Source organism: Echiichthys vipera, assembly GCF_963691815.1.
Source record: "Echiichthys vipera genome assembly, chromosome: 2".
NCBI classification, from domain to species: Eukaryota; Metazoa; Chordata; class Actinopteri; order Perciformes; family Trachinidae; genus Echiichthys; species Echiichthys vipera.
The window spans coordinates 16926615-16997800 of record NC_139827.1 but is presented as its reverse complement, the minus strand read 5'-3'; the positions used below and the strand labels follow the sequence as shown (position 1 = coordinate 16997800).

The window sequence follows — 71186 nt, the reverse complement described above, 5'->3', positions numbered from 1 at the left end:
ATGAGAAGCAACAAGTTGCGATATCTTTAATAAAAGTAGTAATTATTATATACAGTATTAATCCAGCAATATTGTGCACACAGTAGCGACAAAAACCTTCCCTTTAACAGGCAGTAACGTCAAACAGACCCCGCTCTATGGAGGACGGCCACCTGTCTTGACCAGTTGGGGAGAAAGAAAAGGAGAGAGAAATGGACTTGGTAAATGGACTTGTACTTATATAGCGCCTTTTTAGTCATCTGACTACTCAAGGCGCTTCACAGTGTCTGTCACATTCACCCATTCACACAGACATTCACACTGATGGCAGTGGACATCTACATACCATCTAATCTGATCTAACCATTCACACCACATTTACACACCCATGCGCAGCACGGGGAGCAATTCGGGGTTCAGTGTCTTGCCCAAGGACACTTTGACATGTGGACCGGGGGGAGATGGGGATCGAACCCCCAATCTCTCGAACAGAGGACGACCCACTCTGCCACCAAGCCACAGCCGCCCATAGAAAGAGCAAAGAGACAGACGGATGGACAGAGAGAGACAGACACAGTCCTCCACACCTCTCCATACTTGGGCAAGGGTTGTGTCTGACCATTTTGGTATCTTTACGAAACCATCAGTCCCACACTGTGTGGAGATAAGGAGTGAAGGTTTGAACCTCTGTTTTCATGTTACACAACTACTTCTGTCACTTTTCATGTAAACAGATGAGCGCAACATGATGAATGCCTGCCAGGAGTGACCGTCCATAAATGTGGACTGTTCACCCAACATTTAAACGTCATGTCTCGTCCCTTCTCTGTGAAGACTGGTTTTTCCCCCCACACTTTCAAGAGTGACCCGTATATTTACTAGACAGATATTAGTATCATTAACCAACTCTCTACAAAATGTGATTAAGTGTATTTCTGAAAATGTGAAAACAATTCCTTTAATTCTGTTATTTAAACATTTTTACCATTAAGTTTGGGATTCTGCTTGTGTGTAAGCATACATGTGAGTTTCTTATAACTGTCTTTACAAGAGATTTAAATTGATTGTGCTAACACAGCGCATAATCCTAAATTGGGGTGTTTAATCAAATGACCACACAGTAAACACAGGGCTGTGTCACATTCCAGCAAAGTAATACTGTACACATTAGTAAACAGAGACACAACTGCTCATTTTTGTCTTTTCTGGCCATGTCTGGGGGATCAAACTTGGGTGGATATATGCTTAAATACCACTTTGTACGCCATCCTGATACTGATGTGTTGTAAATCTTTCACGGAACAGCGGTTATATTCAAAATCAAAAACAATTATCCTGCTCAAACATTTATACAGCAAAGCAAGTCAAGTCTGAGTCTCAAACGTGCTCAGTCCACAAAGTCCGAGTGTTCATGTAAACAATACCTCCTCCCACTTTTTGATGGTGTGCCACTTCCTGCTGTAAAACTTAGTGGCTGCAAGCGTAGGAAGAAAGAAACACACACACAAACACACACTGTCCTTAAAGAGCTTTTATTGGTGGTTGAACATGTGAAGCCTGAGGCCTAAAAAGGAGGAGAAAGAGGAGATGTGTTCAGTATAGAAAAGTGTATTTTTACATAAGGTAAAAAGCATTAGCGCTGCTTACCAGATCATCATCATCTCAACCAACTTCAGTCATCTTCCATGTTTGTAACTGAAAAACAGGAAATGGATCAGTCTCGATAAATTATTCAATACTTTCCTCATTACTAAATCATTGCCCTTCTGTCATATGGAACTGCAGCTACGACTGTTTTCAGAGTGAGGAGTGTTGCAATGGGGCTCATTCATGGGCGCTTTCATGCGGTCTTCCAGAGTTCATGAGGGGTGTGGCGGGCAAATCGAGGACAGAGCGCTCATTTTCCTCACCGTCACTGGCCAAAGCATCCCTCGACACAAGGTCCATCACGTGGTGAGCAGATTTCAGTTGAACACATGAAGTAGATCTGAGAGGGAGGCAAAAGTAGAGAAGTAGCGTCCAGTCTCAAGAATGTGAACCAGACTGTGGCCGACAGCTGCTGCCAGTTGAGAATTTGGCCAAAACGTGAAATTTACAAAATATCTACACATTATTGTAATGAACGCTGACTTAAGAGATTTAGAGATACAGCTGTCATTGGTTTTATTTTCTTAAAAAAAAACCTGGGGGAATTGCATTGATAGAACAGGCGTAGACTTTTACTACTTTTTTTTAAATACAAAATTAGACGGAGACTAAAGAAAAAATATCCTATGCCAACAGCCACTCGGAGATAAAACTTAATTCATTTCCAGGGGTCAAATTCACAGGCGCTCTAGGCAGACAGCTGCACATTTTACTTTTTTTTTTTTCTTCCTTTGCTGCAACATAAAAAACTATGCTTAAAGCAGTAGTGAGGCATTTTGGGAAATAAACTCATTTGTTTTATTGCCAAGAGTTAGATGAGAAGATTGATTCCACTCTCATAATCTATCCTTTAAATATGGGTGAGGGCCAACAGCCGATTAGCTCAGCCTAGTATAAAGACTGGACACATCGAGCATGGCTCTGTCCACAGGTAAGAAAAATTACATCAGCACTTCATAACAGTAAACCATGGTGTGAAGATTGACAGTTATCGTACCATGTTCATTTGCTTATCTGCAGAATTGAAAAATATATTTTATTCCTTTTCAAAAAGGAGACTTTTTAGGCTCATAGTTTCAGTTAAAATAGAGTATTAGAAAAGGTCTTATAATTGATGTTCATAATAATAATAATAACAACAACAACAACAACAACAACAACAACAACAACAACAATAATAATAATAATAAGAGCCAGGCTAGCAGTTTCCCCCTGTTTCCAGTCTTTATGCTAAATTAAACTGCCTCCTTCCTGTAATCATATTTCCCAAACTGTCAAAGCTTTTCTTTAATTTTTTTATGCTATGTCTCGAGAGAACGCGTCAACCTGACTTGGAAAAATAAGATGGAATTTAATACTCCAGCAAAATGTTTTTAAAAAAGAAGAAAAGAACACAATTAATACGGTTTGATGTCTAAAATATCCCATCATCGTTATTCATAGAACTCAAGCTTGCTTATCCTTACCTCCTCATCCAGGTCCTTGAACTCACCATCAGGGAGGAACTGGAAGGTGCTGATGGTGAAGCGGCGAGTCTGAGACTGAGGAGAGGGCGGCCGCGGGTCAGACACCACAGCCTGCTGCAGGCCTGGGTCCAAGGGGTTGGGACATCTAGGGAGTAAAACTGAATTAGTCAGCCAGGAAATTGGGTGTCAAAAATGCACTTCACTTTCATTCTCCTGTTGTCTCCGCTCAGTGAAAAACACTTTAAAAATGGGATATTTATGGTCAGTAAATCTCTATTTTTGTTGATTTTGCAGCAACCCCCTCCTCAACATAAATGTTCTCTTCACACATAAGATGTCTGGACGTACCCGTTGTAAAGCAGCAGCCACACAGACTTTCCAGAGCGGGGGTAGGCCACACAGAAGTGCACCAACAGCACCAAACTGGGATCTGGGGTGTTGAGCACACGCACTTCCAGGTAGAGGAGTTTCCCCAGCAGCATCTGCAGTGGCTGGTGATACTGAGGGTAGTAGCTGCTATACTGGGCGTCTGAGGTGTGTTGGAATAGAAGGGGATTATTCCTGAACCACATTTCACCCACTCAAAGATGGTTCTCCTACAGCTGATCAGGATGTGTTTGAAGCGTTCATACAGCGCTGAAACACTGGATACAACTTGATTTGTAAGGTGTTAATTATTAATTTCTATTCATCTTGACTGGCCTAAACGTGTGTCCAGAGACACAACAGCATAAAATTATAAAATTGGACAAAGGTGAGATATGTAACTTTTGCACATTAAAATGACTAAAGACAAGTAAAATGTTATATATTTTGTTGAGTTGTATACCGTATTTTCCGCACTTTAAAAGGCGCACCACATAATAAGGCGCACCTTCAATGAATGGCTTATTTTGAAACTTTTTTCATATATAAAAAGGCGCACCGCATTATAAGTCGCATAGAATAGATGCTACAGTCGAGGCTGGGGTTACGTTATGCATCCATTAGATAGAGCTGCGCTAAAGGGAATGTCAACAAAACAGTCAGATGGTTGTTGCTTCCTCCACTTCCGCACCATTGATTCATTAATGTTAAACTCTCTCGCTGCTGCTCTATTACCGTGTTCTACTGTGTGACTAATAGCCTTGAGTTTAAACTCTGCGTCGTAAACGTGTCTCTTAATAGGAGCCATTTTCGGTTCTTTACACAAACACACAAATGGAAATGAAATGGCACGCTTCGCGCAGTCATATATCTCAACATGCACCACGCGTTACAATTTCTACGGGGGAAAATAGAGTCGGCGGCTGCTTACCGTAGTTGCGAGACCTGTTGTGGCTCAATATTGGTCCATATGTAAGGCGCACCGGATTATAAGGCGCACTGTCAGCTTTTGAGAAATTTAAAGGTTTTTGGGTGCGCCTTATAGTGCGGAAAATACGGTATTTACATGATCCCAACTGTTTCGGAACAAAGTTCAAACAGAGAAATCTGTTATTTTATTTAAGGTAACTGTCATTTAGTCATCTGTCAATGGCGTGATATCCTCATTGTGCATGTGTCATCATTGTGGTTGCCTGCCAGAGGCTGTTCGCAATTTATTTTTTCATCCAGTTAAGCCACATTTTCACAATTCACTTTTTAGATCTCGTTTTTTTAACTATATATTTTAACTGGATGAAGAATTTTAATCCTTGGATGTCTGGATCTAAAGTTATCAGAGAAACAAGCTGGGCAAACTTGCTGGCAGCCTCTCTGCCAACAACCAACATGGTGTCCGAGAACCAATGATTAGCAGCTACGGCAGCAATGCCAACACTGTTTTCAACTTGAGTTTGTGGTTTTGGGTTGTGTATTTTGCCTGGTGTTTACACGTCTATCTGTCTTTGGCCATATTTTACCACAGTAGCATTGTAACCATGCAAGATACAGTCACGAAACGTTACAGCAGTGTAGTTGAGATCAAAATGAAGGCCAATATTAAATATGAGTGTGATCCCGGCACTAGGCACTGGAAGAAGGGGGGTAGAAAGTTGACAAGTGGCCATTTCACACCCCCACTTCACGCCCCTGGCCCAATTTGGTGTAGCAGCTGGTGTAATTCCATCGCAAGATGTTCTCTAGTTTTAACCACACTTCACAAGGTTTTTACTGGGAGCTTAATTATCCAGAGAAGTCTTCTCTTCTCCAAAAAAAGTTACCCAGTGATTAAAACCAGTAAAAATACTGAACAATGAACACTGAAGGACATGCTGACTGCAATGGTGGTGAAGAAAAAACTCCTCTGATCCCATGCTACTTCACAACTTCATAATCTTATTCTGTTGATTCTGTGATATTGTTTTGTGTATTTCATTATGCAAAGCAGTTGTTAGTGTAAAAATGAAGAACATCTACCTTTGGCAATCCTGAGCTGGACTCCAAACATCCCCTGGCTAAGAACTTCAGGTCCCAAGCTGGGAGTTTTAACCAAGTAGCTCACACTCAGAACATTTCCTGGCAGAAACCTGCACTCCACCAACAACCTGAAAATGAGACAGGAGACTAGTAAATGGAAAGTATGCTTTTGTTTTTGTCCATTTATCTAAATTTGATAATTTAACATGAAAATGGAGAGAAGAAATGCAGGCAGGATTCCCTGAGAGGAATCAAACTGGGAACATTGGGAACACATGGTAGACCAGTGGACTAGCTGCTGAACATAGTGGAGCATCTAGCTGCTAAAGAGCAAGACATTTCTCTCAGGAGCTGTTAGAAACTAAGAGTGCGATTATTAGACTTAGATTAATCAGGTGGACACAATCACGACTCTAAATAATATGATGATGCAACGGCATGATAATGTTTCTCCATAACTGCTGGATGTGTAAATAAGCAACAGTTTGCCCCATAAACCTCATTGCTCGTTTCAGACCAATGCAGTTGTCATTTTCACACCCAGCGTAATAAATGTACTAATTGAGCCCATCTGTGCGTCCATGGGCGTTTTGGTCTTGAAATAAGTCGACCAACAAAAACCTGGTCTAAAATGAATGCTGAGTATTTTCCTGATATTTACCCGGTGCATTAGTCAAAGTAACATTAGCAGCTGCATAGCTTCTGCTCCCCTGTGCACATTTACACACGAGGAACATCTTGGATTATTTCAGAAGCTAAAAGCTCCGTTCTGTTTCCTCTGTTAAGTATATAAGCACAGTTTACAGTTTTGCTGCTTAAATGTCCCATGATATTCGCTGCAGAGACTTTACTGCATGCAAGGGAATGTTTCTAATCACAAAGCAACCTCTGATCATTAAGTTAACCACTAAAGAAAATTTTCATACAATAAATCGTTTTAAAAGAAACAGCCTAAACCCAGGTAAAAATCCACTCTAAAGAGGTAACTTTTACACTGATAATAGAAAGAAACATGCTCTGACCTGACAGGAGAATCCCTTGTGATGGTGCCATAGTTGAGGCTGAGTGCCTGAACCCTGTTGATGATTTCTACCATGTAGATCACTGTCTTCCCCGCTGTCTGTCAGAACAGAATGGGACATGCAGTTTAGTTTGTGGACAATAACAATGTTCCACAATATGTGGTTGACTTGGGCAGATCAGTTAAGGCAGTACTTTAACAATCAGTTCATTGTTTATCTTTTTTTTTTAAGATTATTTTTTGGCAGTTTTTTAAGCTTTTTTATTACAGAGGACAGATATGAATATAAAAATGGGGGGGGGGGGCATGCAGCAAAGGGCCACAGAACCTGCGACCGCTGCTTCAAGGACCTTCAGCCTCTTTACATAGGGCAACTGCTCTAACCACTCAGCCACCGGCCGCCCCACTCCATTGTTTATCTTGATAAAATAAAAAAATATGTAGAATATCCCCAGACAAACCCTATAAATCAATACTCCATTAACTGAAACCAACAGTGCAAACATTCAATTATTAATCAGTGTCTTCAACTTCTCAACATTTTGGGAAATGTTTTCATTCATTTAAGCTTACCACTCTGCGCGCCCCACAGCCATCCATTGGGATCTTAAACAAGGCGTAGCTGGCAGTCGCTCTCTGAGGTTTGCAGGCGGAGTCGCCGGCAGCGACGAGAAGGGCAGGAGAAAGAGGGGGCTCCGTGAGGGAGGCCGGCACGGAAAAGACAAAGTGGCGGTCAATAGTGCACTCTGGAGGAGGACACAAACACACACACAGTTATGAAAAGGTCAGAAATCTCAGGAGGCAATTGATAATGAGACCCAAGGTAACTCATACCCTTTTCCCGTTTTATGTCACTGCCAGTTTCAATCATGTTATGCTGGCCCTGAATATGCCTCTTCACACATCCAGCAGCTGAAGTGCTTACATTTCCATACCCAAATCTGCTCAACTGCACTCAGCTAAGTGGCGTAAAAATGCCAGTTGGGACGCAAACTGAAGCTTACCATCCAAGGGGTAGTAGCAGGCAGGGGGTTGCTTGCTGAAGCAGCAGCCCATGGAGAGGCACTGTGACTGGGATAGAGAGTGGGGTCCGCAGGGGAGACGCTGTTCGCTGGGAAGGTTGCACTCTGAGGGACAGCAAGACAAATGTCAGCCGCAGCGGTTAAAATAACTCTGAATGGCCTGGAGTAAACACCCTTTGGCACATTGAAGCCTTTCAGAGGTGTAAACATAAAATCCATTTACCTTGTCCCAGCCCTGGGACAACTGGACAGGACAACTGAGCCTCCCGTCTCCCATTTAGTGTTATGTAGACAACAGTGATGATATACATTTTACCCTTTTAGAAAAAAATGTTTATACAGGAGTTAATGGGTACAACAATGGGCAATTATACAAAAGGTCATGTGCTCAGTGTGAAATTTAAATCAATACTTGCCTGCACACTTATGTGGCAGCGTGAGTGTAACTCCAGACTCATAACAATTTTCCCATCTTTGCCTTTTCTTGCAAAATACCCACAGTGCTTTGGGGCATCCTGGAGGTTCATATGGTTCCCTTTGATGTCTGAAAAAGTACATGTGGAAACATACAATAAGTTATTTTTGTGTTCACTTTAAATGGCACAATTATAGCCCTCTGTATGGCAAAGCACAGAGCTTAAGTGCAGCTCAGTCAAAACAAAAACCAAGCCTACCTTTCCCCCACCCCCACTCAACTGTACACCAGAGCGGCCTCCCTGAACCATGCTAAAATTCAACTCATGCAGAGCTGATGGCAACCATATGCACCTAGAGCACACACACACACACACACACACACACACAGGCACGCACGCACGCACGCACGCACCTTTAACAGCAATTCCAGAGACTGGACCAGAGGGGAGCTCCACAGTCATCTGATGGGAAGAGCAGAAGACTTTAGGCTTTGGGACAACAGGCGGGCTGACCTGTCCCTTGATGGTGCTAGGTGGGGTAGGAGGCACTGTTGCGGTCACTGGTGCAGGAGTTTCAGGGGTAGTTTGGTATGGGCAGTGCGGTTCCAGAGTTTTATACTGCGCCGTGGAAAGGTCCCAAAACCTCAGAGGTAAGGAAATGGTCGTGGGAGTCTGGAGAGAAAGAGAGATCAATAAAGTCAGCGTGAGACACCATTTATGGTTGCCGGCATTTAAAAATAGAGTCTGCGAGTTGCGCTCTGCTCACAAAAAAAACCCTGTGTTCTCACCAGTTGGTTTGCACAGAACATTAAAAAAAACTCCACCCAGAGAGAGATGCCTGCAGAGCAAATGCTGCATACAATTCATATGGGATTATTTGTAAATATGAGCTGTGTACTGCGAAAAAAGATTCATCTGTTACAAGCAGGACGGGTGTCATAAATCGCTGTAGTGACAATTGAAGTGGTGGAAACCACCAGCGTCAGCAATCCAATCTATTTTTGTACTTTGTGGGGACATTGGGGTGGACTGCATTAAAGACACATTTGGTATTAGTGGGTATAATATAATGTGATTAATAAAATCACCACTACAAACTAAAGACTCAAAAATGAGCATAAATCTCAACACACACAATTGGCATAATTTTTTTTCTTTGTCATTATGATAGTAATGATAAGTCACTAATTATGCAAACATGACTCTTGCCTGTTTGCGGCTCATGGTGAGCTCTGTGCATTGCTATGGTTGTTGTACGCAAACCAACTAGCCAACAGTTTGCATGCCCAAAAGGCATTTCCTGCATTTCTGGTCAAAAGGAGAACACACCAACTTTTAAACCTTATCAAATGGAAAGGGAAAGGCTGTGTTTGCACAGTAGAACAAGAAGGCCACCGGCAGAAAACAGATGCACATAAATGTGATTATTAAAACTCATTAGCCATGTAAACAGCTCAGTAGGAATTGTGTCTTTCAGAATATGGGCAAAAAACTGAATATGTGTGTGTGTATGTGTGCATGTAAACACAGTCACTGTGTATATTTTTATATGGACCAAATAACCTTTATTAGATGGCGGACGCATCAACTTTAAACACATCTGTTTATATTTGCATACCAGACATAACTTTCACCATTTTCCACCTTGATTTTATTGACTTTGTTGGGTTTGCTTTTATTTATGTTTTTATTAATGGGTTAGGGTTAGGTGTCTTGAAAGGCACTAACAAATAAAATGTATTCTTATTCTACACTGCAGATGAAAATTAGAGAACAAAGTATTATTACTTAATCAATCTGAAATGTTATTTTTTTACCTGTGACAGGCTGTGGCAGGCAGGCAGAGGGGAGTGAAGGATTATTCCAGGGCTCTGAGACATCTGCAGCATGTACTCACACAGTGGAGACACACTGGAGACAAACAGCCAGGTATTCTTTTTGTCTGATGTTAGAAAAAAAGGATTGTTAGATCTTTGATAACTGTAACACATTTAATGCACTTTAATTTAAGAGGTAAAAGCTGAGCTAGGTACACTGATGGAGAGTCTAAGCTAGCTCACAGCAACAATACATTGTGTGAAGGTTAATGCACTTTTACTCCAAGATGCTTGAATAAAATAAAAAAACAAGTCAACATTAAAACTTCTAGGTTCTGAATTTGCAATTAAAATAATTTCTACTAGGGCTGGACGATAATTCAATATGATCATTTTTCATCCTTCAATGGAATTGATACTGTGAAAAAAAGATGTTGTGATAGCTTATCAACTTAAACACATTAACATTTTGACTTAAAATGTTATGTAAAATGCCTGAGGGAAAACCATCAGAAAATTGTTGCATTTTAATCAAACAGTCCGTTACAGCACAGGTCAATGCAATTAGCATCAACTGGATAACATAACCCATAATTTCACATATGTGAGCAGATATTGATAACTAAGATAAAGACCGCATTCTATATTGCAGTAGGGCTGGGAAATTTGGAAATAGGCAATTGAAGAAGGAAGATATATATCAACAAATTATATAAAAGTGTCTAACATAATTGTCAAGGTTTGAAATAACCTATCAGGATAGAAGATTTTGGCCATATTGCCCAGCATTAGTTTCTCCACTTCCTCTACAAAAGAGAGTACAGATGCATAAAATATGTAAATCCTCTCTGGGAACCATCCCCTTATCATGGTGGAGAGGTTTGTGCGTCTCTGTATAAGAACCTGAGGGCTGCGTTTACTGGAGCCTGGCGCTCCGGATAGGCTTTCCCATGGCAGGGGGGTCTCAAGCAAGGGGCCAGACTAAGAATGGTTTACCAAGATCTCATGGCAAATCAAGGAAGAGGAAGCGAGACCCTGCCCGAAGCCCCCGTCTTAAGCTAGGCCGGTGGGTACCAGAGGCAGTGATGGTTTCCAGTAAAAAAATTTAAATAAATACCAACAAGTTGAGGTATTTCCGTCTGGACCAAAATGGTGAACCCACAGGCAGACTAACATTCATGGGAGCAAGGCGCCTAGCATTGCTAAGAAGTATTCACATTTTTATGTTGAAGATGAATATTTGGCTTTTAAAATGTCAAAAAACACACTTCTTACTAACGTGAAGACCACTTATGTTTACACAAACACTGACCTCTGACCTGGATGGAGTCTGGGTGAGCAAAAGGCAGGAAGACAACCATCCTCCTCATCAGACACCTGACAAGGATGGCCTGTGGAGTAGGTGCATCTATGGTAGACATTGTAGAACTTGTGGTGGTAGGAGTTGTGGTAGCTACTGGTGGTTGAGTCTCTGGATACTGGGGGTAAGGTAGATGGTAGTGTTGTGGGTAGAGAGGATGATGATAGGGATATGGGTAGTTGCTACAAATGGTATGAGTGTAAGGGGGGCAGATGGTGTGTGGAGCCAGTGGGTTCTGAGGTTCCTGAGGAGCAGTTTTACCTTTTGCAGGCGGTGGGGGTGTGTATAGATTGACTTTATACTGTGAACCCACAGGTGATGGTGGGCCTGGACTGAGAGTAGCAGGTGCTGCAGTGGGTGCAAGATAGTGAGACATCTGATGATAATACTGAGGGTAATACAGACTTGCTGGAGGTTTTGGTGGGGGAACAGTGGGAGTAGTCTTTTTAGCTGCAGAGGTTGGAGCTGCTGTCATTGCAGGGTAGTAGAATGGCATATAGGGGTAATACCCACCAGATGCATATTGTGAAAGGTCAAGAGGTAATTTGGAAAATTGATCTGGAGAACTATCCTGCACTGGGCTAAGATGTGGGGAGGATGGAGCTTGTGTTAACGCATGAGGCTGGTAAGGAGAGAAAGGGTATCCTGGATGCTCTCTAAGAGAATAAGGCAGCTTGCCAGGCCCTGTGGGGTACAGGGACTTCTGCTGTTCCTGGGGCCCAGGAGGACTGCCAGGAGTGGGTCGAGGGAGATGGTTATGTTGTTGGCCAGGAGGATAGACCTGGGAGAGCTGGAGGTACTCAAATCCAGAATAGGGGTAGAAGGGGAATTCAGGAAGCTGAGCAATCTGCTCCTGGGTTGGAGGTGGAGGAGGGGAGGTGGGTGCAAGCTTGGCCGGATATGGTATATAGTGAAACTGAGGGTCAACAGGCGACAAGGGAGGAGAGTGGACGTAGGGAAACTGAGGCTTGACTGGACAGGAGAGGATGTATTCCCACTCATCTAAAAAAAGATGGAGATGAAAGTCTTCCTGAAAAAAAGCATCACATAAATATATTGAGTACAAGCCAGCACCCCACCACAGTAACCAATTCAAGTTGAATAACTTACTCCATGAGTGACGCAAGGAGCACCGAAGGGGATGATGAAGGCAAGTTCCCCAGGATGCAAGGGGACACGGTATGCACACTTTTCAGATACAAACGGAGCCCAACCTCCACCCTCTGTAAAATGGATTACACGTTTTTGTGTTTAGTCTCTTTCAGTCAGTAAAGGTTCAGGGCTGTAGATACCACTGATATGTTTATTTCAGAGGATTTTACTCGGGATTTTTAAGTTTGACTGTTTTTATGCCAACACTCTGGTTTATTTATTCATTTTGTTGGACTAAAAGTAGTCATATTTCAAAACAGTGGTTCAAAAACTACTGTGTCTAAAGACACTGCAATAAGCCTGGCAATTGTTTTATAAATTAATAACTGTAGAATGTAAACTATACAATGATTAGATTTATATCTACATAAATTGTTCTTCAGATAAAAAATGGATTAGTACATATAAAATGTAGGGTTGACAAATCAATGAAAGCTTCAAGTTGTAATTATTGTGGATTATAGTTTTACAATAAATTGATTATACTATATGATGCGCAAATAATAATAATAAATAAAAACACTACAATTAAAAGTTGTTATCAAAAACAAATTTGTCAAACAAGTCAGCATTAAATCGCCCATTAAAAGCAACATACCTATGACCCCCAGTGTCTGTATATCCTGCTCCTGCCCGTGTATCTGCACTGCCATGCTGTAGGAGGAGCAGAAGACTGAGGGGGCAGAGTGTGAAACAGAGGGGGCGGGGGTGGACATCTGTACCGGGCAGGAGAGCTTCAGTGGGCTGCCCCACCACAACAGGGGCAGCACATAGCTTCCATTCTGACAGACAGAAAAGCAGGTGCGTGATGATCACAGGACAAGAGAGTAACGACTGGTGGAGATATATAATGCAGGTGCTTCTGCTGGTACCTCCTGTGAAATGTAACACGCATCATAAGGCACCATCATCTCAAGGTCACTCCATGACATCCTCACTGAGTAACGACAGTATGGAGGTAACTGGTGTAGGGAGATGGGCGAGGCTCCCTCTGTAAAGAGAAAATGTTGAACTGATTAATGGTTAAAGCGTTTATCAAGCTTAACTACCAGCTTCTAAAACATGAGGATTTGCAGATTTTATTAGGGAAATTCTGATGGGTATTTCCAATTGTTTTATAGCAGAAACAGATCATTAAAAAAACTAAATTAAGGTTACATGCCGGCCTTGGTGATTTTAAGAAATAGCAATAGTGCACTATATGTTTCCAGCCCAACACCTTAATTTATTTACATACAAAATTACCTGTATATATAACTTTTGCTTGTGCTGTAATCATTTTCTCTGATATAAAACAGGCTTCAAGAAAGGCTCATACATTTTAAACCTTTGTATAAATGCATTACATTCCCTCTCATTGCTATGGGAAATGAAGGCCTCTAGTTTCCGCACTAAAACTGTTTGCCCCATGCATTTTTTTCTTGTGAGAAATGCACACACTCTGACAAACAACATCCAAACACCACTACAGCCTTACAGGTAGTACACCTTACCTCTGTCGACCAACAGGTGTGTGAATTCTTCTCCGGAGGCAGTGAAGGTCATGACACCATCATCGCAGCGCACCGAGGGCCTCATAGCCAGCCACTCAGAGAAATGTGGACTGGATTTAAATGATGCGCTCATAACCTTCCCCTGGATTCCATGAAGACCTTAATGATCATTTTAAAAAAAAGATGTAAACAAAGAAGGGATTAGGTTGGTTTAACCTCTACTGCTCCACATCCTCCACCCAGCACAATGGTGAAAGAACAACAACCATTTACATATGTAAAGAAGCAAAACAACAGTAAAAATACTCAATTTCAAGTAAATGTTCAGAAGTCGTATTAATCTACAAGTATTAAAACCCTATTGGAAAATTACCGCATTAGCTTTCAGAATTGCTTTGTCACATGGACTGGCTGGCTCACTTATAGTGTAATTCCACCGCGTAAAATCATTCCAGGGTCTTTTTCAGCACTTAAAAACATCAAATAAGCCGTCAAGACAGGTTTTTTCGTGAAACAACTATTAACGTAGGAATCCGGGAGAGTCACTTACAGCTGGACGTGGCTAACACCGATTAGCTCGGGGCAGTACGGTGAAGGCATTAAAATGGCTTTTTTTGAAACTAGTAATACTGCTCAAATTAACAACAAACCTCTCTAGTCGCATGATAAAACACAAAACGAATCATCTATGGGCTCCTTCCTTTTGGATTGCATTTGGTAATCGACTTGAATGGACTTTACTACAAGAGGAGCTGGTACTGCAGCCAGTTGGTAAGTCTTTCAAAACACTCTTAAAAAAACTCTGGGTTCTCCAACTACGTTGTTGGTGCTTCGTTTTATGTGTAGGGATACTTTTCATGCTACTGCAGAGGTTTGGTGTTAATTGTAGCAGAATTAGTGGTTAAAAAGCTGTTTTAATGCCTTCACCGTACTGCCCCGAGCAAATCAGTGTTAGCCACGTATTTCTCGGTTAATAGTTCATACAAGAAAAAAAGTGTCTATTGCTAATTTGATGCATGCAAGTGCTGAAAAGACCATGGGATGATTTCGCGCCGGAATTACACTTTAATGCTCAACAAGCAATATTTAGCCTTGGAAAAACTGCTTTAATTTAAGCGCATCGGACTCCTGGAACAACACACAGAAATAGAATTCATTTGCACCTTTTTGACATTTTAGAAATTTGATTTGAAAAACCTCCCGACGTCTACTTGTTTCACATAACTGTATTTTATTTTAAATCTTAATTATCCAGATCTATCAAATTATTTTCCCTAATCAGAACATTTTTTTTCATTGATTTCAATTGTTTTTAGGATGGCATCGATTCTCTGTGTTTGGTTTTTCTTTGTAATTGACTCAAAGTCATTGTAAACGAGGGTCACCCTTCAATTATCTTGCGTATTAAAAAAAAGGTTGAATGGTGCAGCTAATTTTAAGTACTTCATATACTTTTTGTAGTTTAATCTGTAACAATGTGCCACATTTTTATAAACGTATGTTTTGTTTTTAAAATCCCATTTTGAAAAGTAAAGCTTTTCAATAAATGTAGAAGTGAAAAATGTAATATTTCTTTCAAATGTCGTGAGTAGAAGTATAAAATGGAAATAAGAAGGCCTACTAGTAGCTTAAGTACAGTACTAAATGTAATTAGTTACTTCCCACCACTGCTGCTGCAGATCTTAAGATTACACTGCAGTATTACTCTATGATTTAGCATTTTAGGCCTTAACTCTGTCAGATTTACAATTGATCTTTTCGATTATTATTATTATTATTTCATGCATTCTTCTTCCTTGTCAAATGCTGGCGCCTACATTTCCCACAATGCAACATGCAGCAGTAACGCTACTCTCGGGCCCCTGTAAACAAACGTTGTCTCTCTCTGATGCTCTACCTGTATGATCTGCTTGAAATCCATCTTTAGAGCCTGGAGCCGAGGACCTTGGTTCCGCGCTGACTTTACCAATGGTCCAAGACAGGCTGTCGTCCTGTGTCGGTGCGCCGAAATATGGGAATGGCTCTCCGGGGAAGGTAGCAGATTTAGGCCGACGCTCCGTGAGACTCGACGGGTCGGATTTGCGCCCACCTGGGCTCTGGATCACCTGTTCAACCAGGTGCCATTGTCCAAGCTGGGCGTCATTGTCTTGTTGAATCCTTTCCCACCTGGCACTCGAGTCTTGAACATGGTGAGCAGTTAAACCTTCCTCCCGTTTTCCTAAACTAACCGAATCACTAACTTGAAATGTGTAAAAATAAACTGCTGCGGTACATAAAAACAAAGTTATTTTATCTCTTCTCTGTTTGCAAGACATCGCCTGGTTTGTCGACGTGTTTTTGCTCACGTGCGTCCAAAGGCCTCACCTGCACATGAGGGCGATCAATTAAGAGTCGTCAACAATGGACCAATGAAAAAGCTGCACGGATGGTAAGGCTCAACAGGAAATGTTATTAACTCTGCCCAGTGCTAGAAGAAGTGTGCACAGACAGTACAAGTACTACACTGGGAAAATGTATGTATGTAAAATGTTTTAAGTTAAAGTACTGCACCTAAAATACTTAAGTACTTACTATTTAGGCCTAAGTATAATCAGGAAAATGTATTTAAAGTATGAAAAGTAAAAGCACTTACTGTAGAAACACAAGAATTAGATTCATATTTGTGTATCATTAGATTAATAGACTACTCTTGCATTAATGTAAAAACAGGATTTCACTGGAGGTGGTGCTCATTTTGAACTAAAAACAAATGACTATTTTCATTATGTTGATTATTTTCGCCATTAATCAGCTGATTGTTTTGTTTCATCAAATCAGCAGTCCAAACCTTAACATTAAAAAATAAAATAATTAAAAGGAAAAGTAGCAGATCTTAACAATTTTGAATGACAGACTCTACAATTATCAAAATAGTTGCCAATTAACTTTCTGTTAAATGGCAAATGTAAAGGTTACCTTGCACGGTAGCTGGGTTCTCACAAGATCACATGGAAATATGAGCAGCAAAGCCAAATCAAGACATATTCACTATAGTGGTGTAGCATTTCAGTTACATTGGCTAATTGGAACTAAACACAAGGTAAAGCTTAGGCTTGATGAAGGGCCAGATGATCGCCAGTGTGGCGGACCAACCAGCAGGCACGTCATCCCTAGAGCCAGGCCTCTTTAGAAAATGTGTAAAAAAGTGGATTTTCATTTTACAGCCTGTTGAGATTCTACGTGAAGAAGGGATTTCGTTAAGATTGAATATAAATATTGTAGGCAAAACAACAGTCAAAGTTAGAAATTAGATTAGTGTCAGCATTTATCCCTGTCTCTATAATGTCTGTCCAACTGCACAGTGGATGTCAGATTGTACTTTCTGTAGAGGCCCACATGTTGTGATGGGAATAAAAAACTCCAGTGACTCAGATGTAGCGTATGAGGGGACCGACACTGCTGGGCACCCACTCGCCCATTCACTTTTGAGGATATGACTAACCATCAGGGGTCTGATATAATGTTTTTGCCAGAAGAAAATACTTCCTGTTGTCCATTTATACCACTGTGACAATAATACAGCTCTGGAAATGATTTCCATCTCAGCAATACTTTAATAAAAGTAGAGACTTACACTTGTGGCTCTATAAGCTTCCAGTCAGCATTGCACAAAGTTATGTAATACAAACCATGTGAGAAATGTATTCAGTTCATTTGGTTTCCATAGTTCTGACCCACAGATACTAGACTTTAAAACCAGTTTGGGCCTCTTGTACAGCGCCATTGCATTCAAGTCACAAAGCTAAGCATCCAATTTTCTGAAAAACAATTACTGGGTGATCTTTGAAACTTTAACTGCTGTACTGAAGGTTTTTCAAGAATTCTTAAAAATTCTTACTGGGGCGGCCGGTGGCTGAGTGGTTAGAGCAATTGCCCCATGTAAAGAGACTGAAGGTCCTCGAGGCAGCGGCTGGGGTTTCAACTCCGACCTGTGGCCCTTGCTACATGCCCCACCCCCCTCTGTCTCTCTCCCTCTCACCCTCTCGCCCCATTTCCTGTCTGTCCTGTATAATAAAAGCTTAAAAAACTTCAAAAAAAAAATCTTTAAAAAGATTGGAATGGTTCACAAAATCCACTGTTCGGTTTATATCACGGTTTTTCGGTTGTTTTTTTCTATTTCTTTTAGATTCTAAAAATACCAAGTATCAGATCTGTAGCCTGATAATTGAAAAAAAATTAATCAGATATTCTTAAGGACTTGTCATGCAATCATGCAAAAAACTGAAAGAATGAGGCAGCTTGCTTAGGGATTACTGCAACAATCTTAAATGAAAGTGAAGTGAGATTTTGAAACAGTAGGAGACACATTGCTGTATTTACGCGTTCATATATTTAGTTGGCAAATAGGTAAATAATTGTTTGCCTTCTAGGTAAGAATAAAAACACTTTTACATTATCAAATCTTAGAAAAAATGAAGAAAATAGGTTTTCTCTCACTGAAATACGCACAAACAGCATCACTGAACTGACTGAATAAAGGCTAAATCAGGGCTATTCAATTAATGTGGAATTGAGGCCAGTTGACAAAAATGATCCAAAATGAGGGGCTGGAAAAACATGAGCATCACATTATTAGATAATGTAAAACAATGCAGCGACATAGGAGTACATACAGTATGTTGTCTTTATTTTATCAATGTAAATAGTAGTCATGAATTCAAAGTGCAACAAGCTTGTCAAAAAACAATCCTTGTTAAATGAACAAACCTGTGAACCAGAGGTTTTCACTCAATTATTGGACTAAAGTAAAGTTTGAGGCTCTTCTCCTTTTGAGTATTTTATTGACATGCTACTTTATTCTTCTACTCCACTACAATAAGTGGAAATATTCTACTTTTTCCTGGACTACATTTATCTGATTACTTCAGTAACTAGTTACTTTACCAGGCTGACAAGTACATATGACACATTATTTTTTTAATAAAAAACTGGACTGACACAAATGCGTGCAGAGTAGCATGATTTTTTTTTTTAAAATGCCTTATCCTCTTTGCACACCGATATGGCTGCAGAGTAAACTCAGGCTTTACAGAGACAGAAACAAAAACTTCTCTGGTGAACTGGCGGTTTTCTGTGACAACTTTTCTTTTTTTCAGAGTAGAAAGAGACATTGTTGTGGTGATTTAACCACAGATTTAAACAGACAGAAACGGGCAAACAGAGGGGAGCCTAGTAAGCTGTTGCCAAGAGGGTTCAGAAACCCACCAAGAAGAGCGTAACAAGAGCGTAGAGAGAGCGTGGGTAGCGGGAACATGCGTAGCGGTAACATGCATAGCGGGAGCGTGCGTAGCATTGTGGCCGTGCGCCTACAGGGGATTTGACGCGCTGAGACGTAGCGCTGAGACGGATACGAGAAAGGACAGCGGTCATGAAGGCTTAGGCTACGTTGCACCTCATAAACCGAGCGGTACACACGTGTACCAAGCCGTGACATGCGTACGGAATGGGACGGATTTTTTCAATAAACCGCTCCACCCCTAATAATTATACATCAAATAAGGGATTGAGACAAGTTTTTTGGGTGATCACCTATTATGAAAGAAATCCCAGAGATTCTCTAGCAGCCAGACGGGGCTAACACTGAGTAGCTCGGGGCAGAACGCTCAATCATCCAAAACAGCTTTTTTTAACCACTAATATTGTTTAAAATAGCACCAAACCTCTGCAGTAGCATGATAATAGTCCTTACAAATAAAACGAAGCACCATCAATGTAGTAGGTGAACCCATTGTTTATTTAAAAAGACTATCTTACCAGGCTACAAGCCTTAGCGGCCGGCTACATACATCCATTACGTAATCAAATTGTAAACTGCCTCTCAATATGAACAGAGCCGGCTGCTAAGACATTGTATAACAATGTTGTCTTCTTTTTCTTAAAATGAACTCTGAAGCACTGTGTTGTTAGTGCTTCGTTTTATGTGTAGGGACTCTTATCATGCTACTGCATAGGTTTTGTATTATTTTAGCAAAAATGAGTGGTTAAAAAAATCTGCTTTGGATACGTTCGGCACTTTGCCCCGAGCTAATCAGTGTTAGCCACATCCAGCTGTTAGCGCCTCTCCCGGATTTCTTTGTTAATAGGTGATCACCCCAAAAATAGTCTCGCTGGCTTTTTTGATGTATATTCATGCCGAAAAAGACTTTCTGGTCCACTTTCGCTGGAGTTACAATTTAAGAATTTCCATTTGATGTTTTATGTAATATAATATTGTTCCATTGAAATCTGTGTTTTTCACTGAAGACAGTTTGATCCACTGACAATGCTTTAAAAAACAACTTGAGGAGAGGGGAGCCTCCAGTGTAGATTCATGCCAAACCACAGAGAAAATAAATGCCCCTGCCTGTTTAACTTAAATCCTAGGATCTGTACATACTGTACTTTCTCTGCCTTCTGCAGTGAGCCCTGTAAAAAGGGTATTTGATACTTGTCTCTACCGATATTATTTAACCGGCCACAGATGACCCGACTGGAAAAGAGTCAGTGTAATTCCTGACCCTGATATGTTTCCAGGTTACTCACTGAATCTGCACTGTCAGCAAATGAGGGAGTAGTTGCTAAAAAAAACAGTAAAGGAAACAATTATGGCATCTTTTGTCATCCCACCTCCAGGAGAATAAAGCAGCCATTGTAGTACTTGGACCAGGACTTCCTCGGCCCATGTGGTCGTCACTGAGAGATCACGTCCTGAGGGAAGATAAGACAGAGGCCTAGAAGACTTTATACATAAATGTTCTTTAACTGTATTTATACACGGCTTCTTCGAGAAATAAAAAAGCACATAAGTGCTCTAGCTTTCTTTCATCTGAGACTGGTGATAAAAGGCTTTACTAGATATGCACTGTCTGCCAAGTAAGCCCCTAATAACATGGTATCAGTTGACTGCAGGCAATAATAATACATATCTGATAGTATCTATTTAGAATATGACAGTTTGCGGTAAGAAAAACATGACCATTTGTCTTTCTACATCCTGTTTCTGTTATAGCCATCATTGATAATGTAAGAGAATTTTCTTATGTACTCCCATTTAACAAAGGACGGTATCCAGAGGAAAAACTAAATGTCTTAAAGTCAACTTGTAAGTTTATAAATGTCAGGAAATGGTTCATCAGTGTGTGACATGAGGGCATGATAAATGGGTCTTTCTACGCTGGTATATACAGTACGCACAAACGTGTGGAATGACAACAAAGTGGGGAAGTATTAACATTTCATGACACAGCAGATTTACAGACCTTGTACTGAAAATTGGTGCAACCACTTGTGTGTGACTTAAAGTCCTTGATATCTGTTCATTTTCAACCTCTTCTGTGTATGTATTTCATATACTGTATGTCATAGTATGTTTTGGATGTCTTAAGAACCATGGCGGAGTTAAGCATCACCTGCAAAACTGAGTTTAAACAACAAAAGAATTGGGCTGGACTCTATGATCTGTATAATGGGCAATAGGCTGATTGAATTTTAAATGTATATCTTAATCTCCATTTTGCAGAGCGGAGCTTTTCCAGAACAGGGTCTAGAGTGTGTAAATGTTAACGCCAGCTATTTTTTTCTGTGTGTAAATGGATATATTCCTGAAAAACAATGACAAAGGTCAGCCCAGTGAAGGTGGAGGGCTGGGTGGCTGTAAACTACGACCTGTCTGTGTTAAAATTGTTTATGTTCTGTTGCAAGATTCTGCAACCACACATGTTCCTGCACAGCCTCTTGTCCACTCAAACTGCTGGAAACACACTGCTATGAGAGCATAATCAATGCAGTCACATTGAAAACATCTATCAAAACCTTTTTATTCATTTTGATTTCACTCCCTTGCATCAATCAAAACAAGCCATTCTTTATTTTCAGTTTTATTTGCTTTCAAACACGTTCATCAGAGTGTAACTGCTGTTGGGAAGATGTCAAGTGTGTGAATACACAAGGAAAATACTCCCTAATGGCTGTCCAAAGTTTTTGAAAACAGACATAGTTCATTGAAAGTGCTTAAATTTATGTATTCTGTGCAAGAATATATTTGTTTTAACGCAAAGGGGCTGTAGTCAGCAGTAAACAAATATCTGCTATGTAAAGACATAGTAGATTAATGGCGTCGTGAGCAGAGCATGAAGTCACTCTCCCTCTGTGTGTGTTGTAATCCGAGTTTCTCGGCTGGTTTGTTTTGATATCCGGTCCGGCAGTGTGTGCATGCACATGCCTTCCGTGTTGATATCAGACACCGGGGGCCGTCCTGAAACGTCTGTTTTTTCATGAACGGTTGGTGAGAATCATGTGGAGACAACCTTTTTTCTTCAGTATTTCAAGTACAGAACCTCTAACGCTGCTGATTCTCGTAATACCTCTGACACACCTGCCAAACGGGAGAAAAAATACGTCAAAGCCTGTTGCACACTGGTTAACACCGTTTCCAGGCAACCCAGAAACCGCAGCAAAATGGTACTCAGCGTTTTCACATTAAACGTGCCCCTGCTGTCTGAAGGTGTGCATCACTGTTTCACGCATTATTGTGTTGTAACAATGATGTGTTGGGTCCTTAAATTTGAGGGAAAGGTCCGCAAAGTCCCTTAAATTTGATGTTTAAGAAGGCGTGGGAACCCTGAGTAGGCTACAGCTGGAGCCTATTGGTTAGTTTGTTACAAAGATAGGACACCCAGGTGAGACCTCTCTACTAAAATAAATCAGTTTGAAGCAGCCTGTTGGGGAGCTAGTTGAGGAATAAAAAAAAAAAAGGTTTTAAAAATCCATGTAACGATTAATGATTTCGAGGACTGTAGACCATTATCCACCTTAACACACCGTTTGGAGCTGAAAGGGACCACCTGAAGCTGTTTAGTGTCTGGACATTTCATTTGAGGGGGAAAAAAAGAAACTTTCTGGGTGGGGCTTGGTGAGAGGAAAGCGAGGGAATGGAGAGGGAAAACAGGGTGATGTGTGTGCTGTGAATTCAAAGCTGGGTGGGTCTACACTGTTTCACATTCCCAAAAAACTCCCGGGGCCGTGCGTTAAAGCGCTTTCAGGTAACAACGCTTTCTTTACACTTTGTGACGTTATATTGTGCGGACCATACGCTGTGAAACGCTCCTACGCATGATTTGTGTTATTATCTGTTGTGTAGAGTGCCGAAAAGTTCACTAAAAGTTTTCACCAACGCTTTGAAGAGTTGTGCGGATATGATTGCGCGCAAAAAAAGTTTTTTTAAAGACCAAGCAACTCTAAACTCCGCAGATGAACATAAGAGTTGGACTGTCAACAGTTTTTGTATTTGAGGGTACAAGTTAGAGGTGTGTTTATTATTGCTTTCTGTCGTCGAATCCTCGCGCTCTTTTGAAAGTTATCTACGCAGGCTTGTGTGTGTAACGGAGCGGCACCCATTTGGGAATGCCCTGACACCGTCCAAACAAATGCGCCTTTCTTGTCGACGGAAACGGACGAAAGCCGTGAAAAACGAGTCGTTAAGCAAATGGTTAAGTGCTTCTGGGCTCTACGAATGGATGGTAATTTATTTTTAGAGTCATCATATTATAGAAAAAAACGTTTTTCTTTTAAAAATTAGATGTGAAACCATTTGTTGTGTGCGGTGCGTGTGAGACTGCGCGTTATTCAAAAATGTGTCCGCGAGACATTTGGGGCGAGTTTGGGCTTGCATACAACGGCTCTCTTGTCAGATGTTTTTTTTTCTCTTTCTGTTTGAGGAACAGTATTAATTTGGGACAGCTGTGTGAATTGATGATTCCTCGTGTGCAAGCCAATGTTACATAAGTCCACGCATGGAAATAAATAATGATGTGCATCCTTCCGCCTTTCCCTCGATATCAGTTTTTAGAAGGCCACGATGTTGATGCTGGCTGGAATCGTTGTCCTGCACATTACCACCATCATCCTGCTTCTGGTGGCTGCCATTGATAATGTGAGGAGATTATTATTCTCTTTTTGTTTTCTCATTCAACACGTGCCAAGTGCTAAGAGGGAAAAAATGGTTTTGTATGAGCTAATAAATGTCAACCCAAGGACTCTTAACGCCATTTACTCCTCAAGCTGTGTGTGTGTGTGTGTGTGTGTGTGTGTTTGTGTGTGTGTGTGTGTGTGTGTGTTTAATCCATAAAAAAAAAATACCGAGTATTTTCAAATTTTATTAAAAGTTTTAGTGCAAAAAGTGCAAAACAATTCACATCAGATTTTCAGAAAGAAAGAAAGTTAGCATGTGCTTCTTATTGTCAATTAAGATGATGTAATTATGTATCAGATACCTCCATATATGATTTCATCATGATACAATGACATTGAAAGATGATAAACAATCATACTGAATTATTACCAAGCCCTAATTTGACAGGGGCTACGAAAGAACACACCCCCATGTGTATAAAACCTGAGTTTTTAAAAAATGTTGCTTTTTTTAATGCAGTAATAACAGTGGCATACTAAACACAGCTCAGAATAAACCAAAGCCTCTCACAAATCTTTGCATGTTAACTATATTAAAAATCGATAGTGTTTTTTAGAATCAATAAAGTATCATAAAACGTAATATTGCGATTCTGAAGTCAAGCTCAGGCCAGCGCATGTGTCATTAAACCACTCGGAAATACCCAGGAGTCCAATGTCAAGGGTACTAGTGTACAATTTATATTGTTAAAACTTTATAAAAATGGCCATGGTACAAATTTCTCTATATTGTTTTTATCATATGTCCAAAAAACAGCAGCCGAACTGCCGAGTGTACAAAAATAGGCTTTTGTTATTGAATTACCAGAAAACAGGCTGTGTCATGACATGTATCGTTTGGCCATATTGCTCAGCCCTGGTCAAGAGATATGTTTTGATACTTACCAGATTTTCATCAGCTCTTACAGAATGTTCAAAAAAGCCAACTTAATAAGAGCTCATATAAAGGGTCACTGAGTAGAAAACATTTGTTGATTAATTTGTGATTTAACCACTGTATGTGCCTTGATATTCTTGATGTGTGTGTTTATTCCCATCTCCATGTGTGTCTCCAGGCCTGGTGGATCACTAATACAGTGTCAACTGACTTGTGGGGCAGGTGGGAGTTGACGAACTCAGGCTGGCATTACACCAACCTGAAAGACTACCCAGAGGGTAAAGTTCATACGTAGAATTGATCTGACTGGAGATTCAATATTTTAAGATAAGCTAATTAGGGGATTGTAACTGGTTGGAAATTGTTTTGTACAATCCTACAATATGTTCATAAGCTGTCAGAAATTATAGTGTGAATGTTAATAGTATAACTATAACTGTTATAATGCATATATAACATTTAAACAGTGCTTCAGGCTGAACATCGCCTTGTATCTGTGGTATTGTGGCTCCTTCTCTGATTATGTGTCTGTTTTGTCGTCCTGCTGCTGCAGATTATCTCCAGGCGGTGCAGGCCACCTCAGTTCTGGCCTGTATTTTTGCTATTCTGGCCTTGTTTGTGTTTGTGGCTCAGCTCTTCACCCTGCCCAAAGGCCAGAGGTTCACCTTCACCGGCGTTTTACAGCTAATTGCCTGTGAGTAACCCGGAATCGAAAGTCTGTGAGGAATATTGACTTATTTTCCTGCTTCTTGTATTTGTACATTTCTGTTAAAGGTGTGTGCTAAATGCTTGCCTTTTATGTTTTTGTATTTGTAAAACATAACACATTCAAATGTATTAATTTGCTGTCAGAGGATGTGAGGAAGAGATAAGTTGAGATGTTTATTATGTATGCAATTGTGTGTAACAAGTAAATGTCCTGCATTCAGGACAGGAACGTTACTTAAATAAAAGTAAGCAGAGCTAGCATGCATAGTGTTAAAACAAAGATGGATGCCGATACAGAAGGTCACTTATTTCGCTCTTGAATTTCAGGTTCAGAAGTCTGCAGGTGTCAAACCATCAAACCTATTAATGAAACACGATTTGAAATAACAACTGTCAGCGGTCTTGAATTAATCTTCTCAGTCTTCCGCCTCTCTGTCTTAAATGTCACACAGAGATGGCATTTTCAGAACATTCAAATGTGGCTGAAACAAAATGAATATATTTTGAGGTGAGAAGCTGTTTGTACAACATGAGGGGGAAGTGATTGTTCAAAAACCTGTGAAGAGATTGTCTGGAGGGTTTTTGTAAATGTTTTTTTAATAAGGTCAGCAACCAACAACTTCATTATCAATAAATCTGATAATTTTCTTCATCAAACGGAAAATACTCAGATTTCAGGGACATGGATTTATTTTTCTTTCAGTCGACTAATCTGTTAATCGACAGCTCAGCTCTATTGCTTATTATGGGGTGTCAATGAGACCAAATTATTGTGATAATTATCAAAGCTTCAAACCTGTCATACAGTTACAATATTCACTAGAGTATTCAAAACTGAATGGATACGTTTTATTCACACCACTGAATTAGTTGCAGTATATAATCCTGTATTTAGATAAATTAACTCATGCTGTGACAGATTTCAGTTAATCTGAACGTATTCATGTAGACAGAAGATACAATTATTTCTGTCACAATACAGTTAAATAAAGAGGACGAAAGATGGATTATCTTTGACACCGCAACCTCTTCAAAAAAAAACTTACTGAAAGGACAAGTAATTGGATTTTTAACATGTTGACTTTATATCATTGGTAAGTCAACACGGGGAAACTGTCACGTTTCTCATTTCACTGTGATTAGAGAGGAACCGTCTGAGACACCGTCCTTGTTCAAGGGCTTTATTTCATAATAGGAAAAAGAATGACTTCTTAACTGCCTTGTCTGGGAGGATGTGACCATATATTCCCCCTTTTCTCTCATGCAGGTCTGTGTATAATGATAGCAGCTTCAATCTACACGGCTGAGCTTCACGCCAAAGAAACCGAGGGAGGGTACGGACACTCCTATGTCCTGGCCTGGATCTCCTTTGTCCTCAGCCTCATCTTAGCGATTACCTACCTCGTCCTGCGGAAGAAGAGCGATTAAGTGGATAAAAGGGAATGAGGAAAGGCCTGGGATTGTGTTTCCAGTTTGAATCTGGAGTTAAAGAATAGGGTTTGTTTAAAAAAAATTAATAAAAAAGAATGAGATTACTGATCCACATCTGTAGCTAGAAATATGGAGGGGGGGGGGTTGCTTACAAGAGCCATTTGTTTATATCTTAATTATTATAAATTGAAATGGAAGTCATGCTTACGTGACATGAAGGGCTGAACTTGACGATGTTACTTTCTATTTGATTACAGAAAGATAAAGGGCAGGAAGACGCAACCTCTAGAAGTGCTTATTTCATAGCAGTATAACCATAAAATAATTCAGTTGTCTTTTAAAAAGGTAGTTACATGTAGGTTTGGAGAACTGTCTTTATCGATTAATACTGTAAAGGAATCGTTTGGCATTTTGAGGACTATGCTTTCTTTCAGAAAGTTTGATGAGAGTTCAGATACTAAACGTGTGTGTGTGTGTGTTAAGTATGAAGCTACTGCCAGCATACAGTTAGCTTAGCATAAAGACTGGAAACTGCTAGCCAAACACCAAAGTGTAAAAATTGTGGTTTTACGGGGGCTACGAATCCGACTGTTTGAATGTTTGTTGGTCGAGGTTTAAACAAATGAAAAAGTGATCTTGAAGGATGCGGGTTTGTGGATTTTGTTCCCCATTGCCAGTCTTTGTTCTCTGCTACGCTATGCAGAAGCTGGAGGTAACGTCGTGTTTACCATACACAAATAAGAGCGGTATCATTCTGCTCATCTAACTCTCCTAGAACAAGAGAATTATGTCCCAAAATGTCCAATTATTCCTTTAAGAATCAAGCAAAGTGGACCATGCAGGAGGATAAAAGCATATGCCTTTTTTAGATTTAGTATTTGAAAATACTCTGAGATGAAAGTACTTATCATCCTGTATAATCATGAGGCTGACGTTTACTACTGCAGGTTCCCAGAGTTGAGGGGTGAAAAACATACTGCATCTGTGAAGGTATGGCGTGTTAGCAAAACTGCAACATTCCTGTTGTAGTACTTGAACAATCAGAAAAGACAAGCCTTAATATACAGTACAAGTAGTTTTAATCATGTATCCTCTTTTTACAATTGAAGTATAGTGTATCCTTTTTAAGCTATGTATATTGTTACCATTATATTTTTGTAACATTTTGTTTTGAGTGATTTTTTTTTTTTCTCATCATGTTTGATTTTGTGTCTATAGTTGGCTGCTATCATGAGAAAAGTACATGCAATTTGTACAGGTGAACATAAAGTAAACCAGGGCTGGAGGACAATGGTGTTTCATTTCACCACAACTGTAAACTATGCATTAGAAGATTTTGTTTGTAATTACATTGGAATTGAAGCCATATCAATTATTAATAAAAACAAATTATCACCCTTTGTGTTTCATCTATTACACGGCTTTAAATGCAACTAATTTATTGTTACATAATAAATACATTGGTCCAGTTCTTTAGCTTTCACTCAAGATTTCATTTAAGTTAATTGACATTTAGTTTTAAGTTAGCATCCTGACAAACAAACAAAAAAATACACGGCACTAGAAGATACTACTGGTTTTTCACAGATTTTGAAATTTGTGCACTTAATAAGGATGAATTTTTGTAACAACACTTCTTCAGGCCTTACAACAGACCCAGTCAGAAACAGGAATGTTCCATTATATAAAGTATTGTTCCCACAGGAAGTGAGTAAAAACTCGACTGAACTAAATGCCTTGGCCAGACGGTGTGATGCGCTCCTGAACCACCAGGTGGAGAAGATGATTCTGTTCTGCAGTGAGAAATGGCCTGAGGAGCGGAAAAAAACACAAGAAACATAATCAATATGGACAATTATGATTGAGAAGCAATAAGAAAAGATGTTACTCAACCCCCGGCACATGATGTAAATCAACACTTTTGCTCACCATAGCTCAGTCTGAAGAGACTTGAGGGACTCTGTGTCTTTCTCCTGACACGCCATCTGCAAAACAGATCTGTTATACGCTGCACACATAAAACCATAACTGCACATTCGGATGACCTTGACACGTTCTCAAAGTCTTGTTAGTATTTATTCTCTTCCAGTGCTGTGGACAGAGTCTGTTCATCCATAACAAGCTGCTTATTTTATTTAAGTCATAAATAAACATCAGTTAAAAACTGTGAATATTGATTGTCTCATTAAAAGTCTAGTAACAAATGCTGCAAGTAGAAAAATATGAATTCCAGAGAAATGCCAACACATTTGTCTCTGTCATGTGAAGGCCATGAAGAGCATCATTTTTTCCTGTGTGAGGCAGAAAGGAACAGGAAATCCTGTGAACTGAAGTATGTGGGTGATGAGACTCACCACTACGGATTGCAGGAGCAGGAAAACATTCTCAGGCAGGAAGGTCACTGAAGGAGAGGACAAGAGCCATGTTTACACCACATGAAATAAATGTCACTCAGGACTCGCAATCGGCATTCCCAGTGATAAGACAACATATATAATTCAAAGATAATACATATATTTTTTGGTGCATTTACCTTGGCTGTGAGGGTCAAAGGACTCCCATGCGTATCTCTCCAGGGTCTGGCCGTGTTCTGGTAACAACTTCTGAGGCGGAGGCTGCACAGAAAAACAGTTGGACCATTAAAAGTGCTGCTGCACCAGTAAGTAATACATAATCAATGCTGTGATACAATATCAATACTATCAGCTAATCAGTAATGCAATATTTTCTGTTGTGTTGCTGAAATTGAGCGGTTTTCTTCTTCTAATGCTTAAAAATGTAACTGTTCTGCTTTCTGGCAGTTCACACTTTGGCCAGTTGGTGGCTGTTTGACACTGAAGTATTGGCAGGCGTTCATGTTTCTGTGCATCTGTGGTAAAAAATACTTTGCACGAGGTACACAGTGTTTCATCACAACTACATATAAAACTTGTTAAAATAATGCTTTCCATACAGAACTCTTTTGTTTAAGGGCTGGGCAAATTGGACAAATACAGCTTCTATCTGAGATTGTACATCGCTGATTTTTGTCATTTTATTTTGCTTATTTTATTTATTGATCTGCCTCCGAAGGCAGAGGGAGAGCAGCTGCTCAGCAGGCAGAGGGAGACAGTGGGGGAAACATAGCATGTAGAGCCAACATATTTTTACTAACTGTGAATTAAAGATTCACCAGAGTGGATTGTGAGAACAGTGGAAAGAGTTTTATTTTGTTTCTGTCAAGTTTGAATGAAGTGTGTTTTACTATGAGATAACACGTCTTTAAAGCTATTTTTAGTTCGGTGAAAGAGAGACTTGAGTTCAGAAGGCCTCTGTTTAATAACGAAAATATATATTCATTCAAACCTTTAGTTAAAGGAATACTTCCCTGGTGGAAACAATCTGTACTGAAAGTGGGTCATATATGTCGTCAAAATGTAACATACATTTCTAATTTGGTGCCTTCTTGAGCAAGAAAAGGCAGAAAGTGACTTTGTTCTTGTGGATTGAAAACAACAACTCCCATAATGCACCTTGCCCTGGTCAGCAATAGGCATGTTTTCTGCCTCATGCCTCCCAGAGCCCCTCTTTCTAACACTTCCTGCTTTAAATGACGCAAAATGACGATTTTGATGGCATTTAAAGCAGGAAGGGTTAGAGGTAGATACGGCTCTCTCCCCTCTCAGGGGAAAATAAGGGAATGATGCACGACCATTCAAAATATGACTGGGTTTCTAACGATACAAAGCTTAATGCCAATGGTTTGAAGTACTCCTTTAAGTCTCAAAAAACATGGTTTTCCCTCATTTTTAATTATGTCGAGACACAGAAAATTCAAATAGTAAAACAAATCAAAACAGCACAATACACTTGCACACTGAGGTGAAGCGGTTTGAAATCATGGTCTTGTATTGTCCAGAGGTAGTGAGAGAGTCCTTCTTAAGAGTGTGTTACAGATAATTCTGTGTCTGGCGCACAAAAACTAAAGGCAGATTAAGTCCAGAATAAACCTGCGGGACTTGAAGCATAAGACAGTAAGTAGAACAAGTCTGGTAGGGTCCTGTGGTTCAGTCCAGCATAGATGCTAGAGCGGTGAAAGTCCAATAAGGGATTTATGGATGAACAGACAGAGGGTGTTTATCACATCTATGCCACAGATATGAAGTATGTGTTTGACTTTTTGGGAGTATATTTTGTTTATTTATTAGACTATGCACAGTAGCAAACGCACCTGCGCAAATATATTGGCAGTCGCTGGTTGTTGGGCTGATGGTGACCGTTTGGAAAGTTTTGATATAAAAGTCTACCCCCAGTTTAATTTATACATTCATAAAAATATATACAATTTCCCCTATTAAGGCTGTATTTTCCAATTCAGTTACACAGATGTTGTAATATAGATTGTTTTCTTGCAGTGTCTTTATTAATAAAATCAACGTTCTTACCTCAAGCAACATCAGCAGGAGTACTCTGGAGATTTCACATTTTGCCACAATGTCCAGAAATGCACCTTTTCAGGAAAATTACGATTCGGAGGAGAAAGGAAGACAATTCAAAATTGCACCATTTTCCAGTCAGTGTGATCAAATAAAAACGATACAGCGAAAGGGAGACACCTCCTTTTAACTCTGAGCCTTGCTTATTTTTTCTTTACCGGTAGTTTGTTTAAACATCCGGCATTTGATCTTAGCCATTAAAAATGTTCTTATCCCTGCATTTTTGTTTTCACATGATGTATTCAGCCTCCATTTAGAAAATTGTGTCACTGAGGATTCATCCATACGTAAGATTATTTTTAAGTAGGTAGAGCCTGTAAATGAATGCAAAGCCTCACCAACAGGGGTGCTAATGCCTGGTAGCTGCAGCCCTCTCTCCTGGCACGTCAGCTGCATCTCTGTGAACACCGACAAAGCACCGTCATAGTCACCTGCAAAAACACAAGAGACATGCAAGTTTAAATATATACGCACATGAAACACACATCTGCTACATATCACATGTAAATGGACAGACTGAACTCACGAGTGAGAATTTTACACGTGGCAATATCTCCCATTGACAGCAGAGCTTCAATTGGCGTCTGTGTCTGCAACTCTGCAGCCCTCTGGAAGTGAACGATAGCCTCTCCTGGTCTATTCATCTCCTATTTAAACGAGGGGAGTAAGGATTAAAACGTCATTTGAATAACAGTATATCAAGGTAAAATCAAAGCAAAGATCAGAATAATTTATCGTTCAGGACAGCTTAAAGCTCTGATCCAAAATTTTACCTTGAGCGCGTTGCCAAGTTCTAGACACAGGCTGGCTGCCATCACTGGTTGGTTCATCTCAATGTGCACCTGTTAGCCATTTGTACATCAGCATTATGTGGCAACAACACCAGAATATTATATACTATATACACAAAAAAACTGTTTTATTACTTTTTATTTATTTATTTTTCATACCTATTGCTTAAATCACTTTTAAAAAACTAGGACTCATAATGTACCTTGATGGCAAAGCTGTAGCAGTTAAGTGCAGCCTGAAGGTGCTCATCAAAGCCCGGGGCCTGCAGCGCCCTGTTCTCCTTCTCAGAGGAGAGAAAGAGGCGGGCAGCATCGGTTAGCGCCAGAGCCTCTCCAGGAGCGTTAAAAAGAGTCTGCTCACACCTGCAGTCAAAATATTCATGATGTGTAACAACAACAACAACAGTAAACATGTTATCGCTGTTAACAGCCGCCCTGTGGTGGTTTATAAGTCTATATCCTTTCCTTTTTTGTTTTACGTTTGAGTTGTTGTGAATCCATTCATGTCCTTGAGTGCGATTGGCGTGTCACAAATGACACTTAAACATGATATTTAAAACCATTTCTTTGTGGACCTTGGGGGCCTTTCCTAAATTGCAGCCACAAAGATGGAGTAGGATGCACAGGGTGTGTCAACTCACCTAGCCATGGCCAGGTTACAGAAGGCAGCATACTGAAGGCAGTCCTGCTGCTTCAGCTCCTTGGCTAACTGACCTGAAACACAGGTAAAAGGAGGAAAATACATATGAAGCAAACTTTGAAGAAATAGTTTAATGAATAGGTTTTCTATAACAGGGATCTTCAACAGAGGGTCCGGGGCCCTAGGGGGTCTTCAGAGTCACTGCGGGGGGTCCACCAAATTGTTTGATTTTTTATTTTATTTTACCAGGAAGTCCCTTGAGAAATCTCTGTTTCGAGGGTGACCTCGCCAAGACCGGTTGCCAGTTATATATTAAAAAAGACAGTGACAAAACATGGAAACATTTAATAAAAACAGCAAAAGAGAAAAAACAGGGAATACACACAAGAAAGACACTGAATCCAACTCAGTTAAAAAAAAGTGCAATTTTACGTAACACAGACTGTTGGAATTGCTTCACATTTTCCAAGGGATACCGGTTTTGTAAAATGTAACACACTTTGCTGCATATTCTAAGACAAAGGGGCAAAGCAGGTAATGTTTATTCGAAAATATATGTCTGAAAATATACATTAACATGAATGCAACATATAATCAAAAATAAATGAGAAAAAAAAATACATTAACACAACCGTGATGATAGGCATACTGGCTTATAGGCATGGTAGCCACTAAGGTAGCCATGCACAGATACAATTGAGCTGAAGGATTCAATGCGGCTTCCAAATGTATGTTTTAATATCTTAGTATTGTATGCTGTGTGTACAGGCTTTAGACCACCCTAGCTGTTAGGCCCAGCTTAATATGCAACTCAATTTAATACAATATTTGTAGTAGGGGGTGCTTGCTTCATCTCTCTTTCAGTTAAGGGGTCCTTGGCCTACAAAACGTTGAAGACCCCCGGTCTATAACATGGAGGATAACACGGGGAATGGCTGGAGATGGTCGTGGTGTTATCTTACAATAATTGAGCAGAGACTGGGAGGCACTTACCGAACTGCTCACTCGCCTCCGCAACATTGGGCTTCCGTAGAAAACGTCTGCGGCAAGGAAACACAAGCCTTTTAATTTCCTACTACTTTTCATGAACCTGAACTGAACAAATGTATCAACGTGATATTCGTATTGCTACATTACATGCACACAAAGGCAGGTTCAATGCCCGTCATGTGACACAGAGTGACGTTAATGACAGGCTAACTGTTAGCTTTGTCTTTCTTAGCTGTAACATTATTGTCGAGTAATATTCACGGTAATTCCGATATTCAGTCACCTTTATAACTGTACTAACGTAACCTAACGCCTTACTTTTTCAGCTTATTGGACACAGCGCGGTATCTCGCCAGAAAGTCGCCCTCTGCAGCCATGATCGATGCAGAAGAACACAACAAACCAAACACGGAAGTCCAACTGAGAGCAGTGCTGGGATTGGCTCATTCGATTCCTCGGGATTTCATTGGTCAGGGCGGCGCTTATCGTAGAAGGAAATGTCCAAATAAGGAGATGTGTTGCAGCAAGACAGAAATCAGACAGAGGTGGCAGATTTTTTTTTGTAGTGATTTATTTAAGAGGGAAATACTGTACTTTCTTTAAATTTTATTCTACATTTTACTCCACTACATTTATTTGACAGCTATATGTACTAGTCACTTTTCAAATTTACATTTTAAACCTATAAATGCATTGGTATACAGCAGATTTAACCTCCCAACAGTAAATAAATTAACATTCAGAATCAGAATCAGAAAATATTTACTCTCCCCTGCAAAAAGCAGTGGGAACTTTTCTTGGACGTGTGCAATAAAAGAAACATAAGTTGTGAAAAACGCAATTTAACATAACATAAAACAAACAACAGCTAGATACAGAATGACACAGGTAAATACAGAATAAAACCTTAAAAGAACGTTAAAAGATGTCATAGTGAGTTGTTGATGATGTTGATGGCGGATGAGATGATTGATTTTTTTCACTAAGTTTGTCCTTGCTAAAGGGACCCTGTAGCTACGGCCTGAGGGCCTGAGGGGTCATGTAAGATGATGGTGGCTTTACGTCTGACTGCCTTTGTTTGAAGGTCTGAGAGGGAGGACTCGTGTCTGTTATTCTACTTGCATATCTGATGATACGAGATAATTTGGTCTTGTCCTTGACAGAAAGAAAATTGTACCAGGAGGAGATGTTGTAAGTTAGGACTGACTCAATAAGTGATTTGTAAACTGTTAAGATGTCTTTGCTCACATTAAAAAAGAGCAGTTGTTGTGCCTTTTTGTAGGCTTGTTCAGAGTGGACAGAGAAGGACAATGTTCAGTCCACCTACCCAGATACCTGAAAGCCTCCACCTGCTCCACCTCCTGACCTTCGATCACAAGTATTACAATTTTAAGACATCCCTAATGAAAATATATTACTTAATAATGTATGGCGTATAGAGGCCATTATGCCTGTATAATGAGTACTTTTGCTTTTGTTCTTTTATTATATTTTGCTGACAATACTTTTGTATTTTTACTTGGGAAAATTATTATTTGGTTTACATGAGACAGATTTGATATGTTACCTCCCACTGGTAAGATGTGACAATGACACAGCAAGTTGTTGGTTGTTTGTTATTTTCAAAAATTCTCATAAACAGACTCAAATACACCTTCATGCTGGTCTTGTGTGGTTTGTTCAGTCTGTGGAGGAATTACAAGACAGGTCACCAACTGCATGTTTTATTGTTTTCTACTGATAACAGAAAATGTGACAAAAGCACCTGAGGTTCACACCTTACCTTTTTCTTGGGTTTAGCTTTACTTTGGTTTGGCTCTCTGTTGACAGCTGAGTGATCCAGTACATCATAGATGGACCTGGGCCTAGTCTCTAGACTCTGAGAGAATTTCTCATATCAGTTTCCAACAAATATAAAAATCAACATATGCATGCAGGGAAGATGACGAAAAAAAAGTGTGGGGAAATTGAATTCAAGTGAAATGTGTCTGTCGTCATACTGATGTGTAGAAAAAGTTCTTACAGCATAGAAAGAGGTGGATGGGTCTGTTATTGCATTCATGTTGTCCTCCTCCATCTCTTTGTTCATTTCTTCTCTGTTCTGCTTTCGTTTTCCACCGGTGTCGTCACTTTTAGTGTTGCGTTCTTTCTAAATAATGGCAAGTTAATGCATCACAGCAAAGTTAATAACATAAACTGGATAACACACAATCTAGACTGAAGCGGATTTCCTTGTGATGTAGAAGCAGCTCTAGTTTTGTGTCTTGTGTGACTCAGAGTTAATTAAATACTTACATTTAATTATTTGCACCCAATAATCTGGCTTTATAGCAGGATAGGCCTGACCTTTAACTTGAGCTATGAAAACACCACATTCACTGACAGGATGATGTAACAGGAAGATGGTTTTTGAGTGACGCAAAGTAGTTCCTGTCCTGCCGAAAGGACTCCAGATCGGCCCAAGTTCTCCGGTCCCCTTAAGAGTTCAATATGTCAAAGCAGCACTGATAAGGTCCAAATTAATTCATTATTAATCCTTTTATATTAAGAAGTTAGTAAGTTGCTAGTACCAACAGCGATGTTACTTTAATACAGGTTTGATTTGTGGCTGCTCTATTTTAAGATGTAGCTGTGTGACATCTATCAAAAAAAGTTGATTTATTTTGTGTAAATTCACTAAATAAAGTTTGAACATTAAAAAGACTCAATTTCATCTGGAGCCTTAAAAACTTATCTACAACACTGCCTGTCATAACAAAGCTTCTTGCAACACTTAATGTCTGTCAGGTGATGGCACATCTTACCCCATGTCCTCTGAAGACACACACTGAGCCGACCACACTGAAAACCAGCAGAACACCAGTGAAGACGGCGATTATGATCACTTCTGTGTAATCCGTCATTACACGCTCCCTGTAGCCTTCACCTGGAAAACAGCCCCCATGCAATGTCAGTTTCGCAGGAATGTTTCATAAAAGATTCTGCATCTGTTGAGCGACTAAACCACAAGCAATTTTTTAAGAACAATGGACTTGTTGCATATTTTGATATAAACTGAATACATTGTCAGCATTAGTATTATTCCATTAATGGCTTTTGACATATATGCAGTGTTTCCCAACTACAGAGCTATTAAATTGATAATAAAGAAAAAAACATATCTGTCGCACAAAATGTTCCTTTTTTATTTAATCTTACTTTTGTTTTTTTTATCAGAAGTTTAGTTTTTCTTGTACATATAAATGCCACTTTCAGCTTTTGTGATGCTCTAAATATCTTTCAATTAAAATCAGCTGTTGTTTGAAGCTCTCATAACTAATGTCCATTGGAACCAAACAAATCTCATGAAGCTGCCTTTATGGGCTTTACAGCGAGGGTGGCTACTGTAGCTTGTTAGCAAACACATCTGTAAATAAGTGAGCTAAAAGTTACTACAACAATTTATGTAACTTTGTGCCATCCATAACTTTGTTTCTGATGGAATCTGTTGACACATGTATAAATACATCTTCTATAGACTGCACTTCCTGTCCAACACTACATCACTTTCTCTTTGTTGGTTTACCAACAATTCACTACGACTTCATGCTATGGTCAAATCAATCGCTGCAGCTAACATGAACTGTTAATGTCAACCTCTGAGTTGTAAGTCCTTCACATGTACGTCCTCAAATCAAAATCACAAAACAAAATCAGTACTAAGAGAATGTGCATTTGTCCTCCCCAATAAAAAAACATGAAAGTAGAAGAAGACTTTTATTTTGAAAAATCACTATATTCTATACTATATATATATATATATATATATATATATATATACTTGCGACTCATAGACGCAACAATGCCTCCAGTAAAGTCGGAGTAGGTAGGCAACCTCAAGAGTAGAGGTTTGAACCTGCCATAAAACGTAAAGAACAAGAAGTGATGTTCATGGGGGAGAAGCCCCAGACCCACCACTTAACATGTGTTTAAAGGAAATCTGGATCCAGTAGGTCTTCTTCACTGTAAGGCAGTGGAAAAGGTTGAGGACAGTGTTTTACAGAGCTCACACCTTATTATTAGCTCTAATTTACAGATCTCATACAAAAACAGAACTAAAGAAATGTATTAAACCCATTAACTGCTTCTACACTTCCCTAAAATAATTATTTCAGTTTCATCTTCACATTCTCTTCTTGTCGTACTCACCTCTCACTCGGAGAAACCAGTACACTTTGGCTGTTTTGTATTGGCAACTATATTCTCCTGAACTGTTGAGGTTTTTCAGCTCCAGGCTCAGTTTGAGATTCGTTGGCTGGTGAGTCGTTGCAGAGATGTCACAGCTGTATATCTGTTTGTGGAGAGGATCAGAGCACGTCAAGATGTCTTTGCTTTGGTTTGCTGGCAGCTCCAACTCACAGTTAAGGTCAAGGTGTTCGCCTGCGAAGGCCACAAAAACCCGGCTTTCCAGGTAGAGTTCTGTGAGGGGACATAACATAGAGGTTAATTTTAGGCCTAAAATGATTAGTCAGACAATAGAAAGTCAGTTAGTAAGGTACAACATAAATCATCATCTGATTTTTCAAATCATTTTTTTTTTCAACTAAATCCTTTTGGGCTTAGGTCGGACAAAATAAGTGATTTCAAAACAGGTTTTGGGAAACCTTGAAAATAGTAATTAGAAACACATACATACATACATACATACATACATACATACATACATACATACATACAAACATACACACATACCTTTGGCTGCAAACAATCTAAAAGTTACATGGTCCACAAAGTTAAGTGTCAAAATATAGATGGCTTACTTGGTGTTCTCATTTCTGAGCATACAGAAAGGAAGAAAAAGACAAACAGGCAGGACGACATCAAAGATCCAACATCCATGTTGTGATTTTAGGAGTTTTGCGGGAATGTTTCTAGTCTTCTTTGTTGAGGTTGTTCCCCGTATCTATTTAGTGTTTCAGTTGGTCTTGGTACATAAACTGCAGTTTGGGGCTTCCTCTTTCTAGCAAAACTACTTCCTCAAAACATTGTTTTTCTCAAAAGACCATCTACAACACCGTTTGATACTTGTCCCAGCCTAATCAGATGCGTACATGAACTGATGAAGCCTCTTGGATGAGAGGTGAAACGTCTTCCTAGACAAACAACCAAGTAAAGTTACTTTTGACTGAAATGACTTTGGGCATAACGATGACCTGGATAAATGAGAATGTTCACAGGCTGTTTGATACTTGACATTTAAAGGTCCCATATTATGCTCACTTTTAGGTTCATACTTTTATTTCGTAAACCCGAAATAAAAGTATGAACCTAAAAGTTAAAAAAGGTAAAATAAACACACATTCTTTTTATTTTACTGTCTGTCTGATAGCTGTAGCACCCTCTGTCTGAAACGCTCTATTTTAGCGCCTGTCTCTTTAAGACCCACTTCTGAAAAAGTCCAGTCTGCTCTGATTGGTCAGCTTTCTGAGTTCTCTGCCCTCGCAGCGCTTAAACACTGCTGTCTGACCTGTCTGACCTTTACACTGTGTTTATTTTATGTTCTGTGTTTTTTTTCAACATCTCACCACCATTCAGACTAACTGCTCATGCTGGGTGGTATCATTTTCTTTAGTCTGGGGTCCAACGGGCAGATTAGATCTTCAACCTTAACATTACTTATGAATGAGATAAGAAAGAACATGCACTGCCATTAGATGAATGACATGAGAGTATATCCAGTTGTTCTTTGCCCCCTTTGCTCAGTGTTGTTGAATTGTATTTGAACGCAGGGGTTTTACCCAAAATTATTACATCTTATTGTAAACAAATATTGTGATTATTATATTTGTGACATCACAACCCGTAAGGATGTCCTGACGGCTCGTTTAAAGGCACAGTTCTGAATACAGACTGTGCATTTTGATATGTTCACAGTATTTATATAGCACCTCGACTTGCTTTATAATAAATAAAAAAAAAAAACTTTAACTATCTGGCCCTTCGCTTGCTTTGTATTGTGTTGAGAGTGAATATTTCTGTATGCACTATTCTGTTACGTCAGCCTCTGGATGTGCAATGTTGGCGTTCCTCCACAGTGAGACATTGTTGGAGAAATAAGTGTGCGTGGGCCATGAGCACACACCTCGTCATGTGTTTTATAAAAGACAGAATAAGCTAAAGACTCACTAAAAAGTGGTGTGTGTGTGTGTGTGAGAGAGAGAGAGAGAGAGAGAGAGAGAGAGAGAGAGAGAGAGAGAGAGAGGCTGGAATTCAGCTGAAGGTGACAAACTGCCTGTCCTTAATGTGCACCAGCTGTGGCTGATGGTAGTGGCTTCTCCACAGCAGTAACTCTCTTCGGATCGCTCTCTGAGGCTGCCAGGAGAGGTGTGCAGATGTGGAAGTGCAGCTGTTGTTGCATGATCATTTAACCTCATGTGTTTGTCACTTTACGCCTTCTCTCTCCTTCTCTCTTCTTGCTCCTACCCTTAACATTTTTATAATTTTCTCTCTTGGCTGCATTAGTGGCCAACTCTGACCTCACCTCAGCCACAGCATGAAAACAGACACGGAAAGCTGGAATAACATCTGGATGCCATTCAATAAAGAATAATTCATTCCATTTCTTCTTCTGTCTCCTGCACTCCTTTTCTCCAATCTTTCTTGGGGAGTAAACCATACAAATCCTTTACTAACATTGTAAGATTAGCACTCAAGTTGAAGGAAGCACAACATAGAACAACAATCTTCTTAAATGCACACGCAGATTTTCACATTGCATCATTGATCTTTTTAACCACACTTAACTGGTCAGTGATGCATACAGAAAACTATTTGCTTGAAAATATTCTGTATTCAATGTTTAATATCATCTGATATTATACGTCTTCAGTGGTGCTGAAGTACTGTGTAGTACTGTGCTTTTCATTGTTAAACTGCCCCAAAGTAAACAAACCAAGTAAAAACAGAGTGACCTCAACCTGCTTCAACCGATTTGATAATTTTCTAGATCATTGGGTCTATATATCAATCTTCAAATTTCTTGTGTGTTCTAACCAACAGTTCAGATCCCCCAAATATTAATTTTTACCAGGTTCTAAGACAACAAACAGTAGCAAGTTCTTACATTTGATTACCTAGAACCACCAAATACCAAAATGATCACCTGTATATCAATAACTCCTCTATGTTACCATTAATTGTGTGTTTTTCTTGCATGTTTCTACGGTGAAAGAAGATCAAAGAACTGAAGTATAAGGGTGATGTGTCACAATCCATTCAACATGTTTGGATTCTTCATTCATCGTGGAGACATGCAAGACAAAACACATTAAGTACAGACATGGGTGCAGTGATATGCTGTTGGCTGTTTAGGGCAAAAAAACAAGAAAGGTCAGGACAGTAAATGATTCCTTGTGCTGTACTTTTTGAATGATATGGCGAGCCTCTATGAAGTTATGATTTATGGTGGCATGTTATGAGTTGCATACAGGCAAAAAAAAAACCTGTGCCCCTGCCAATCCTGACGTCAGATCTGCTACCCTGCTGTCAAATCAATTTAGTTAAGTAGAATAAATGAGTAAATGAGTAGAAATGGCTCTAGGGTGAGCTGCTTTGTGTGGGTAAAGGGCAGACAGTGTGAAGCAGAGAAAGATGAAAAAGGTCTATAACTCAAGTTTTGAGGAGCGCCTGGATCCTTCAAGAGAGTGAGGTTACAGCCTCAGACACATAGACCTGTCTGTTCCACACAGGGGTGAAGAAGAGAAGACTTAAATTATGAGACTTATCAGAAAGAAACGGACACGCCACACATCTGGCAGCAGCTGGATGTAAGAGTGTGTGTGTCAGAGAGAGGGAGTAGTTGAGCGTGTGTTGGCGTGTAAAGATACGACAGCTCTTCACAAATAGGGACCTGCCACACTCTCCTCCTAATTATATTACAGCTGTGGGGCGAGGGTGGAGAGAGCATCAGAGACGAGAGAGCGGAGAAATAAGGGCGAAAAAACAACGGCAGTGGCAAAGTGGAGAGGTGAGAGAAGCATCTGGTATTCAAACTAGATCGGAGAAGGACTTCCTGCTGACAGTTGAAGCATCCTCATCACTTCAAAGTCGTGAGTATCGGCTCATTAGGTGTTGTTGGGGTTTTTTTCCCAGCCTGTGATGCTTCTACAGTGAACTGTTAGTCTGCAAAGTTAAGAAATGTAGTTATTTCAACACAAACCACACTCATCATAATGAAGGGACACTGGTTTGTGGCTGTTGGTGTTGTTGATGTGTCCATCCAGATGTGAAACAAGCTGTTTCACATTCAAGTTCAGCTAAGTTTCACCGCCCCTTTGATAAGCCTCCAAATTCATAATCCCTGAAAACATTTAATACCTCAACAATGAGTCACTGGCTTATTATTGTCCAGTGTGATTCACAGACTCTGTCATATGGATGCAATTCTGCCTTTTCTTTTTTTTGTCTCCTCTTTTCTGGGTCGACTGCTTTCACCTCCTCTCTTGTTTTTCCTCTCACACCTGGAGTCAGGATTAGAGTAAGATTGGTGAGTAAGTCACAGGACAAAAGGCGGCTTTCTTCAGACCTTCAGTTAAAGTAAGTGCATTTTTTTAAAGATTAGTTGCAAACACAGGTTACTTTTTATGGATTTATGGATAGCTTTAAAGTTCAATGACTTAAAGTTAGGGACAAGAAGTAATCAAACCGTTTTCTAAATGGAAAGAAGATAAACACCGAAATGTTAAATAGACTTTAAACGTACAGAAGTAAATGCAGACAAATGTAGGTAAAGTATCAAAAGTAAAAGTATTCATTATGAAGAATAGCACCTTCCATTGTTGTATTACAATAATATTTGCATCAAGGTATCAACAGTATTTATATCATTCTCTATTATTGTTTTTTCATTGTGTTTTTTTTTACAACAGTACAGTATTTTAATGTTATAGATGGTAAAAGTGGAGAGTCTGAATACATATTTAATTTCTGCTGATTCAGATATCAGAGTGCACCATATTTTTTCTTTTTTATTTCACGTTTATTTATTTTTTTGTTTATTTATTTGCATGTAAAATCTTAATCTACAAAATAACTTAAGTTGTGAGATAAATAAAATGAGTAAAGTATAAAGTAGCAGAAAATGGAAAAGCATATCAAAACTGTATTAAGTATGGTACTAAAGTACATGCACTTACTTATTTAATTTTCTACCACGGGACACAGATGTGTGTGCACATCTTTATGCTGCTGACTCTTTCACATGACGCCTGTCTGTGACTCATTACTTCTCTTATCTATTTCTCTTCTGCATGTTCATTTTCAACAGAAGGCACATAGCCAACCCTGTTCCTTCTTCTTTAAAAAAAAAAAAGAAAAGAAAAAGGGGGATTTGACATTGCCTGTCTGCTCGTCATGGCCCCTCCCTCTCTGTTGATGCTGCTGACGGTAGTTGCCATGGCAACTGGGGCCCATTCAACCGACGAGGAAAATGAACTGGATTACGGATACTGGAACTACAGAGAGGGAGGTAAGTCACGACCCTCCGTTTGATCTCTTGCACTTGACAGATAAGAGGACAGTAAATCACAACAAAAAGAGAATTCATTGGATAATTGAATGAAAAGCAGCAATTTAAGAACCTCTGCAGAGATTAGATGAATATTTGGAGTGATCATAAAACATATGCCATAGTCATAATTCATTGAGGCTGTTTTTCTTTAAATCAAAGCCTGACAGTGTGATGTTTTGGTTTCAGCTGACAGTGTGAATGTGGCCTCAGTGCGCAGTGTGACCAGAGTTTTAGACGCCTGGGGAAAACGTATCTTCCGTGAGATCAAGACTTTATTGCACTCTCAGCCCAGCACATTGCTGCCTGACTACTCCAGGTATCACCTCCTAATATATTAGCCTGGTTTACTCTGCTCCATCACCTCTTCAATACATACAACTATTTTATCTACAACTATTAGTGAAGTCAGTTCCCATGTATCACAGAGCCTGCTGTCCCTTGTGAGCACAGAGGAGCACAGTCTTTTAGGTTTTATTTCCTTTTATGTGGTTTATTTGGTCCATTCATTTATACTTCACTGCTGTTTTCGTGTTTTACTTTTCTTTTTTTTTAAAAACACTCAAGTAGTACAAACTGGTCTATCATACATTTGCAGTAAGTGAGTCATTTATCTTTTAAGATTGTATATACAGAGGTAGTCTTCTGTGTATTAAACTTCAGTTCAGTTCCATTTAGATATAAATAAGTTATAGAGTGTGGTCTAGACTGACTCTATATATGTAAAGTTCCTTGAGATAGCGTTTGTTATGATTTGACACTATAAATTAAATTGAATTGAATTGAAATACTTAATTTTCCCTCATGAGCAGTAAGTGGTTTGTTAATTTCTTACAACTAGTGAACCACCCGATGAACCAATCTTTTGATTTTGTATTTTAACTATAAAAATATAACAGATCTAAAATTAAACTGACCGAGGGAACAAGTTGCAATTACAAATTTGTCAGCTACTACTTCAGCACCATGGACAACACCATGGATTTACCAACACACAGTTGGATCAAAAGGTGTTTTTGGATCAAGCTGTTCTGGGGACTCCCTAAGAGGAACTGCCCTTGGAAGCTTCCCCTAAAACTATAACACTGAAGTGATGTGAGCTGGACGGGCCTCCGCCTTACTCTCCGCCACTGGCAGACTACACTTAGCTACCTAGATTGTCCGTTTCCAGAGCTGGTTAGTTAGCTGTCCACGTAGCTGAGTCCACACTCCTCCGCGGTGGGGGGTGAGGTGGAGGGATCGTTTTGGTGGGTTTGCACCAGCCGCTGATGTCTGCTAAGTGCAGCGATATATCCAGAGATGGGTGAACATGCTTCTGACTGTTTCCACCAGGAGTGTAATTTCCCATGCTGGTCAACAAGTGAATTTGCTCCTCTACTGTTTTTAATCTGTCAGACAGCCTGCATATGCGTCTCTGCCATTCTCTGTTCAGACACAATTAAGTATGTTATTTAAACAACAACAATCAAAAACAGCTTTCACACCGCGGTTTATCTAAATAAATATAATAGATGTGCAGGTTTTCCACAGTAAAAATCAGGGGAATTGAAACTCCAGCAGAACAGCGGGAAGAGGATCGGGGAAATTTAAAGACTAGGCAAGTAGGGGCTGCATAAGTTTTCATTTATCAGGATCAGATCATTTAATGTATATCATATATTACACATGTTTTATATTGTTCATAGTGTGTTTTCTTGCTAGATTCGCTGGCAACTTGCGAGGCGGAGCAGCGCATCCCATCCCATGTGAATGGTCCAATTAATTAACCTGGGTGGTGAAAGGAAGTGGGCAGCGTCAAAAGGAAGTGGGTGGCACCTCTCGACGCTTCGCAGCCAGTCACGCCACTTTTGTGGCTAGTGGAAACCTGCCGTTAGACCAGCAACTACGTTTCTGTAACCATGAAAGTATTTTGGAATTAGCAGGCTAGCTAAATAACTAGCGAACGTCTGGTTAGTTGCTAAAACTAGCTTGCTATTTCTGCCATGCTTTCAAACGATACTGGTTACAGAAAATAAACAGTTGTCACTCATCTGGCGATAGCAATGTACTTTTCTACGCTTTGATAAAGGTCCAGCACATTGCTGCCTGACTACTCCAGGTATCACCCCCTAATATATTAGCCTGGTTTACTCTGCTCCATCACTTCTTCAATACATAACTATTTTATCGACAACGATTAGTGACGTCAGTCCCCGTGTATCACAGAGCCTGCAGTCCCTTGTGAGCACAGAGGAGCACAGTCTTTTAGCTTTTATTTCCATTCATGTGGCTTATTTTGTCCATTAACTTATCCTATGGTTATGGTTGAAGCATTAAATTGTTAATTTTACTCATTTAGCAGCTGACAAGTTAGCTAGTGCTTAAAAACTGAAGTTTCCAGTGCTGCATTGGCCCATGTGCTCAACCAATTGTTGACGTACACTTGACGTCTGGGACATAGACTTTATAAAACAGACGGACGTAGATACCATGGCGTCACCCATTGTTTTGTGGACTAAAGTTTTGAAGCCTCAAGTTGTCAAGCTGCTGCAGCAGAACCATGGTCTGTTTAGGGACCAATATTAAGGGAAACAAATTTAGATTAAAAAAAAAATCGCCAGTCAACATCATATAAAGCGTTTCCCCCATTAACCCAGATAGAATTTGCACCAAAGTCTTGCACCAATGCAAAATACTAATGATGTAATGACTCCTCCTTCTTTTACAGTTTCCCTTGGTTTCAGACCCAGAAGCTACATCCATCTTTTTTATACAGTCTATGGTCTGGACCAGGGGTCAGCCACCTTTTTGATTAGAAGTGCCACTTGTACATTTTATTGTTAATCAGTGTGTCATATCAAAGTCTACCGAGCCCACTACAGCAGCATTATTTTTCCCCACCTGCGCTGTGAAGAAGGCAACCAGTGCTAGCCGATCAGAGGCAGAGCAGGGCAGGTCTTCACAAATGTGTATGGGGGGAAAGTAGTGATGTCCAAACAAAGCTTAATGAAGCATTTTCTTTATTTTCTGAACCCACTAAATGGCACTCTCTGTTCAACAATGGGTTGAAATCACACTGAATTACCAGCCTTTTTCTTGAGCGCCGTCTAGTGGGTTAAGAAAATAGAGAAAATGCTTCATGAAGCTTCATGTTTCTTCAAGTTTCATTTAGACATTCCTAGGAAAAAGTCCATAAATCACAGACGGTACAGCAATGATTAAACACCACATTTCCCCCAAAAATTATAGCACACTTGTGTGTCATTCGCTAAACTGTGGCGTGCAAATGATGGCATCTATGCCTGAGGTTGCTGTCCCCTGGTCTGGACCAATCATTGTACAAAGTTCCTCTTCCGCTGGGAGAGATCTACTCTGAAACAGGAGCTAAATGCTCCATGAACAAATTCTAAATACACCATGTGGTGAGATGTTCACAACTAAAGAAAATAGGACAGCTGGCCTTAGTGAATAATTTGTATAAAATATAATCAATAACAATATGAAAAAATATGACATAATCAAAACAAAGATAATAATATAATACATGCTCACACTGTAATGTAATGATTCATTCTCCCACTAATTACAGATTATGATCAAAACCCTGTCACAACACACACTCCCTATTTGTTAAGATATTTTGTATTTTATTTCATGTCATATAATGCTACACCAGAACCTAAAGATGTGTGAAGCTGAGCCTCCTCTGTTCGCCCTGCAGGGTGCGTCCTCTGTCCGAGTCGGTCAACGACCTGTTCAGAGAAGTCTCCCTGCTGCGCATGCGCATCAACGAACTCTCTCATCGCCTAGCAACCCTGGAACCGTTCCTCCGTCACCACGGCTACCGGGAGGTGGGGGAGGAGGAAGAGGAGGAGAGAGGCGGCCGGACCCTGGCTCCTCAGAGCCTGAGAGGAGAGGTGGCGAGCCTGTCACGGTACACCCCGAGGCCCCCGGGGAGGGGCAGCCGGGTGGTGAGCAGGAGACGGGTGAGAGTCCTGAAGAACGGGGAAGTGAAGCTGCTTCAGAGACACAGATAGACACATTGACGGTCGCGAGAAAGTTTGTTTGACACAGAGAGCCTCTGCAATTATTATATAAAGTTAAAAAAAAAAACACATTTTAAAGTGTATATATTTCATTTTTATTGAAATATCATATAGACACTGCTTGTCCTATGAGATCATCTACCCTATATGACGATTATGGTTTGTATTGGTCAATTAATAACTTATATCTTTAATAAACTTTTTATATTACTATTTTATTGTCCAGCTCTAAATGTTGTTGGGTTTAAAGTCCGGAGACACAGAAAAACAAAACTCCTCAAAATGTGTATTTTTTAATGTTCATTCTTGACATTGAAAACCTTATTGTTTGTTTTCAACCACATCTCATGGCCTTCCTCAGCAGATTGAGCGGCTCTCATCTCATGGAGATGGTTTGGTTCGTATTCTGTTGCACTTGAACACTTGGACTCGAGATATGAAATGTTTTTGGAGACAGTCTGCATTACAAACTGGAGCTTGATCCGTTTATATTTTCTTTAATGACTGAGCGTCTTCCGTAACCAAGCCAACAAGGCATTAACTGCTCTGCGTTACAATGTTACAGTTGCTGTGGCAACATTCGTTCTGTTATATAAACTATATATGACAGTCAGAGAGGGTCAAATGAACAAGCCGTCCTCATGTACTGTTTTTTGTGTGTAATTCACACATTTAAAGCAATTCTTACCTTTCTGGCATTTTTACACTTTTCTTTTGTAATCTTAAAATGCTCCCAATAAGCGTAAGGCACAATAAAATGTAAAAGAAATCCACCAGGTGTTAAAACTCATCAATATTCAATTCTCATACATTTCTTATAAAGTCTGACGACCAATCATTTTATTCGGCCTGTTTCACTTGTGCTGCTTATGCTGCGTTCCAGTGCCATGCTAGTTGGAGGTCCGAAACTTCGGACTTCCCACTTGAACACAGAATTTCTCTCAGTGAGCATGTCAGGGGAGCATCAGAGGTCAAGCAGGGTGGGATTTTGGAGGGGATCGCTGTGTGAAAGCTAGGGATTGCTTTAAAGAAGGAAATCAGGTGATGGCCGCTAAACATGTACGTCCTTAAACACAGGACTTTCAGCCCGGGAACCAGAGTTTGTGTCCCAAAAGTTCTAATAAAACCATAACATTTTCTAATCTTAGCCGTCACCTTTAGTTACCTAAATGCAACTGATGCGGTCGACTTCCTGTCTCCGTGTCACAGCATTACACTGAATTATATGTTACATATTTCGTAAGATATCATACGATTTGTTGTGCCATGGTCTTGGATTTTTAGTTTAGTTTGTTTACTGTTTTTAAACTTTCCTTCCTCTTGTGTCTTGTCTCCCTGTCTGTCCTGTGTTTGTTTCCTTTTGATAATAAACAGTTATTTGTTAGTTCTTGTTCTTGAAGCCTGCCAGCTTCAACCAAAACATGTTGTGCATAAGTTTTTTCCTAAAATATCAAACGAAACCCTTTGATGAGAATACGTTGCATTGAGTTGCATTGTGGGAAATGTAAGATCCAGTGTTTTTGAAGTTTGAGCCACATTAGAAACTAAAAGTCAAGAAAGCTCTGCCCCCCCCCCTGCTTTGTTTTTGTTTTTTAAACCCTTTGTTTTAAAAAATAAAAGTAAAACATGGAAGTTCTTCTAAATTGCTGTTGTACAAACTTCAAAACAACATTAAACATATATTGTGGGAAAGACAAAAACGCCCCATAGATCTCCTGTCTTCATCTCCAGCCCTAAATGCCTTTGCAGCGTGTCCTGAACTAGTTTACATACAGTAACCGGAGGATGCCATGTTGTTGCCACAGGGTGTCAGTGCTCTCCTGCTGCCATAACCACATGTGACAGTACAACTGATTCACGGAGGCTTGATCTTTTGTGTTTTGTCATCATGGGCCCAGCAGGGGGTGTCTATTATCTGCTAACATAATTATACTGTTTGTTTGTAGGTGATCTTGTCTGTCTGTGTGTGTGTGCGTTGTGGACACCGTCATCAAACTTTATGCCTTCATTAAAACTTTGACAAGTGTTTCTACAGCAACCAGCTTCTCTCATCTTCTTCTACAACTCGTCATCCACACCACACTGCAACATGTTTCTTGTTTTTTCGACCTGCTTGTGCACACTCGCCGCTTGTCAGTTTCCCTTCTGTTTCCCTCTGCATCAGTTTCATCCCATTTTATTTTCCTCCAAACTGTAATCTGTAAATCAACGACCCCTCCTCCGCTCCCTCCGTCTCTTCTTCTCTCCTCTCTCCACGGCTATGTGTGGGCGTTAAGCTCATGCTGTACTTTCCATTTTGGTATTGTATTGTCAATGCATTGTTGCATCCAATCCAGTTAAGATGCTGTGGGAATACTGTATAAATCTCTCTCTCTGCCTCTCTTTCTACACCCCCCCCCCTCCCTCGTCCCCATCTCTGGAAAAAGAGCCAGTTGCTAGGTAACAGTTAATTGTCAAGAAGTAGTTCCATGTGTTGCAATGCATCCTAAGGTTGTTTTTGTTGCAAGCGAACAAATAAACAAGAAAAGAGAGGTAACAGTAAAGATTTTTTTTTAAGAAGCAGGAGATAAAAACTGATTAAAGGATTATTTCCACCACCTCACCTCATCTGCGGCAACATCCAGGACCGCGGATGTTAAAATTCTCCCACCAAATCTACACACTCAAGGCATCGGTACATTTTCAAACCAGCAGGTTTCTTTAAATAACTCCTGTTGCTGGACAAGGCTTTTCAGAGTACAGAGAGTCTGAGGGGGAGTGAGGTTTTTGGGGGGCTTTGATCTCTGCTGCTCTTTCAGTTTGCATCGCTTCTTCCTTCCCTCAGACTCTCTTTCTTTCTCTATCGGCTGCCTCTCGCTCCACCTTTTTATTCTCAAGCCTCTTTATTTATTTTCTCCTTGGTCTACAAAAACACTTATCCAATATGAGCCGATGAAAGAGCAGAAGATGCCATTATCTCAGATATCCTCTGTCGACCTGCAGTGGAGGCTGAGGCGGTGTTAGCAGTTGCACAGGGCCCCTAATAAAAAGAAAATTATTTAATGAGCAAGAATAACAAAAAAAAAATTAAACTTCTTAAACAACAAAAAAACATTTCATGCCTTTTTATAAACAAATAGTGTCAAAACAATACATGTGGAAATGGACAATTAAGGCTTAGTCACTTTCAAAGTCATACTTTTCACAACGGGGGCGTGACGAGTAAACAATTTGCCTGGGGGTCTTCATGTTGTTCATGTTGGCAGGTAAACTGTTGCACAGTCTAGAGCTTTTATTGTTAAAGGTAAGAACAGAAGGTGTGGGTCTGGTATTCATTAATGTTGAAAGAAGTAAAGGGAGCCTCCATGTTTTATTGGTTGATGCCTTTAATCACGGTGTGAAAGCTCGGAAAAATCAACCCTGTGCTGAAAAAACAAAAACAAAATCACTTTAAGGCTGTGTAATAGTTTCATTCAAAACAAAAACAACAGTTCGAAAAAATATATTCATGCTCAAAAACAACAACAACAACCCTGGTGTGTAAAGGCCTTTAGTTTTAGGGAGTCATAGACAAATGCTGTATTAACTGTAGTCTTTTAAAAGATGTAGCAGTGTTGCTGCTAATAGGCTTTACTTTGGCTTTCTTTTGGACATTATGTGTTCTTAAGGCATTTTGCTGTATACATCTATTCTGTAATACATTGAGAGTCAAATTCCTCGTGTGTGTACATACTTTGGCCATTAAAGCTGATTCTGAAACTACACGTTGGTTTAACGCCATGTGGACATGTTACAGTGAGGGTGGCCCCCAAACCCAGATCATGCTTAGGGCCCCCAAAAGTCTAGGGCCGGCCCTGAGTATGGGACAAAATAAGATCTGTTACAACCTGTAAACATTTGAATGTCAAATATAAATAGGGCAAACATGAAAGACGTCCTGTTGCTTTGTTGCCAACAGTGCACAAAGCAAATGATAAAATAAAAGAACAAGACAAATAAGTCTGAGATTTCTTGTTTTTTATTAATACTCAACACTTTTATTCCAAAGAGACAGAAGAATAATATTTCTCAGCACTTATTTTTCACATTGACTGTGTTTTAATCTCATTTTCAATAGTACTAAATATTCAATCAAATTTGAAATAATCTCTTCACACAAGTATTTTCTCTCCATAAAAAAAAAGGTTAGGGTGATCTAGATTTTTGTACTATGTACATTTTTCACAATCTGTACAGCTCAGGGGTGGAGTTGTCGGATTCTTCTGTGGCAAAAACACAAAAACAGAAGATTTGTCAAAGAGGAAAGAAAAAAAAAAGACTACTTCTGTAAAAATGCAATAAATAATCTATTGTGCTTTCTGTGTACCAATTAGTGATGGTGCTTTGAGAAAACAACATTCTCCACTGGTCTTTGACCAAATCAAACAGAAAATGAAAATGCATGACTCATTTAATGTGCACGCTGTGTAATAATAAATGATTGCACCTATTCCGGCCTGAAGTCGTTACAAAAGCAATTTTGCAAGGGGACCTACGAATCAAAGATTTATCCCAAAGAGATTTATTCTCCGCCGTTTTGTACAGTTTTTATCAAAAGTCCATGAGCGTGAGGTAAATTATTTACATACAGTTTTATAATACATGTACAATAAACATTTATCTCTCACACACTCTGTCTCTCTCCCATATGAGCACACACAGAGGTAATCAAGCGTATGTATTCAGGCACATACAATAACGACAATGAAACGATATTCAAAAGGAAGTCATTGAAATTAAAAAAGGCTTCTTCAGTGACGACGGATGTATTAATCAAGACCTCAACCTTGTTTAAAAGCATTTACACAAACTATCAAGAAAACTAATCTTTGTTGAAGATTAATAAAGAAAAATCGTTTTCTATGCTAGTGAAATCTTGAATTAATTTGTCCATATTTATTAAAGTATAACTAAAATTTAGACTGTTAAGAATTGGTGTCTTCTCTTGCACAAACAAGCACACACCCACACACACCTACAGTACTACATGGATCATCAGTACCAATGAAATTGATAAAAAGTCCAAATATTTTTCAAAAACACCCATTTTTCTGGGCTAAAAGTTAAGATTAAAAAACAGAAATAAATAAAAGTGTATACATGCAAGTCCTTACAAACACTAGAGACCCCTAGTATCATACATACTGACTTGTCAACCAAGAGAAGGAAAGTCTTCTGAAGTTTTGACTGGGATGTACAACAAACTAAATATATTCAACCCATTCAGTCAGATTGTGCTTAGGTTTTAAAATTTGGTTTGGCAAAATGACTAAAAGTTGGGTTCAATTGACAGTAAATAACATTAGAATAATATTTGTCAAAAATTGGTATTAATAAGACTTTAATGGTAGAGAGGGCTGTAAATTAAACAAAACACAACTTCTATGTGTCTCTGTGTAAAGTGTTGGAGCAGAGAAGACCTCTGTGTCTGGTGCAGCTTTTGACCAGAATAACATCAGTAACAAATGTAACACTTGCTTTCAGGATGCTGTTTACTTTCTCCTGCCTTCCTCTTTCTTCTTCTCCTCAAACGTCTGCAGTTGACACAATCCACACAGGACCTCGGAGGACTTGAGGGCGAATTCTTTCCTTCATCAAAATCTCAGCATGTGAACAATTACCGTCTGGTGAGGATAGAAACCAAGGCTGCAGTACATATTGAAATTGTTCTTTATGTTCTATTTGGTGAAAAATGAGCGCTTGATCAACATGGTGTGGAATGATGAAAGGGATCATCTTTGTTTATCAAGGTTTTCTTGTTCAACATTTTGGGGTAAAAAATCTAAACCTGTGTGTTAAACATGAAGCAAGCTGCAGTTAGTTTAGCTTAGCATAAGTAGCATACTGGAGACAGGTGGGAACAACAAGTCTGTCCAGAGGTAGAAGACCTACCAGCACCTCTAAAAGTTTACTGACACGTTACATCTCACTTGTTTTATTCTGTCTCGCCTCTGTAATGTAGTCTGTAATCTGTGGTTTTGGTGGAGGCTATGTTCTGGAATATTTCTTGGCTGATTGGTTGTCGTGGTAACTACAACAAAGGCACAGACACCCGGTTCATTATACAGGAAATGCAAAGGCAGTGGTCCATATGCTCAATCACAACTTTGTTACCTCCTTCGATGATAGTGACTTAACAGACACTTAAAATCTTTCAGATTATTACTTTAATAAAACAATATCATGTATAAAGTCTTAATTAGTGAGCTTTCGAGAGGCCAGTGGGTACATTGGGACAGAGCCAGGCAGCCTTTTCCCTCTGGTTCCAGTGTTTATGCTAAGCTATGCTAACTCACTGCTGACTGTAGATCCATATTTACGGCACAGACACAAGAGTGGTATTGATCTTATACATATACTGTAGTTGTATTGTATTGCGTTTTTTGACATAAATGTCAAAGTGCTCCTTCGGATCACAGGGGAACACTTTCGAGTAGGTGTTTAGTGAGCACAAACTGTTTGTACTCTTTTTCTTTTACCTCATTAGTTGATAACCAAAAACTAAATCAAGAGATTATTTGGGACTTTGTTCTAGAGTTTGCTCTGGTTCTTCACACCAGCAGAGTGAAAATATTCAACACTTCCTTCCATCATTCAAATATGAATATGTTGAATTTAGCAGGCAGGGCTTATAGCCGTGAGTCCATTATGTGCCTGTCCTGTACAGCAAAACTGTACGGCCAATTGAGTCAGGCCTAATGAAAGGCAATAATAGCAACAAGAGGACATTAAATGAGATTTACATGTATTTACTGGTTCCTGGGTCATCTGTCATGAACAGTGGGGATTTGAGGAGGTGAGAAGAGATGAAGCTTGAGTTTATTCGCAAATGATTTCAAGGACTTGCAGTTTTTGTGGAGTGATAGTAGAAACCGCTCCTAGATTTTATTCCTAAATGTTTTTTCTTTACATACAGTGGTATGGCTCTGTCGTAGCTGGGTTTTGAGTGGAACAGGAATGTTAGTGTATCATGGCACTGTGGTTTTAACCCTTGGAGTCCTGCTATTGGTTAATTTGGTCGTTGGGGATCTATTTTAAGCTTCCTCCATGGCAGCAAAGTTTGCTCTGTATTATAATATCTGTTAAATGTCTAAAAGTCTGTTATGCTCATGAAACGCTATACCCTCATATCAGACTTTTTTCAGGTGTATTTTCAAACTCAAATCAATTAGACTACTTGTTTGCAGGTGGATCTGTCTACAAACAGAACAGACCTTGTATGTAGAAAATCAGTATTAATCCTTTAAGGCACATCCAGCTCAAAATGTGAAACCCATTTGGTACTGCCGAGCAGAAAAAAGGAAAGGAAACGGCAAATCAGTATGATGATGTTGCTTCTGCAGCTGAAAAAAAAGCCACCCTCTTTGCAAATTTATAAGTACATAGAATGTACTCAGCAAGTCATGCCTTTCACATACACTTCACAGCACTCAAGAGTAAGAAAGGTAAAAAAAAAATCAAACATGAAGAATTAATAGCAAAGAAGAGTCCAAATAACAGGCACCCAAAAAGGATCTGACGACTGGTCGACCAGTCTCCTGTAATATTGGTAAGCTAAGAAAGAATTAACATCATACAAATATGTAACATGAACTATTTAAATCAATAAAATCAAAAAAAAAAATAAACAATCCAAACTGATCATCATTAAACACTGGAATAATATTCAATAATATTATCAACATTATCAATACAATTATTATTAGTTTACCCTGTTACTTCAACAGAAGTGTTGATTTCTCATTCATGATTGTATTTCCGTTGTTAAACAAAATGTTTGTTTTGGTGTTAAGGAACTGCAGGAGGGAGGGAAAGACAATGAGCAAGTGAAGAGAGCAAAGACTGGAGATCTCATTTACCCCCCCCCCCCCCCCCCCCCCGAACCCCCCACCCCCTCCCTTCCCATCTTTCTGTGAGTGTCGGAGCAGCACCAGAAACCTCTCATTAAAAACTTGTCTCCCGCCGGACTTCACAGCTTAGCCTGCAGTGGCCTCTGTGCATCGCCCAAATTCTTTCCATTTAGTGGAGTGAGAACAACACACACAGTATTGTGTCTCGTTCTCTTCACAAAGAGAGGTCATCAGCATCTGCGTGTTTCTCTCCCTCTTTTCTTCACCCACTTCATCTTCATCTTCTTCTCCCTCTCTTTTTCTGTCTTCACCCTCAAACGTCTGACTCAATGCTGGAGAGCTTTTCATAAACGTGTCCATTGCTGGCACCGTTGAAGGGTCTCTGTCCCTGCCCCAAACCTAACGTGTCCCTGCCCACAGGCAGTAGCTTGCTGACCCCGTGGTGGTTCCCCATGGGCCCTCCCAACCCGCCCAGACACAGATCTTTGGAGAACCTGGGGGCCACATTGGACATCACCCCAGCGGTGGCGGACGCGGGCAAATAGGAAGCCGCTCCCATGGAGCCGCGGAAGTCCCCTCCTCCCCGGCTGTTGTTGAGAAGTTGCTGCTGCTGCTGCTGTTGCTGCGTCTGTTGCTTTTTGACGTAGTACGGTTTGGCGCCGTGTAATAGACACTGGTCGTCGCCGAAGGTTGGGATGAAGGGGTTCTGGTTCACCTTATCTGGGTAGAGAGATTTAGACAAGGAGTAAGTCCCGGCCCCTTTGCTGCCACCACCACCAACACCACCACCACCACCACAGCCCCCACCTCCCATCATAGCTCTATCTCTGTCCCTCTGGTCTCTCTCCCCCACCGACCGCTGATGCAACCCACCTTCGCCTCCATGGAACAAACTGAAGGAGGAGCCTCCTTTCACCCTATCCCCGCCTATTCCTCCAAAATTGGAAGACTCCCTTTCACCTGCATACCTCTCAAACATGTGAGCGTAAGGGCTGGGGCCCTCCATGAAGCGGTCTTTGTCCTTTAAGCTCACACTTCGAGGCTGGGGGAACTGACCCCCAACGCCCCCGCCAGCTCCTCCCATGCGGCCTGCCCCCTCCCTCTGGAGGTCCACAAATGTGTCATACGAGTGTTGCCTCCGTAACACCCTCCCACCTGGCCCTAGCTTCCTGCGCTGTGCTTGAGTTTGGGTTTGGCTGGGTCCTACGCTACTCTTCACTCCAGCGAACACCATGTTGTGATCCTCGCTGATGTTGTAAAGGTTGCTTGGCTGGATCTTACAGGAGTCACCGCGTTTGCAGCTAGCGGAGCTGGGGCGACTGCTGCTACCGCCAACCCCGCTGGCTGGGCAAGCGCCGCCTCCTCCGTGGTGACACACATTGTGGCAGTTACGACACTCCCAGTCACCCCCTGCTATGCCCCCCCCTCCCAACCCAGAAACCCCCTTCTCCCAGCAGGTGTGGGCCTGCTGCCCTGCCAACACTGAGCCAAGCCCACCTTTACACTCCAACTTCTTGCCTTTACCTTTGAGGAAGTCTTCTACAGGTACTAAGCTTTTACAGATACCACCACCACTACCACCGCCCACACCGCTTCCTCCACTTCCACCCTCTTGCTCCCACTTGGCCTTGCCCTCCTTGGAGCGAAACTGGTCCGCATAGAAATCCCTCAGGTTCTCTTTGTCTTTGCGGAATACGTAAGGTGAAGAATTACCCCCTCCTCCTCCCCTCTTCCGCTCCAGGGGAGGTGAGACCGTGCGGTGTGCCAGGGGACCGTGGGGGAAGTGGTGGTGGACGGTGTGGTGGTGGGCTCTCCTCCTGAGGCCGCTCAGCTCTATCTCGTCCTGCTCCCGTCTGCACTTGGCCGAGGCGGGCCTCTTTTTCAGGCTGTCCCTGTACTGCTTACGCCGCTTGTTGTTTCCCTCCAGGTTGCCGTAGGTGACGGTGTGCGTGGAGATATCCGAAACATCCGAGCGAATGTTCCCATCATCACCCCCTGAGCCTCCCCCGCCCCCACCACAGTACCTCTCATGACCCCCGATGAGCCCTGTGCTGGATGCGCCTCCTTTGAAAGAAAACCTCCCGTACACATTGTTTCCCTTGAACCCACTCTGGTTGGAATCCGTAGGTGTGTGGCCAGCAATCAGGTCAAATTTATTGGTATTCCTGTGAGTCATGGAGGCCCGGGGCTGGGTGGTGAAGATAGGCGCTACCCCTCCCCCTAAACTATCGCAATCGAACATGCCCCCCTCCAACGAACTAGTGCTGCCTAAGCTACGCGGCCTATTTGGCGGGGGGCCGGACATACCCAGAGCCGAGGCCGGGTGGTGGTGCAGGTAATGGTCCTGGTACAGGTTGCTGTCCTTCAGGGGCAAGTTGCCAAAAGTCCTCTCCACCTCGCTGATGTAGTCACTGAACATGTTGTCCTCTGGCATGTAGGGCGGCGCTGCTGACTTGCAGTCGACAGGGTGACCCACCAAGCTGCGCCGCTGCTCCTGGATATCATAGACAGCCGCGTCACGACCGCTGTGGCTGTACTCCAGGGCGGCGTGCGGAGAGCCGTTAATGCCCGGGACGGCGGTCATGTCCTTGGCAGTGCGGAGCAACCGCAGGATGTTGGAGTGGGTGTTGTTCATGTTCTTCTTCATCGTGGCCGAGGGTGAGTCTATGGTCGACTTGTTTTCCTCAATTTGTACCCCGTGGATGCAGCTGTAGATACCCTGGAGTGGTAAAAATTAGAAGAAAAGGGAGGTAGAAAGAGAAAGAGAGGGTGAGACAGGCCATGGGAAGAAGAAAGAATAAGAGTGAGAGTGGTAGGATATGAAGCCCAAGTGCGAGGAAAACAACAGTTAAATGTGTGGCAGAGGTCAGGAATCAAGAACGAAATGTCAGAGAGAGGGAGTCAAACAGAGAACATACACAGAAAGACATACACAGAGAGAGAGAGAGAGAGCGAGAGAAAGAGAGAGAGTGAGAGAGAAAGAGAGAGAGAAAGAGAGAGAGAGAGAGAGAGAGAGAGAAAGAGAGAGAGAGAGAGAGAGAGAGAGAGAGAGAGAGAGAGTCAAACAGAGGCAGAGAGAGGTTAATGTATTTCTGTGTTGTCTCTGACCACCTTCTTGTTTACACACTATTAAACCTTAACAGGGGCTGAGTTCATTAATGACTTTTCTCAGGGGAACAGCATGCACCCTTACGGCTGCCTGTCAGCTCTCCACCTCAGCGCTGAGGGAGCCGATCAAAGCCTTGATTGATAACACAAGGGCTGCAGTAAGCTCATGGTTTTGACCACCAATCGATAGGTTTAATCAATGTCATTTAAATTCAGCTGACACTGGTGCCACTGGCTTTCTACCTCAGGATTGTTTTACTTGTTCTCCTTTTGTGAGAAAAAATCATCATGGAAATTAATCACTTTGTAAAAGTTTGTCCGACTTTGCATTGATATCGAGAGACGCATGCATTAACAATTGTCTATTTAAAGCGTCATTATCCATCAGTATGAGTGTGTATGTGTGTGTGTGTGTGTGTGTGTGTGTGTGTGTGTGTGTGTGTGTGTGTGTGTGTGCGTGTGTGTTTGTTTTGGTTTGTGGGTATGAGCAGGATTTTCAAGAGAGGGGAAAGCCTTTTGCGAGTGGAGTCAAACAAGCGTGTTTAAATGGCGGCTGAGGGAATCTGTGGTCAAGGCGACAGCCAAATCCGAAAGGTCGAGGACACACTACCCACCAGCCAACATTCCTCAACGGCGTCAACTTGTCAGAAACAGTTTCTGTCTGTCTCTTAGTCACTTTCCCCGTCGCCGAGCCACATTCATGAATCTGAATCGTCAACCCTCTTTTCTTTTATGCCTCCATTCTCTCTTTGTTGTCTGTTTTATCTCAGTTTCCTGGTGCTCGGGTGAGAGGCAGACGCTCCAATAGGATTGTCTGTCTATATCTCTCTACATCTATAGCTACTACAGCTTCTGTGAAAGGTAATAGAACAGGTTCCTGTGTCTATTCTTCTCTACTGTGCCTTGGTTCTGTTACCCATTTTATTCGTTATCATGACACTGGCTAACTGATCTCTTTTTCTTCCTCTGTATTTTATTAGCCCTTTGTACTCTCATCACTTGTCCATCCTTACACTTTCTACTATACATGAAATGCAGTTTTCTTGAACATTGATCTTGACATTTTTTTCTTTCTCACAAATCAACTTGAGAGCTAAACCAGGCGTGGGCATTTATTAAAGATAAGTGGCTGTAGAAGCACCTCAAATGGATGTTGTAATGCAACAAGTAAAATCTGTCTCAAGAATTTCAGAGCCAAAGATCGATTCGTAAAGCTACCATGCAAAAAGCTTGTGTTTTGCATAAAAAAGCCGTTTTGGAAACTACAGAGACAGAAGGTTATTCCTGCCAATATATTAAAAAAAAAGAATGCTGTGTTTCTAAAGTACTCAAGGCCACATCTGTGTTTTAAGTTTTTTTTGTAAAACCAAATGACATTACAATTAGAGACACCAAACACGTAATCACTGGTGTCCTTTTCTCAGGCAAATAATAACTGAGACAATTTGCCTGCAACAACAAACACCCTCCTCTCTTAAAAGGTAACATTATTCAAATGAATTACACCTCATATGATTATTTATATGGACCTGAACAGCCTGCATCAATGACCCTGAGACACGTTGTTAAGTGACCCACCTGAGTGGAGTCGTAAGCACGCTGAGACGAGTTTATTCACAAACGCACCTTCAGGTCACCAGCTGAGAGTGTGCGGCACAGTAAGTAGCTTTAATTTCGGCAACATAAAGTTGATAAACAGTGGGCTTGCATCAAAGACTGCAGGCTTTGTTAACCCCATCAGGGACTGAGGCTTCAGTGATGCTCGCATTCTGATGCTGTTTGGTCTCGCAGTCAACCAACATATCAATAGCCACAAGCAATAACACTTGTTATGACTGCTTCTTGTGTGTCCTTATGGCGATCCAGGTGACAGATGTACATCAACATAGTTTTTCCCCTCTCACAGTTCACTATATAGTTGCCTGTGCTTTTTATTGGTTGTAATGCTTTAATCAAAGATTCACATTCTAGATGATCACTCTTGACCTCTATGAAGTCAGAGAGGTTAATGACTTGAGTAAAACCTGAGTAAATTGCCAGTATGCTTTAACCGAGTGCTTGTTGGACATTCAAACAGTACTGTACCTGATTAGATCTGGCAGTAACACGTGTCTCAAACAGCTTTCAGTACATCTGTTTACACCTGGCGTAAGAATGTGTCTCCACATGCTCTTTAGTGGCCACTTGTGATCGGATCTCATTTCGCTGCTCTATATGCAAATAAACATGTACATGATTTCTGTTTGCATAAAGAAAAATAAATATTCTAATAATATATAAATGTGTTTATCCATCGCTTTACAGCCAGTTCGCAAGCTTCTAAATAGCAACAGCAGACGTCTGCAGTAATTATGTTACATATTTGTGAATTTGGGAACATTTTATGAAACTAAAAATCACACATTGCCGTCATGATAATAACATCCAAAACACAAGAGTTACTTTCAGTGTTTTCTGTGACATGAGTCAAAATTTCAATGTTTAAAAATGCAGAGGCCGACAAAATACAAGGGGAGCTACCTAAGGCTTGGACGTCGTGGATGAAGCCAGTGAATGAATATGTAGTTCCACTTACAGTTGAGTAGGTGGTCTTTTAATGTGGCCCAGGACACGTTTTCTCACTGCTAAAATAATGTGACCACCTCTGAATGTGGTCGGAGTGATCAGATCACAGTGGGTGCGTTCACACCTGTACTTAGAGCCGTTCACTTGTGATCTGATCACTCAGGGAGGCTGTTACTGTCAGGTGTGAACGGGGCCTCAGACAATCACACCCACTTCATGCAGTGAATGGTCAGGTGTGAGGAGGTGAGAAAGTTAGGATAACGGGGTTCGCCTCTCTTTTTTCATTTTTGTCCAAATTACATTTCATGTGTGAAAACGAGTGAATGCCTTTGAGGAGAGACTGCGTGCTTATCATGTCTCGCCTCAGTCTCTCTGTAACGGCCACCTTTATCCCGACGTTGAGTGTTCTAACAGCCATAAACACTTTTGCCTTGAGACGTGGTCAGACGACACGTTTAATGAACATTCATTTATGCCCCGTAGCTACAGTCATTTACACCAATTTCACTGCAGATTTCACTGGTTAGTTGTGTTACTGTTCTGTAAAGAGCGCACATATTTAACACCTTCAAAATTCTAATAAAATAGATTTTGTAACATTTTTTGTCAAATCGAAAACCAATGACTCTACATCTAAAAATAGCCATCTTAAATCTTCAATGTACAAACATTAATTTTCAAATAGTAATGGTTATTCTAATAAAGAAAATGTGCAATGCAACATTTTAAACTAATAAGCGACTTTGAAAGGCACATAAATGCAGTTTTTGGATTGGGTCTGATTGGGCTGAAATTCATATTTGTACTGCTAATGATATTGAGTTAATGTAATATAGTGCTCTCCTGACTTGCAGTGTTTGTTGTGTGGCTGTAGAAACAAGACAGGTGAAGATTTTTTGGGTTTTGCACAGAATTCTGTTAACTTGTGTTTTGTTGTTTGACGACCGTCAGGGCTAAAAAAAGGCACAGGTTAAGTCAGGTGAGTCATCGTATCCTCCTGACTGACTCGATACAACTCAACCACAGCCAGTGGTTTGAAAAGCACTACTCTGGTGATCTTTCTGTCAGGAGGACAAAGGTCAGACCTAAAATAAAACCCAAACACACTCACTCTGCTAATGGAGAAGGTGGCCCCGGGCTGACCCGAGCACACACCCATGAAGCAGAAGCGCAGCTGCCAGTAGAACCAATGTTCACAGATGAAGGTGAGTAATGACAGAATCATGGCAGCCCCAAGCATGTAGAAGACACCCGCCATGTTGTCCACGTCCAGCTGACTGCTCATCACCTCATTCTTCTCATTGTGGCAAATACCCGTCAGCCACAGCGCCTCAAACTCCTCCATGTCACCTGGGGGACAGAGAGACACATATACACAGGTTAATGCATCGGTGTGTTTGTATTAATGTTTGTATGACCTTTGCACTTGGATGAGTTTGCCCGTAGGTCTCTGACCATATAAGTGTGAGTCCAAAACGAGAGGGTGTATTTTTTTGGATGGGGAGTTGATGCCAAAAACAGCGCAGGTCTCATGTACATGCAACAAATGTCATGTTGCATTACTTTGACGGAAAGCCCCCCTGAGGATCATCCTCATTAAGGATTGCTTATACAAGGCTATCCCTTCCTTGTTGTGGGAAAAAAACCAACTGCCTACTGGGACTTGACGGTCCTCAGGGAGGAAGTGTGTGTTGTCATGTGACCAGCGTTTCCGACCTAAAATGTGTCCCCCTCAGTTACACATCCCTGAGGGGACAGCTAAAGGGGGAGGACACGTCCAGAGAGATTTGTCTGATCTGCACTGATGGTCTGTTTTTGTGTGCGTCAAGGGAGTATTTATTATCCCAATGCTTGCATAAAACTGTTGGATGTGTGTGTGTTAGCAAGTTTTCACTAGTTTTTTACCTAAACGAACCTCAGAAAGTGTGAAGTGGCAGTCTAACGACAATCAATTTCTATCATGCTGATGAACAGAAAGTGGACAAAAACATATGAAATCTAGAAACAAAGCAGAACTTTATTTTGTTCATGAACTAAATAAATCAACATTTTCCGTAATACACTCTTTCACTTTCTTTTGAAATGGACGAGAAGATCAATACCATTACTCTCATGTCTGTGCATTCACTACAGAGCTGGAGCCAGGAGGGAATTAGCTTAGCTTAGCATAAAGACTGGAAGCCAGGTAAAACAACTAGCTTCAAAAATCCGACCAAAAGCACCTGTAAAGCTCACTAATTAACACGTTCACATAATCTGTTTAAACCATACACAAAGAGAAACAGTATTTGGTGTTGGGGTGAGTTATGTGCTGGAGCCAGTCCTTGACAAACTGTTTATTTATAGCGCAGGTTGGCAACAGTTGTAGAGCACAGATTTTTGGTATTAGATCTCTCCAGTTAGACATTTTCATTGGCCTCTTTGTATAAATCACACTTCTTCTTTTTCACCCCCAGAGGGTTGTTTTTCCAGGTGTCAGCCACAGAATGATAGAAAGGTCATCAACAGGCTCTCGCCCGCTGTGAAAATACCGCACAGTGAGCGCTTGTATTCACACATGGGCTCATTTGAAGATTAAACGCTCTTCGTACTCGGGAGCTGGGAGGGTACGCTCTGTTCCCTGGATCAATAAGCGGAATCTATAATGTAATAGAAATCTATATTCTAATAATTATTTGCTGCTTTCTTCTCCTTCCTCTAGTCTTATCCATCTTTTTTTCCCATCCTTCTTCTCCTCCTTCATCTACAGCTTTCTTTTCTCCACCTCCCTCCTGATCCTGTGTCTGTTCAGATGAAGTGGCGCTCAGTTTCATAGTAGGCCGTTGCTGATCGTCTCCCCCTGCTCATATGACTTATGTCATGTTATATCTGGACTATAACAGGACGTGACAGATACGGGTGAACATCGATGAGTCTGATCTCTTTACCTGGTTTAACGTATGAGTGCTGACAGCTGAACAGTCTGCTTGAGGTAATGAGAGGTAATGTGTGATGTGTTGGCCTTGTGTACACTGACGACAGAACAATAAGACTTTACTTCCATTTGGTAAATTTGTGTAGACATGTCTGATCTTTGGGGAACAGACGCTTAAGCGTGCACAAAGTCACATCCTATGTACACACACACACACACCCACACACCCCAACACACACACACACAGACTGGCACTTTACTGTACGTCACTCAGCAGTGTATGACTAGGTCTGACTCGATTTGGCTCCTAAAGATTTAATCCGAGGTGAATGTTCTCTCTGCACTGACCCCTTCACCCATCACACACACTGGGATAGAAAGTGATCGCACATCGAAGACAACCATGTGTGTGTGTGTGTGTGTGTGTGTGTCAACGTGCTGTACAATATATGATGCAGCAGACGGTGAGCAGTATGGAATGCCTACTATCTCTGGAGGTGGAGTGCTACTGTAGGTGTACTCTCCAAAGGCCAAGATTCACATCAGGAACAAAAAAACAACCTTTTACATAAAGCTTTGTTTGAGTGCTGCCAAAACCAATGCCGGTGATGCATTTAAAAATCTTTTATTCCCTATTTGCCGCAGAACTTCAGTTCCCTCTTTAAAAGCGGGGGCAGCATTTCTTCTTCTGACTGTTAATTAACTCAATTAATCGATTCATTGCTGGGTCTATAAAGTGAAAAAAATTGAAAGTCAGAGCTTTATTTTTTTTTGAAGTGGCTGTTATTGACCTCTCTCTCTGGAAAGTCATTGGCCTTTTCATGTGTCTGAACCTGAAGCTCTATTATCTCATTTTCAGTCCATACTGATGGGAAATATCCCACAGTGTGTCCTGCATCAACCCCGACCTCTGTCTCATTTGAGTCCATTCAAACAGTGGTGCCAAATAGGCATCCAACCAACATACACAAACCACCTCAACTGGCTCAATCCTCTCATCATGACACATTAGCAGCTCGATACAGAGGTCCTCGTGGGTCACTGCACTCGTCATTCTCTCAGAGTGACGCCAGACACCCTGCCGGCTTCTTTCAGTCACTACCCAAAACACACAAAAAACAGATGGGCTCAAAATAAAAACCCCGACCTACAAATTGAGAGCATTGCTCTGCGGTCACTCTGCAAACTCCTTCCCACAGTGAATGATCTAATTTAATCTAATCCTGCACATCACTTATCAGCCATTGGCAGTGGTAAATGGTTTAAGCTATTCACGGACATTTCAAAATTGTAGGCCGGTTCTTTACAGTTCTTATGTCTGCTTCTTCTAAGGTGGCTAACAAGCTTTCAGAAAGAACATCTACTAGTCAAAATCAGGGAGGGATTTTACTTTTATGATGCCAAGCTTGTATTGTAATTTGAGGACGAAAGTGATTGTAAACAAAAGCATGTGGTTCATACCTGAAGGCTCTCAAACTCAAATCCTGTCATTGACCAATGTGAAAAATCTGTACAGATGCTATAGTCCAGAACAACATTTTTAAACCACTTGTAAAGAAGGTCAATGTGACACTGAAGAAATATGTTGGTAACAACAGTCCAACAGCATCCACAGAGCTCTTTCTTTAGTTAAGGTCAATATTTCTCTTTGCCTTTGCAGTGTGCTGCCAGAACATCCTGAGTTACCAACTAAATAAACCCCTTCCCCACTCAAGCTTTCACTTGTACAACTGCAGCAGCTGTAGCCTTCAGGCCTGCTGGTGCCTCACTGTTGATTAAGAAATGAACTGTGCCAGCCTGGCTCAGGAGGCCTCATCCTGCAGCTCGACTGTCTCATCGTTTGCCAGGAGCTACCAGCAGGTTCTCGGGTTGTTACCGATTGTGCACCTTCTGAGTCACAGCAACTTCACAGCTGCCTGTCACGTCTCCAACCTTAATACATCGATAAGAGTATCACTTTTATGATTCTTAAGCTAAGTGATCACTTTGTTTTCTTCATTGCACTCCAGAAAAGTGATTCAACACTGAAGGGAAGTTATTTTTTGTTTATACAGAGTGAAATAAAATTAGGCTACAATAGGAATTTCTAAAAAAAAAAAAGAAAATAGTGGATCTATTTGTCTATCCTATAATATAGAATAAAATTCCTATATTGTCATTGTTCTGGTGCATACAATGAGCTTCAGAACTCAAATGTATTAGTAGGTACAAAAAAATATGGTTGTTACAACATTGTACCTCCTAGATGGTGAAATGATTTTTAGACCCTATCTATGGGATATAAACTGTGAGGATATTACAAAAGAAATACAACAGCATTTAAACCATTAACTATAATGTGCAACTTTAAAAGCAACTATTAAACCTCTATATATATCAAAAGCAAAAGAGAAAAGACAAATGGAAATGTCATCATTATTGTTTTAGAATGATGACAGTCATAAGGCCTCTTCATTCATTCAAAAAAACAAAAGTCGTATTCAAGTTCCTCACCATCTCCAAACAGCATGAGGATGGCCAGATCCACAGCTCGCTTCCAGCCAGAGTCTTTCTGGATGGCGATGCCGTAGCCGGTGGAGGCGAACACTTTGCCACTCCCGATGGTGACAAGCTTACAGCCCTCGTCTCTGCCCGCCATGTAGTTCAGCACTGCAGCGTCGTAGATGAAGGCATCCAGTTTGCTGAAGAGTGCGATGGAAGGAAATGTGTCAGAACAACACTTTTACACTTTTGTGTACCTCCAATCATATTTTAGTGACGATGAATGAATGTGTCCGGAATTACTCCCTTGCTCACTCGTTCATCACTATTCCCACAAAATTGTTTATAATAAATTGAGATTTTAGGACACTTGTGACTCACACATATATTAACAGCGAGTGATAACACTTAGTCCTGTTGGTCCGTTATTCCCTGTAATTATTTATTGAAAGTTTCCTGGAGAGCAAAACAATGTAATTTGATACCAAGAGAGTAAGACAGTTATATTAGTCTGTTTATATAGCTGTGTTCAATTTAAAAATGGTTCTTGATTTCAGGAGTAATTTTAATGTAGGATCCTCTCCTTGTAAACTTAGTAAATATTCATTCATCATTAATTTATTATTGGAGATTGTATTCTCTATTAATGTTCAATTGCTTCCCTGTGTACGTTTCTGCATGTGCAGACGACCTGCTGTGCTATAAAACACTCAAGGAAACGCTGGCTTAGCATTTAATTGGAATTAATTAAGTGAAAATGCAACAATTAAACTCTCTATATCAGCTATAATTAATGACAAATTGCTCCCTTATTTCAAGGAAATTTAAAAGGAAATAATTGGTAATGTATGGGTTCATAAGATGAAGGGTTGCCGGGCAAAACTTGAGTGATATTTAGGAAAAGGCTGTGTGCATTCTATGGACAGTGTGAGTGGGTTTAAATGGACATGAATAACCCGTTTATGAGGCTTATCCCGGTTATGACCATATTCGAGATATTATGTTTACATGAGCAGAGAGAAATCGGGTTATTCATATTCCCCATATACATGATAAATACCAGTAACCCGGTAACTGATTACTGTATTCTATGTTGCGCATGCACTGTGATGTTTACAAAAACAAACTGCAACTTTTATTTGTTGCTATTTACTGACGTTTATGCAACGGTTAACCTTGAATTATTGTGTTGTTTTGTTGTCACTTCTTTGGTTTTTACGTTTGACCACGTAGTACAGTTTCTTTAGTATTTTTCACTGTGACCTAATCTGCTCCACTGTTCACCTTGGGAGGTCGGCGTCCTGTAACCTGAACAAAACAGTCTTAAATAGGTCAGCATTTTGATGCCTTTTACCATATAAATATATTTAATTCCTTCATTATAGAAAGACATAACTGTTTCTTCGTCGCTCCAGAAGTGAACCGCTTTCACCATCCATTTCGCCGTCACTGTTATTATTTTGCTATGGTAACAGCCACGGCGGCACTCAATAAACGAGATAAGGTGTATACATGCAGCAGAACTCCAGGTAGCATATTCGGGTTTATCCAGGTTTCTGAAAACGGGATATGACGTTAACATGGTTAAACTCATAAACAGGATACTCCAATAACCCGAACATAAATGGGTTATTCATGTCCATGTAAACGCACTCTGTGAGGGCACTATACAGAGAGAGATTTCACTTTGAATTTCGCTGTCTCAAATAATGTCAGAAACTAAATGCAGAATATTAGGTAGAGAGTGATTTTGGATACAATCACTGATTATTTTATTCTAATCTGTTGTATTCCTGGGTTTCCCATACTAATTTATAGTGCACCACCCATTCTGAAACCACTTTTGCTAACATCTTTTTTCAAATTAAAAAAATAACCAAGGAAAAAGAGCAGCAGTGCCACTTCAGTAAATACTTTGTAAACTACACAAAACAATTCTCTATACAAAATCTAACTTATTGTTTCTGAAGCTTTCAATCACATCTCATGGTCTTCCTCAGCTAATGGAGTTGCCCAGTTGTCATGGAGATAGTTTAGCTGTCATCATGTGACCTCAGTATGGACTTTCAGTCACATGGTAAAATCTAAACCATCTCCATGACAACTGAACAACTCCCTCTGCCGAGTAAGGCAACAAGACGTGGTTGGAATCTTTCTTTTCCTGTTTCTTTCCTATTTTCTTTGTCAACACTTTGTAACACATTACCTATCTTTGTTACAAACGTAACTCGTCTTATATGTCATGTCACAAACACTAGCCAAACTCAACCTCCCAGTTCAATCTAAACTGTTCTACTCTCCTAATGTCTGTAAGTCTTGACACCGTCCAATTGTTCTATATCTCCTTCAATGTTTCAAACGTCATACATTTCTCTATATTTTACTCTCTTCTACCCAGATCAACTCTGACTGATTTGATAGGTAAACTGACATGACACTCTTTAGCTTGGTGAGAAACCATAAAACGGTGCCTCGGGGCTCTACAGGCCTCTGTGGTCATTCAGCTCAAACTCCAGAGGTACATGACTGCTTTGCATTTTTAATCCTTTAACAGTGAGTTGATGAAAACATTAGAAGACAGAGTGAAGAGAAAAGGAAGGTATTAGCCTGCACTTCAGAGGCAGAGGGTGTGAACATTAGCTAGCTTTCACATCAACCACAGGCTACGCTGCTATTCTGGGTGCCAGTGGTAGGCTCATACACAGCTCCATTGGCTGCCCACCCACATCGCCCAGAATGCTCCCTCTTCCTCTTTCTCCTTATTCCTTCATCATCTTTTCTCTGTATTGCATCAGAACAGGACCTCACAGCTCCATCACACAGGCTCTTTTCTCCCTGCTGTGATCCTTTCAACTACACACACCCCACCCCCCCATCTGTCTCTCCAGCCTCCCCTCTATCTCTCTCCTCCTCACCCGGTCTTCAGACTGTACAGCGCTTCATCTACATTCTTCTGGTGGAAGCTGGTCATGTAAGTATGCATGTCCCGGTAGTTGTTGCGGATGTTGCGCTCTGTACTCCCATTGGGCACTGTGCCAAACCGGAATGGTGGCGAGAACTCGTTAGGGTTCTGGAACTGTGGCGGGGGTTTTCCGGAAAAGAAATCACACAGAGAAAATGACAGAGGAGTGCTCGTTAGCATGGAAAAGGCACTGAGCTGCATCAAATAGGGTTTAATGCACTGTTGAGCAGGACTGCACTTTTGGAAACTCAAAATTAACAAAATGCTTAGAGCTGTGTTTAGTAGACAGACAAACATGTACTGTACAACAGGTCGGGTTCAAAAATAAAGACCCACCATTCAGCTCATATAAGTGTTGAAAAGATCGGTCAAGTTCTGCAACCAATGATTATTTTCATTACTGATTAAAGCTGGAGTTGGAAATTTTATGTAAAAAACAATACTGACAGTTTCAGCAAATATGAAAAAAGAAATATATTTTTCATAGAAAGCTACCAACTTCAGCTTTGATTAATTAAATTGCTCGATTAACCGTTTGGTCTATAAAATGTTTGAAAAAAGTTACAAATGCCGGTCATAATTCCCAAGCCTAAGCTGTCTGTTTTTGTCTGAACAACAGTCCAAAGCACATTCAGTTTCTGTTTATATAAGACACCCTGCGTTACATACTTTCACACACCTGCTCCTCCGCCCAACAGCCCCTCACATTGCTTTGAATTCGCACCTTTTTATCTGACAGGCCCGACACCTGGTCCACATACTCCTCCTGGATCATGAAGGCAGCCAGGTTGGCAGTGTAGGAGGCCAGAAAGATGACAGCGAAGAAGGCCCACACTGACACCATGATCTTGCTGGTGGTACCTTTTGGATTCTGCACGGGGACAGAGTTGTTGAAAACCAGACCCCAAAGCAGCCAGACGGCCTTACCGATGGTGAAGGAGGGACCGCCGGGCTCTGGGAGAGACATAAAAGAGGAGGAAGGGAGGGAGGAGGTGCACCACGAAAGATAACAGAGGGAAGAGGATGCAAAAAAATTAGTTTCACAGCTCCCAGGTACTACTTTGCTACTTCACTTTATTTGCATTTACTTATGACCGTCGTTGTGGGAGGCACTTGATGGATGGCGGCGACAAAGACCGGATTTATTCCCGTCCTTTAGTTTGTCAGTGATCGCAGGATGTACTCTTCTAGCCGCTGCCGTGACAACCCACTGTTACAGACTACCCCTGTTCCACCTACCTCTATGGCAGCATGACAAGGTAGCAGGATGGAAACACTACCTACTGTAGCTCTTTGGCATCAGAGACAGGGAGTAAGAGAGAGAAGGGGGAGGGGGAGATTGGGCACACAACAGGCTACAATTATGCTACAGCTGGAGCAGCAGTATAGGACAACAGCCTTACATAACCTAACGATTAAACCACCATACACTGTTGCTGTACACTACAAAACTAACATTACTCTAAACCAAACACCATTACCTCTGGTCCTTGATAAAAAGTGTAGCAATATAACACACCTCTGATTTTATCTTGAATGGCTGCCGTTGTGGCAGCCTAATGCACTCCTGAGAGTCAAACAGAGCTGGGTGTATAAAACCTGGAGAAAAAATAGATTGAATCTGAACCATTGATTTTAATGGGCAAATCAATACGGACGGCTGGAACTGAATTTGATTCAACAGTGCGCTGTTGCTCCCTACTGTCAGACACCTTTAAACCTGACACATACGGTATTTTCAACGTATAGTAATAGATCTACTTGTGTGTACAAGTGTACTCAACGGTTTTATGACCCTAGATGCGGCATGGTAACAATGTTGTGTAATATTTGGCACAATAAATGAAAAAAACATAGGAACAAGAGGAACAGAGGAGTCTTTGTTCACACAGTGATGCTAAGAATACTTAAGATCGCCTATCTGGCTTTTGTCAATGATCCTTTTCATTAGTGAAGGAGCTTAAGTGACTGTAGATGGAGATAAGTACTCCGCGACATCGAGTCGAAAGTCACAGCACTCTAGTCACACTCATTCAGAGGGGATTGTCAACGTAATTTAGCACATGAG

The 71186-nt window shown here is 40.6% G+C and overlaps 5 protein-coding genes across 10 annotated transcripts in view; 2 read left to right on the top strand and 3 right to left on the bottom strand.

Moving 5' to 3' along the window:
* The first annotated feature begins 22697 nt into the window (after positions 1-22697).
* Positions 22698-28464, top strand: LOC310960092 (epithelial membrane protein 1). The gene is made up of 5 exons (XM_083931695.1): positions 22698-22811; positions 23611-23701; positions 24795-24894; positions 25170-25310; positions 26592-28464. Exons 2-5 carry the CDS (start codon positions 23627-23629, stop codon positions 26750-26752), a joined length of 477 nt encoding a protein of 158 aa, XP_083787821.1. The 5' UTR covers positions 22698-22811; positions 23611-23626; the 3' UTR covers positions 26753-28464.
* f8a (coagulation factor VIII associated) lies at positions 28433-34048 on the bottom strand. The gene is made up of 12 exons (XM_083931684.1): positions 33970-34048; positions 33655-33701; positions 32663-32735; positions 32225-32384; positions 32004-32072; positions 31757-31877; positions 31569-31661; positions 31180-31244; positions 29289-29370; positions 29110-29156; positions 28685-28740; positions 28433-28565 (listed from the first exon to the last, which is right to left on the bottom strand). Exons 1-12 carry the CDS (start codon positions 34026-34028, stop codon positions 28484-28486), a joined length of 954 nt encoding a protein of 317 aa, XP_083787810.1. The 5' UTR covers positions 34029-34048; the 3' UTR covers positions 28433-28483.
* Positions 34049-34289: 241 nt separating this feature from the next.
* nfam1 (NFAT activating protein with ITAM motif 1) lies at positions 34290-38588 on the bottom strand. Its single transcript, XM_083937867.1, has 6 exons — positions 38451-38588; positions 37840-38109; positions 36456-36577; positions 35675-35800; positions 35435-35530; positions 34290-35336 (listed from the first exon to the last, which is right to left on the bottom strand). Exons 1-6 carry the CDS (start codon positions 38527-38529, stop codon positions 35274-35276), a joined length of 756 nt encoding a protein of 251 aa, XP_083793993.1. The 5' UTR covers positions 38530-38588; the 3' UTR covers positions 34290-35273.
* A 2922-nt stretch (positions 38589-41510) lies between these two features.
* Positions 41511-47433, top strand: LOC310962259 (uncharacterized protein). 6 transcript variants are annotated; one of them, XM_083934656.1, is made up of 5 exons: positions 41511-41738; positions 42160-42225; positions 43002-43156; positions 43385-43514; positions 46896-47433. In XM_083934656.1, exons 3-5 carry the CDS (start codon positions 43042-43044, stop codon positions 47209-47211), a joined length of 561 nt encoding a protein of 186 aa, XP_083790782.1. In that variant the 5' UTR covers positions 41511-41738; positions 42160-42225; positions 43002-43041; the 3' UTR covers positions 47212-47433. The 6 variants fall into 6 exon arrangements, with proteins under 6 accessions (XP_083790782.1, XP_083790783.1, XP_083790784.1 ...); XM_083934657.1 differs by having other exon boundaries at positions 42156-42225; XM_083934654.1 differs by having other exon boundaries at positions 41512-41738; positions 42956-43156.
* Positions 47434-55401: 7968 nt separating this feature from the next.
* Positions 55402-71186, bottom strand: part of grin2bb (glutamate receptor, ionotropic, N-methyl D-aspartate 2B-b) — a gene marked incomplete at its 3' end in the record, with an annotated part of 79941 nt that continues 64156 nt past the window's right edge. Inside the window, exons 10-14 of the mRNA XM_083921659.1 lie at positions 69843-70072; positions 69072-69232; positions 66169-66356; positions 61873-62111; positions 55402-57807 (exon numbers count right to left, since the gene is read on the bottom strand). Coding sequence (XP_083777785.1) covers positions 55402-57807; positions 61873-62111; positions 66169-66356; positions 69072-69232; positions 69843-70072 — 3224 coding nt within the window. The remainder of the gene's footprint in view (positions 57808-61872; positions 62112-66168; positions 66357-69071; positions 69233-69842; positions 70073-71186) is intronic.

Coding starts and splice junctions, on each gene's coding strand:
- LOC310960092 (XM_083931695.1), top strand. CDS start 23,627: ATGTTGATGCTGGCTGGAATCGTTGTCCTGCACATTACCACCATCATC. Junction 23,702..24,794: donor TGGTGGCTGCCATTGATAAT/GTGAGGAGATTA, acceptor GTGTGTCTCCAG/GCCTGGTGGATCACTAATAC. Junction 24,895..25,169: donor CCTGAAAGACTACCCAGAGG/GTAAAGTTCATA, acceptor CTGCTGCTGCAG/ATTATCTCCAGGCGGTGCAG.
- f8a (XM_083931684.1), bottom strand. CDS start 34,028: ATGGCTGCAGAGGGCGACTTTCTGGCGAGATACCGCGCTGTGTCCAAT. Junction 32,736..33,654: donor GGAGGCGAGTGAGCAGTTCG/GTAAGTGCCTCC, acceptor CCTGTGTTTCAG/GTCAGTTAGCCAAGGAGCTG. Junction 28,741..29,109: donor TGCTCCTGCAATCCGTAGTG/GTGAGTCTCATC, acceptor TCTGTTTTGCAG/ATGGCGTGTCAGGAGAAAGA.
- nfam1 (XM_083937867.1), bottom strand. CDS start 38,529: ATGGATGTTGGATCTTTGATGTCGTCCTGCCTGTTTGTCTTTTTCTTC. Junction 35,801..36,455: donor GTGTCTTCAGAGGACATGGG/GTAAGATGTGCC, acceptor GCCATTATTTAG/AAAGAACGCAACACTAAAAG. Junction 35,531..35,674: donor CATCCACCTCTTTCTATGCT/GTAAGAACTTTT, acceptor AAATTCTCTCAG/AGTCTAGAGACTAGGCCCAG.
- LOC310962259 (XM_083934653.1), top strand. CDS start 42,014: ATGAGTCACTGGCTTATTATTGTCCAGTGTGATTCACAGACTCTGTCA. Junction 42,226..43,001: donor TCTTCAGACCTTCAGTTAAA/GTAAGTGCATTT, acceptor AAAAAAAAAAAG/AAAAGAAAAAGGGGGATTTG. Junction 43,515..46,895: donor TTGCTGCCTGACTACTCCAG/GTATCACCTCCT, acceptor TTCGCCCTGCAG/GGTGCGTCCTCTGTCCGAGT.